The sequence below is a fragment of the Thermobia domestica genome, unplaced genomic scaffold (assembly GCF_964235325.1).
Source record: "Thermobia domestica unplaced genomic scaffold, izTheDome1.hap1.1 HAP1_SCAFFOLD_681, whole genome shotgun sequence".
NCBI classification, from domain to species: domain Eukaryota; kingdom Metazoa; phylum Arthropoda; class Insecta; order Zygentoma; family Lepismatidae; genus Thermobia; species Thermobia domestica.
The window spans coordinates 22119-94207 of NW_027656391.1; the positions used below are offsets into that span (position 1 = coordinate 22119).

The 72089-nt window shown below is 36.8% G+C and overlaps 1 protein-coding gene across 1 annotated transcript; it reads right to left on the minus strand.

The window, feature by feature from the left end:
* Nucleotides 1-24004: 24004 nt before the first annotated feature.
* Nucleotides 24005-54512, minus strand: eIF3j (eukaryotic translation initiation factor 3 subunit j; the record flags this gene model as incomplete). Its single annotated transcript, XM_081747803.1, has 5 exons — nucleotides 24005-24528; nucleotides 40313-40446; nucleotides 45207-45383; nucleotides 52710-52854; nucleotides 54320-54512. Coding segments are annotated over 5 exons (697 nt in total), but the record flags the coding sequence as incomplete, so codon positions are not given.
* Nucleotides 54513-72089: the final 17577 nt, after the last annotated feature.

The following is a 72089-nucleotide window of genomic DNA, read 5'->3' on the forward strand; positions in this document are numbered from 1 at the left end:
GTACATAGTATGAACCTTCTTCATCCGAATGTTATGATGTACAAAAAATTGGTCCATGCTAATGAATCAGTTCCGGTCACCGCGACACATTGGATTGATTCAGTTTGCGTTCCACAAGGCAGGTTAGCGAACAAATTCATCCTTTTGAATCATCTGTCCAATTTGCTTTTCGGTTTGGTTATGCGAACTGTTCCCTTGATGGATGGAACGCAATTGCACATATAAAATGTTCATGGTGCAAGAAAATCTTTCTTTTGCCTGCGTCATTTCTTTATAGAACAGAAGAACAGTGATCAATTTTCATCTCTAACCTATCATTATTGTGAACAGTGTAATGAGTAATGACTAATTTTAAGTAACAAACACGTCAGTTATTGCAAATCAGTTTTTTGTGTTACCTCCGATAGATTTCAATTTGTATGTCAATATTTGTTATTAATAAGGTTGTACTTAACGCGTTTAAATGTGCATATACTCACTTTTTTTTATATATATAACCTTCCAAGCTGAATCTCTGGAGCAGTGCTCAACCGTACAGGAATTTGATTAGCACGTTGTAATCAGCATGAATTGGTCCTTCAAATGGTATGTGTAGTTTCTCTGCAGGCGAATGCTTTCTCCCGAACTTCCCTCGTCAGCGATTTTGTTTATAATTCATAAATCAATATTTCATTCCTTGTTTCACTAATAATCCTATCATGCTGCGTAAATCATTTCTCATTAAAATATTTACAAGTGGTATTTTACTGCTTTTTTTTTTTCGGACAATATTCTCAAAAACGACAATTTTATTTTCAAATTTCATTAAAAATATCCCATTAACCCTATCATGCAGCGTAAATTACTTATGAAAATATTCAGACGAAATTTCTCTAACAATCTTTATAAGTTTGTTCCTATTTCACAAAAAAATATTTAAGTAAAACTGCCAGACAACATGGCCGAATCTTTTATTGGCGTCTCCAGCAGAGCTGCCATAGTTAAAATGACCATTATATATCAATTACTCATTGAATTTTAACCCACTGAACAAAGCATTCCGTACAGAACTACAGGAGACACAGTGACTTATACAAAATTTACATCTAGAAATAATAATAAAAAATCAGCATTTAAGTATTCAGCTATCGCTGACAAATTGCTGCTAATTGGTAAGTTTCCTTGTACTTCGATCCTCTTTCTTGAATCTTGCTAAGGAAAAAGAAAATATGTACAAACTAAATACCACAATATGTTACTTCTGAACAAATCAAAGACAGCAGTGAGAATTTCCGTTGCTTTTCGTACAGTTGTGTTCCAGCCACTAAAATCACTCACCTGCATTCTCCTACGACGCACTTATTGGACTACTCCATCTACACCAATTCGAGACAGGTGGTTCCTGGTATTAGTTCCGACTAAGTTCTTGTAGCTTGCTATCTTCCCCAATTGATAAAGAAAACTGTCTTCGTAAAGGTGGTTTCTGTCAGCGAGGCTTACAAATATAGTCAATAGAGACCGGATGTATAAGCACCTTCAAACAATAAAATAAGCATGCAAATATGCTTCATCCATTGAAACAAATACACGAAAATCATATGATTGTTTTGGTGAAACCCTTTTTATATACGAAACAGAATAGGTGATGTTTTTGTGGCTGGCATCTCTAAACTAAAATATTACTGGCAATTATACTCAGCTTATGCACAAATGGGTGCGACGCATGAGAGATGAACTGCAGCTTGGAACCTCTGACCTTGAACAGTACGCTGCTAATCAGCCAGTAGAAAGATAAAATTTGCACCTCGCGCACAGTAATGACGAGCAGTGGTATTTTACCATCTCAATATATGGCGGAAAATACGAGATCAGTGATGACGGCAGTACATAGGAATACTTATGCATTTTTAATGTGATATTTTTGAGTAAATACGAAACCTTAATCGAAAAATGTAACCGAGTTACGGACGTCCAAAAAGGTAGGAAAATGAACTTTGAAGACTAATTCTGGCAAAACGACAAGAGAGAGAAGGGCGATGTTAGGCGGCCCACACAGACTCTCAACATGGACTATCCAAAGATACTAAGATTAGATGTGTACAAGACGAGCGCAAGGGATTCCCTAAAGGATGCGAAGCATGCCGCGGACGTTATGAGGGCAAAGTGAGGTGAGAGGATGTATGTGAAGTATTCATGCATACAGAATCGAATCCATCTATCCATATATTGGGTAACATCACTAGATGAACAGTGTTGCCAACCCAATATAACGTTATGTTTTTTTTTAAATGGAATGACCTAAATTTAATTTCATAATTCGAATCAGCAATGAAAACAAAGACGAAAGAGATTACACTCGCAAATCAGTGTTGCATACTTTTTGAGAAATAACTCTAAACATGTGTCAAATTTAAACGCCTTGAACACATACAAGGAATGAAGTAGTAACTATTTGTGGACATTAAATTAAATACTGGTAAGAACTCTTTTAAGATGACTTCAAGTTTAGAAGGATCAGTTAAACAGTGTTGCCACAACAGAAGAGAGAAAAGTTGAGTTTGGAAATAGTGCAATAACTTGGAAAAGGTCCCTAGTACAGTATGGTTTCAAATTCATAGAGCAAATCAGTATGTCATAAGGAGCATTGTCACGTTTATTTGAGATTGATAAGTCAAGAACTTACCGAGATATTGGGTACTTTGTAAAAGCTGAGAATTTTGTGCCGTAGAAGATGGTAACGCTGTCTCAAAATTCACTGTTTTCCCTCTGCGTTGGAGAAATATTATAGTAGTAATCTGTGACAGACGTTATATTCTGTGACATTCCGAACTAAAGTAAACCATTTAAAATAAGGAAATGCAATTTTTTTTTCTGTTTCATGAATTTTGTAATGTATACTACGAATAATTGTTTCTTGATCATCATATACGTATATTTCTTTAACTTAATGTCTTTCTCCGGAATGTAAGTTAGAAAAGACAATAAAACGTAGATATTAGTAGTTGCCAAATTTTAATTGGAAATACATAGGCTAAGTTCTGTTAAATTGTAGCAAAATTTTTCAGATCATTTAATATTTATATGTACTGTCCTATTTTAGGGGAACATACACAACTTATTTTGTATTTCATTCATCACGAAATTAACTCCAAATTATTTTTTTTAAGAAGCGAGTTGCATTTATGGATTCATAGGCCGATTCCCTTATGAGAACTCGAACTTTATGGGTAAAAATACAGCATGTAGATATCTGCCATAAAAGCTATAATGGAACAAACACCAAACAACCTGTGTCAAGTGACCAATAAAAGCAAAAAATGTATCTGGTCGGTCAAGAAACGGAGAACCTCGTGGGTCCATGAACGGCTGCATCCGTAGTGAGCTGGCGCGTAAACGAGTATAATGTAAAAAAAACATGATCAAATCTGTGCTGGATTGTCACAAAAAGGAAGTATTTAACCAACTCAGGGCAGGGCGAAACTAGTGGAAACTCGAGATGTCTATAGGAACCAGGCGCGTTAGCAAAGGTGGATATAATAGTAAACAGTGTCCAGGGGCGTAACTACTATGGCGCGAAACCCCTCACTGCGGGGAAGGGGGTGCCGACCCTTCCAAGGGGGCCCTTCACCCTAGCCTTCTAATAGGTTGAATCAACATGCTTTTCAGTTTTGTAGACTATTAGTCGGCAATATTTTGCCATCCTCCCCTTTTTTTCGGCTATATCTGAAGGAAGAAGTAATTAAACTGTGTGAAAAGTGGAATGTTCAGACATCAGTTGGACACAAATGATTCAAAAAGGTAATACGTTATTTTGATGAGTTGTGTGAAGATAGTCGTCTCAGTGAGTGAACCAAACTTTAGAATTAACATCTATGTTAAACTATTTAACATACTAATTTCACAGTTACACTACCGTTTCACATCTTTGTGTGTTACAATATCCAGATTTTCCTTTTTGTTTCCTGCCAATATAATTCATTTATTATGTTACCTATCATTCAAAAAATGCTAAGGCGGGTGGCCCTGGGTATTCTCTAGCAGGGGGGACTATAAAACGTAGTTACGCCACCAACGTGAAAAAATATTCCGTAGTTCTTCTGCAAATTATATGCGACATCGTATTCCTTAGCGCAGTGTAACTTTCTGTATAACGTCCCACGACTATGCCATTTAGGCTAAGGGACCAATGAGGAAACAAAAAGGAAAATCTGGATATTGTATCCCGCAAAGATGTAAAACGGCAGTGTAACTGTGAAATTAGTATGTTAAATACTTTAACATAGATGTTAATGCAAGTGACTGATGATGGAAGAATTGGTGGGATCAGAATGTGAGAAAGCGAGTAAACCCGACAACCCCATGGACACGATGTTATCCACCACAAATTTACTGGACCGGAAATCGTACCAGGGTCCCCACGCACCAGAGGTAAGCGCTCTGCCACTAAGCCACGGTGCCCTCGCAGCTTAACTTTAAGAAGGCATAACCACACAATTTTCCTATTATAATTCAATCAAAATTTTTTGCTTTTTGTACAATGCTTCACAATGACTGAATACAAATTTATGATATACTGTAAAAAGACTCATAAAATGCTTCGTGTGGAGTGTTGTACTGTATGGCGCGGAAACGTGGACATTACGTAAAAGTGATGAAAAACGACTGGAAGCATTCGAAATGTGGGTGTGGAGAAGGATGGAAAGAATTAGTTGAGTCGAGCAGAAAACGAATGAGTGGGTGTTAGAAATGGTGGGGGAGAAAAGAACACTTTTAGATATTGTTAAGAAGAGAAAGAGAAACTGGTTGGGACATTGCCCAAGAAGAAATTGTATCATGAGGGACGTCCTAGAGTGTATGGTGGCGGGAAAGAGAGGCAGAGGGCGAAGGAGACTACAATTAATGGATGATATAGAAACAGAAAGATCATACGTGAAGACGAAGAGGTTATGGGGCGTTTACACTTAGTCGATTTGCGTTCGATTCAGTTGAATTGACGTCACTTTCAACTTAATCGACCCTGAAAACGGGGCTTCAATTTAATCGCTTGTTGATCGAAGGCGACTAATCGACTGGCAACTGAATTGAAAGACGTTCTATTTTCTTCTGCTATAACACCGCAAATTGTACCAATTACTGCTTGCTTGGACATCTTTAAAATTGCCAGTCGATTTCGAATCGACCAGAGGAGAGCGAGTCGACAAGCAGCATTCAATTTCGGTTGAAACAATTGAACACATCCATCGATCTGATTCGGCCTAGTTGCTTCGATTTAGTCGCAAATGCAACGAGTCGATTTAGCCGTGCGACTAAATCGACCAAGTGTAAACGCCCCATTAGCGGAGGACCGTGGAGCATGGAAGCTTCTCAACTGCTACAAGTGACCTACCAGTAAGGGCAGAATACCTATGATGATGATGATACAAAATGATATGTCTGAAAAGCGATTATTCTCGGAAAAATATGTACAAATCTCTGCATGGTGGTAACTAGAAATTAATATTTCATCTATTTGAACAGAACTAAGTTGGAAACTCACACGAGCTTGTGTCCGTATGGAGGAGGCATGTCTAGTGTTGTAAATAGAAAAAAAAACCGTTCGTATTTTTTCAGAAATGTACGTTTTTTTTAGAAAAAAAACATTGCCTCTCGTTTTTTTTCTAAATTTCGTTTTTTTTTTAAATAGTCATTTGTAATGCATCTTACGTCTATTTAAGTATTAAATATTTTTATGTAGGTGTAATCACCGTAAAATGCAACATAAATTAAATGCTAGATACTGATACGCTACAAATATTTTACAATTTACATGAATACCATACCTATTAACAATTCGGGTTTCAGCAGTTTTCATCAATATCAACTAAGAAATAAAAGTAGAAATGAAATTGTTTTTTCGTGAAAGCAGGCCTTTAATAAGTACGAAAATTATGTCACGAACAGTATAAAATTCAAATAACTTGTCTAAAGGTAAAAACTAATACTAATTTGCCTAATAGTATTTTTCTAAATGTCATACGTAAATAATTTGTCGACAAGATATATATGATATGCAGAGCCGGCTCTACCATATATGCAACACGTGCATTTGCGTGGAGCGGCAAGTTTGGATGGTCCGGCAAAATCTGCCATAAGTACAGTGAAACCTGTCTATGTTGGCCATCATCGGTTCCATCGAAAAGTGGCCAACTTAGGCAGGTGGCCAACTTATAGAAAATAAGTGTGATTTGTGTGTTTTTAGAATAGGATTTCTAGTATTACTTGATTGTAAAATTTTAATAAGCAGTGGCACGACAGCTACTTATAAATAATGTATATAGAGTAATCATAAAATATACAGTACTAGAAAATATTACAATAGTATGCAAGAGCGCCGATTTCTCTGTAAATTTGGAGGGCCCATTCAGATGCAGAAGGTATATATATGAAGATTTTAGGACAAATTGCACTCAAATTATACCAAATATTGTATACTCATAAATAAAAGCCAAATGAGGTTTGGGGGGCCCGGGCCCCCTCGGTCCCCCCAGGATCGGCGCTCTTGATATTATGTTTAATATATATGCATACCTTTCTCTTCCTGAAAACTAGTCTGGTACATTGGATTATTCGGATTGAAAACAATAACACAAACAACCATGAAATAGAAGTGTATGTACGCAGTTTATTGAAATTGATATTATAGCACACTGAGTTATTCAGATTGAAAACAAGAAAAGCTAAGTTATAAATTGAGAAATTCATATGCAATTTATATGACTTCTTTTCAGTTGTTACTGAATGGTGGTTCATTCTAGACATATTTGCTTTATTCTTTTTGGCAGATATGCACATTCTAATATTGTTGTTAACTACCTCTTGTTAATGATCTAGAAGTGTTTCCCTCGGAGCCAAAGATGTTTTGAGAAAATCTTGAGGGAATTCATATTTCAAAACCTCCGCTACCTTTTGACATGCAGTGACAATTGAGCTTTAACCTTGAGAATTTTCCGGAATTACTAAAGCTTCCCACTGATGAAAGGAGCCGATATAGCTAATGGTTTTACCAAAACAGACAGGGTAAACAAATACGTACAACCATTTCCTGAATTCCTGTACGTGCTTTTTCTTATTCGCATCTTCCTTCACCACCCTTTTATAAGGGTAGTGTTCTGGCCATTGACCTCCAAGAACAAATCGTGCAAATCTATGCTTCTTTGTGTCCAGTCACAAATACAGAACATCTGCCTCTCATATGGGAATTCGAAAGAGTTAAGAAAAGTAACAAAAGTGTATTTTTCGTGGCCAAGATACGCAGGTAAATTTATCATTATCATCATAGGGTAAACATTGCTTTAGTGTGGCCTACTTCCAAGATAGACAGGTGGCCAACTTAGAGAGGTGGCCAAGTTGACAGGTTTAACTGTATATTATTTAAATTAAATAATTCTTGTTGGAAACAGACTTCATGATGATGGTAGTTACATTTACTAAGCTGACCTTCTATTTGAATACTACATTCATAAATTATGTTTAGGTTGCATTAGTTTAAGGCCACATGGACAATGCTAAAGCAAATGGTCGAATAAATCCGAGCACAAATTGCTTGATTGTTGCCAAATGCAAGAATTCAATTCTCGAATAGTAGTTAATATCTGTTCCATTTAGTAAGTTATCACAGTTTTGATATGACAACTAGTCTTTTCTTGTCAGAAACAAGTCCCTTATCATTGAAGATAGAAATAAGTTCTTAAAAGAGAAATCAAGAAATAAAGATAAAAGAGCTAGTTGCACTGGAATTGCAAACTGATACATTGAGATTGAAGCTCGATAGTGTATTCTATAAAAAGGATTACCATCTTTCCTCTGCAGGTGTGTTTGCTTTATCTTTCACTAACATAATAGATTAATATTTAAAAAAAAGAAAAAAAAACAGACACAACGGGATTGCATTTTTAGAGTAAGTATTTAAGCCTTTCTGAGTGCAACTGCACTTACCCTCATCTTTGTTGTTCATGCTAGAGTAGCATACTTAAAATTTGTTCTTTCTGGAGAAAGGGGGAGGCGGCAAATTATGCCATTGCATGGGGCGACAAATTGACTAGGACCGGCCCTGATGATATGTATATACAAGACATGAATATAGGATGACACAATTTTAAGCAATGCAGGCTGTTTCAAAATTAATATTAGGGTTTTGAAACTTTGTAGTATCTATTACAATTAACTTACAATTATAAATATTATATCAAATGAAAGAGCAACTCAAACAGTTTTGTACGCACGCATGTAGCCTACATGCATTGTTTCTTCTGTCTGCCGTTAGAAAGAGCAAGCAGCAAAGATGTAGACTAGATGAGCAGAAAGTTTTTTTGTGTTTTAATAAAGACTGAATCTGTGTGAAGAATATTAAGGAGACGCTTGCAACTACGTCCTTATCGTTTGCAATTGCTACAGGTCTAAAGCCTACAGACTACGGTTTACGTGCCAATTTCGCAAGTGAAATATTGCTGAATAACAATGAAGATTTTCTGGATCGTGTCGTCTTCAGTGATAAATCGACATTTCACCTAAGAGCTAATGTGAACACTCATAATGTTTGTATCTGGCCGTCAGCAAATCCTCAGGAGATGGTACACTTGAAACGAGACTCCCCTAATTTGAATGTGTTTTGTGCCATATGGCGGAAAGTTTATGGGCCTTTCTCGCCTATCGACTAGATGTGTGCCGTGTGACGAATGGATCTCACATTGAACACTTGTAGCAAAGACTGTTTGAGGTGCTTGATGCATTGCTTTACTTGATGCATTGCTTATAATTGTACGTAAAATGTAATAAGTACTACGAAGACTTAAAACCCCGATATTCATTTTGAAACACCCTGCATTTCTCACCAACAGTGCTGGAACTAAGATGTAAAAAGGAGAGAAAATTTTCCTTATAAAGTTATTGTTTACAACAATGATATTATTATTAGTCGAGACTATAAGTACAACAACACGAGTTAGTAGTCAAAAAATGTAATCAAATGTATACTCGGTGGCCCAGGTGGCCAAAGTGGCACACACGGGTGTGTCATTTGTTTAATCCACTCCTGTGTGGACACTAATTAAGATATCGGGATATTATTCTTGCAAAATATGGTTGGACTATAGTTTATCATATTAATTGTTTTCTTCTGGTGTCGAATTTCCTTCTCAAATTTCACCACAGTCAAAAATTCGAGAATTTTCTGATTTCGAATTTCCTTTACTTCTTTTTCCCTGTAGCTTCCTTCATAATAGAAAGACCTCCTTAAGACTTGCTAGGTAGATACCTCGGATGGATACCTAACTGTTGACATCAATTGGACGGGCCTGCGCGCAGTGATGCCAATTAGGGAAATTAAATTTTTCTAAAATTTGGGGAAAAAACTTGAAATTTTTGTTTATAAATCCGTACCTATACGTAAGAGTGCAAGTCAACTTACGCCAATCGAACATTTGTCCTTACTTAACAAACGCAAATACAGATCGTTACAATGGGGTAATTAGGGAACGTACGAAAAATTCGTATTTAGGTTCTAACCCTTGATTTTCTAGTTTTTTCCTATTTTTCTGTTTATCGTAATATATTTTTGGTAATTAGAAGTTTTGTTCCTTAAATATCGTCATAATATTTGTAGGATATATTAGTGATGTACCAGTGTTTAATTTAAGATAGTTTACGTCTGTCTGGTAGCAGTGTTATCAGCTACAGAAAATTTTAATTCCAGATTTTAGGGGGAAATTTTGGAAAAAATATCTGTTTTGTCTCTATTATTTCCCTCTTGTTAGCTATATCGGATCAAACGTACCAGTATCTGGAAGTCTCGTCTTTGCTCTACACAACGCACTGTAGAAAGTTTCAATAGGATAATTAGGGGAAGTACAGTTGAGGTTTACAGCAGACCTTGTTCTCTAATTGGGAAGATAACTGTGATTTTTTTAAAGGTAGAATGAGATATTTTTTATTGGCATGCTTACTTTATTAGATATCGCCACAATACTTGTAGGATATATTAGAGGGATACCAAAGCTTATTTTAAGATAGTTTGTGTGTGTCTGATAGTAGTGCTGCCAGCTACAGAAAATTTTAATTCCAGATTTTAGGAGCAAATTCTGGAAAAAATTCCCTTTTTTATTTATATTATTTCCTTCTTGTTGGCTACATTCGAACAAACGTAACAGTGTCTAACAGCCTCATCCTTAGCCTACACAGCGTACTATAAAAAGTTTCACTAGAATGATTAGGGAAAGTACAGTTGAGGTTTATAATAAATCATGTTCTGTAAATGGTAAGAAAATGGTGAATTTCTGAGGTAGAATGAGATTTTTTTTTTTAATTTCATGCTTACTTTGTTATATATCGCCATGATACTTGTAGAATATATTCTTGGAGTACTAAGGTTTATATTCAGATAGTTTTCGTCTGTCTGGTGGCAGTGTTTCCAGCCAAAACAATTAATTCCCGCTTTTACGTGAAAAATTCGGAAAATTTCCCTTTTCCCCTCTATTATTTCCCTCTTACTGGCTACATTGAAACAAACGTACCCCTACCTGAAAGCTTCCTCTTTGCCCTACAGAACGCACCATAAAAAGTTTCAATAGGATAATTAGAGAAGCTGTAGCCCAGGCATATTTGATTTTTGCTTCTGAGGCGCAAAAAGTGTCAAAATTTCATGTATATGACAGAATTTTTTCTTTCCCTCTTTGGATGGAAGCAAGCGACTTCAGGATTTCACTGTACCTTGTCAACACACCAAAGATTCTTTTAGGTGATTTGAACCCATATAGCAGGAGTGGTACTAGATACAAAAAAATTTGAAATTCGGTTAGGGAATTTTTTGTAAATTTTCACCCCCTACATTTCCCTCAATTATTTCCCACCCATTGGCAACACTGCAATGCAACTTACACCAAAAAATAGTCACATCCATTTTCTAAAAAACAAGGCCTTAACCATACGAATCGAATAAATGGTTTTTGAGTAATTAGTCACTAACTGGAAATGTAGGAAAACGCCAAAAATGACCTGGGGCCGAAAGGAATAATCACACAATTTTGCTAGTATATGGGTACAAAGAAACAAAAGATTTGTAAGTTACGAGGGCTTCGACTCAAGTTCTGTTGATTATTTCAATAATCTGCAACGAAAATCAATAAATAATAGTTGCCAGAAAAAAAACAGACATTTGAAAAAAAACATGAAAAAGAACGATGTTTTTTATTGAAAAAAAACTTCACAGAAAAAAAACCGTTTTTTTACAACACTAGGCATGTCAGCGACAGTGTGTATGCGTGTATAGGAAGACATGGGCGAGAAACGAGCACCATTCTGTGCTACGTGGTCATTATGATGTAACATATTCTTGGAGTTCAGGATAAGCAAACGTGGGACTGTGTCCGTGGAAAACAAACACGTCAGCATGTGAAAGTAAAACCGGAATGCTTATTTTCGCTTTGCGTTGACGCAAACCGTTACAAAATGAAAGGGTCCAGGTATAAGTTAAGGGTCATTTCAAAAGTCTTGCACACAGCCCATGCACGACCGTTTGAGTAGCTTGATCAAGTTCACTTTTAGATTAGTTGTGGGTCAGAGTTTGGGCTTGACGCTTGTTTCTGTGTTTGCTGGTTTCCGTAGCTGTGTTGTGAGAAATTCAGTGGTGAACCCGACTGAGGTTGGGTTACACATGATGACAAGCATTCCTATATCAAAATCGAAACTCTATGTGCAAAGAATCCAACTGAACTTTACAATGCTTTGCGAGAGGTTTGTAGAAATAGTGTAGTGGATCATAGCACTGTATTATGGTGCCCGGCTCGTTTCCGTGAAGATCATGTAAGCACTGCGGACAACCCAAGAAGTGAAAGACCATCGGACTACACCTTTCAGATTATTGTGAATGACATTTTGAGAGAGGATCGACGAAAACATGTAAGAAAAGTGCATATGAGGCCAGAATGTCTGTCATTTCAGTTTACAGAATCATTACTGAGAAGCTGAAGATGAGATGGGTTCCGCATAATCTGAGTGAAGAGCAGAAAGCATGTCGCAAAAGAATCGCAGAAGAATTGCTTCAACGTTACCAAACAGAAGATCAAAATAATGAAATGAAATCTTTAACGTCCCACGATTATGCCGGTTAGGCTAAAGGAGACGGTGATAATGAGAAATGAATGAAATGGTGGAATGAAGAAAGTGGGAGGAAACGGGAAATCCCCGAGAAAACCCACGAGCACGGTGTTTGTCCACCACAAAGTCACACGGCGCGAGCTAAGATCGAACCAGGGACCCCAAGCACCGGAGCAAACAGAAGATCAGTTTATATGAAGGACTGTTGTAATTGAAGAAACCTGGATACGAGATTTTGAACCAGAACTGATCTCAATCGTCACAATGAAACAGTTCAGACTCTCCACACCCGAAGAAATTCCTCTGCCAACAAACAAAGGTTAAACTCACTGTGATCTTTGCGTATGATATGAATGGAGAGATGGCTACAATAGAGTGCCACAGGGGACGTCTGTACCAGGCACATACTACAAGCTGTTTCTGCAAAATGTTTTACGCTCCAAAATTCGTGAAAGAAATTCTGACATGCTTGCAGCTGGTGTCCTCATTTTGAACGATAATGCAAGACCGCATGCTGCTCTACAAGTAAGGGAGACACTCGACAAGTATGGATAGGAAATAATTCCCTACCCAATATAGTCCTGATTTGAGCCCACCAGACTTTGATTTGTTTCCCAAATTGAAAGAACCACTCTGTGGAGAACGTTTTGATTCAATTGTCGAAGCTTTCAATGAGGTGACCCGAATGATCAGAGACATCAATAATGAAGATGCCCTATCCAGAACACAGAATTTACTAAAACGTTGGAAAGCTGTCATAAACAAGTATGGAGATTATATTGAAGGCCTGTGAAGGTATTTTGTGCAATAAATTCTTTAATTCCATAACATATTTCAGTGTGCAGAACTTTTGAAATGGCTGTCGTACAATATATTGCAAAACATATTCCGAACAGTTGCTAGGACATAACATTGTACGTAAGGGTACATGTAAACTCGAAATGCAAACATTACAAACTATTGGTATCATAACAAATAACAGTCTATGTGCTACGCTAAATAACAGTGTAAGAATCTAATTTCGTAATAATGTTCGCAAAATTTGCAGATCGTAAACGTACGCAAATAGCGAAATAAATAATTATAATTGCATACAAAGTATCGCAACCAAAAACCCAAACATTACATTTCTTTAACACAATGCACCGCACAATGAAGCCGTATAAAACATTTTAAAACATTCATTAATTACGACCTGACTGTTCCGTATGTAAAAGAAAGCTTGAACCTATGATTTTTGTGATATTAATACAAAATTCAGATACTTGTATGTCTGGTGAAGTATCATAGGAGTTTACCAAATGTATACTTTCCTAAGCTAACCAAAAGCCAACCTACCTATCCTAACACATATTTTATGTTCAAAAACAAAACGAAACAAAAAAGAAAAAGCTAAGTAAAATTGTAGTGAACCCCATCAGCACTATTTTGCATAAGTTAAACATATCACGCATTGTCGTGCGTGAGCCTGTGTATAGTACATTACGTCAGTCTTACTACTTGCATTTTGGTAAATTTATTTACCTTTGAATTTATAAGTAATATAGTGCTGGCTTACTTTTGGCGTACCAGATTTTGGAAGGTTTACAGGTAAAATTCAGTACTTCGTATGAAAAACGTATTTATAAAGAGCAAATTTCCGCAGGCGATAGAATTAAATACAAAGTAATACATAATGTATTTTATGTTTACAAGTGTAGGGTTTCTAGTGTAAAATCCTTAGAAGTACTTTACTACAGATAAAATAAGTGAATGCATATGAAAGATGGTTGTATTAGAAACTATTTTCCACCGGTGCTGTATTTGTGCACAGCATACAGAAGTTGTATTTTATGTTTACAAGTGGAACGCTACTAGTATGAAACTGTGACAAGTACTATTGAAACTCATATCATTGCCAAAATCCACTAGTTTTCACTATCCTCGTTTTTGCATATACCAACCTTCGCTGACGCACCTGATCTTCGGACACACCCCCTAGCTAGAGCTCGGGCATCCAGCCTCGCCATTCCGTTACTCGGTTAGATAGGATTCGTGCTTTTTAGTGGCCTCCCAGCACGGGTTGTTTTGTGTTTTTTGCACTGCAGTTTTTACGCATACATGAAGACGCCGTATTTATACGCAAATCCTAGAAGAATTTTAATTTTTTAACAATTGATTATGATGGTCCCCTTGAAATTTAACTATGCCATGTAAGATATTTTCATGTCGCCCAGCGCAAATCATTTAGCAAACAATAAGAAAGAAATACGTGAAAGAATTGTGATTTTTGAACAATCATTTCGAGTGGTGCGGCAAAAGTAAACCTGCATGAGAAATATTCCCAAATATGTGCATAAAATATTCTGTCGAGCTTCACATGAAAGACAGTAGCGTGTTTCAGGCTTATTTGATGAATTGTAACTATACATTCAATAAGTGAGCTGACAAATACAGAAGATAACGTGTAGTTTGACAAGCTAGCGGCAAAGTAGAAATGTAAAAAAAAATACACGAATTTTATAGTAAATACGTATAATTGTGTATTTCCAGAACAATGCCTATTTCATTGGTGCGTATAGGCTACAACTCATACACCTAACCTTAGCCGAGATCTATAATATGGCAGCAAAATAATAATAAATCAAAAATTACTGTTACGGCCAATGACTAAAAGTTTAAGTGAGAGTTCACCTGTACCACACAAAGAAATTTGTTTCGTGACCTAATGGGAATGCGAGAGACTTGCGGGACCATTCCGATATGGATTGCGTCAACACAAAGCAATTTGCCATTTTGTTAGCGATCATTGGCATAGCAGTTATAATGACTTCTTGCTTTCTTGTATGTAGAATTTTTTGAACATTGCTTCCGAATGACCCCCTTAGACGTGTTAGCAAGCAAAGGAAATTAGCAATTTTCTTGGTTACACCCCCTTGCTACAGCCACCAGCTACCACGCAGAAAAAAAAAAAAAAAAGTGCTTCCACACCATTCTTTGTATTGCTTCAATTGCAACAAACTGTTACTCATTTCATTCATTCGTGTTTAAAAAAGAAATGGTAACAAGTCGGTAATATTTAGAGATAATATTGAATTGTTTCGATATTACTACCCTAAAGTTTCGAGCATAAGTATATTCATTGCACGAAAGTAGCTGTTAGGTAACTCTCGTAAACATATTAGTATCATCTTGTTGAAATGAGAATTCGTATTGCTAACTCAAGAACCATTTATATGCACAACATTACGTTTAATTAGTCCCTTCATGAACCCAAATGGGTCTCATTTCATTGTATGTCCATTCATTAATGTTTTATTTCGTTTTAATCATTTCTTCACGATCTCTCCAACGCTGAGGGAAAACAGGGAATTTTGAGACAGCGTTACCATCTTGTATAGCACAAAATTCTCAGCTTTTACAAAGTACTGAATATCTCGGTAAGTACTTGACTTATCAATCTCAAATAAACGTGACAATGTTCCTTATGACATACTGATTTGCTCTATGAATTTTAAACCATACTGTACTAGGGACCTTTTCCAAGTTATTGCACTATTTCCAAACTCAACTTTTCTCTCTTCTGTTGTGGCAACACTGTTTAACTGATCCTTCTAAACTTGAAGTCATCTTAAAAGAGTTCTTACCAGTATTTAATTTAATGTCCACAAATAGTTACTACTTCATTCCTTGTGTGTGTGGTAAAGGCGTTTAAATTTGACACATGTTTAGCGTTATTTCTCAAAAAGTATGCAACACTGATCTGCGAATGTCGTCTCTTTCTCTTTGTTTTCATTGCTGATTCGAATTATGAAATTCAATTTAGGTCATTCCATTTAAAAAAAAAAAAAACTTTATATTGGGTTGGCAACACTGTTCATCTGGTGATGTTACCCAATATATGGATAGATGTCCTCCTTCCTGTAGTTACTTTGTGCAAAGTTTCGCTTCTCTCCCTTTCTGGGTTCCTCTGCAGGGTGTCTACTGGAATACCTGAAAGTAAATTCATGACTTTTTCATGACTTTTCATGATCTTTTTGTTCAAATTTTCATGACCATGGCGATAAAAATTTACCATTAGTAATAATAAACCCCTACCATCAGTGGTGCATCGGAACTATGCGGGTTGCTAGTCTTAAATATCACTTATTGTGAATCTTAAAGAAAGAATCTAAAATTCTGCCGCCTTGTGCTGGAGCACAGAATAGCACTTACCTAAATACGGGCCTGCTCTTACCAGTGAATCACTATACTGTATTTGAAAATGAAATCTTTGAGTTTTACGTCCCACGGTTATGCCGGTTAGGCTAAAGGAGACGGTGATGATGAGTAATGAATGAAATGGTGGAATGAAGAAAGTGGGAGGAAACGGGAGAACCCCGAGAAAACCCACGCACACGGTGTTTGTCCACCACAAAGTTCACTTGGCGGGGGCTGGGATCGAACCCGGGACCCCTAGCACCAGAGGTGAACGCTCTACCACTGAGCCACCGCGGCCCCTATACTGTATTTGAAGTTTTAATTCTGAGTATAATTATCCATCTAGCAGAAATTTGTCTGAAATTAAGCACTCAGAGAACTGCCCAAAGTCAAAACAAATTATAAAAGAAATCCGTTTTTAAAAAATAGATCAAATTTAAAATCTGCAAACTCAAACCAATAATATTATTTGCATAAGTCTAAAGGCCCAAAAATACACAATTTACATTTCTTAGAAGTAGAGAAATAGCAGATCAGAAAGTTGGACAGTAAAAAGTTGTTACTATATTACAGAGTCTAGAAGATGAAATGGGGAGCAGCTAGGAAGGCAGTAAAATATGAGTTAGCCAGCCCTAATTGGTGGGGGAAATTCTCACAATTACTGACCTTATACAACTGTTTCAGTACATGCAGTATGAGGTATAAAAGTATGAAGTATAAAAATATACTCTGAGATTTCAGATTTTCATGACCAGTTGGGTAAATAAAGGACTTTTTCATGGCTTTCATGACCACTAGAGATGCAAAAAAGCCGGCTTTTTTGAATCGATGGTTTTTTTCACATAAAAAGCCGGCTTTTTTGGAAAAAAAACCGAGAATTTTGGAAATTTTGGCTTTTTTCATTTTCATGATTTTTCTATCCAAATAGCTTTCTTATAGTATATTCTATAGTTAGATAAAGATTTCCACGACCTGAATGCCATATTTAGCTCTGTAATTCACCATCAAGATGGATGGAGCACATATTTTACGAATTAAAGCTAACATGAAGAATGTAGTATTTGAGGGCAATTTTACAGGTTATTTAACTTTATTTTAACTTTTGAGTTATCGACATTTTTTTCCTTCTCTAGATCATTTTAGTTTGTCATCCGTGTTTCATTTCTAAGAGCTTAGTACTCCAGCTTCTAGCACGAAAGTTAAACTTACGTTTTTCTATATATCCGTCAAAGCATACGTTTTTCAATATGTCCGTCAAACAGTATTTGCACATTTCTGTTATACTGTAGTTGTGCAATGATTTAGCAATAATTTTCCAGATACAACCTTGAATACCAATTTATACAAATAATCAATAGCGGATTTAGAAAAGTACTTTGGGACGGGTTTCTCTGATTGTTTCGTTTTCTAAAAAGTCCTAATTTTATTTGGGAGGTGCTTGAAGTTTATGAGTACAGGCATAACTAATATTTCGTTTCGTTTATATGTTTAGCAATAATCTTCCGGATACAACCTTGAAGATCATTTTATACTGAGAATCAGTGGCGAATTTAAAAAAGTGTTTTGGGAGGGGTTTTCTTACTACTAATGTTTAGTTTTTCTAAACATTCGTAATTTTTATTTGACGGGAGCTTAAAGTTTATGAGTAAAGGCATAACTAATAGATATTTCGTTCGTTTTAGACATTCCACAACTTTGGAGAACAGGCTTCAGTCCGAAAGACCGATCCTCTAACCTTCGCAAAACCGTCACTGCTGGTAATTAGTAATAATAACGATTTAAAAACAATAAGAAAGGAAGTCGGCCAACTCCTACACTCCTAGTCGGCCAGTACACGCACTATTTCTACATTCTCAGATGGAATGAAGGAAGGCTTTGTCAGAATGGTCGAATGCTGGGTTGAATCCCGGACTTCCCGATAGAAGCGCAAAAGCTAACCACTCAGTCACGTTTGTTGTGCAGTTGTATTTAGCTTAACTTAAATATATTCCGTAGTCTTTTTTTTTTTTTTTTGTTCCGTAATGATATGTTGAATCCCTCTTGTTATAAATTCAGAAAACTTGAGGACTGGGTAAACCGTGATGGTGGTCAAGGACGCCCATGTTGTGGTTTCCAAGGGGGGGAAGTATAAGCGACGTTTCAAAAATAGTTTCAAATTTTGCTGTAACTAATGTAAAAATCCTATTGGATTTTCAATATTCTGAAGTACATTTTCCTCTAGGGGGCAAGCGCCCCCTTAACCCCCCTGATGGGCGCCCTTGATGGTGGTTATAAAAAACTTGACTGTAGAATTTCAAGAATATACAGAATCATGTGCAGCCTTTAATTGTATCATACAAATCTAAGTATTTCTCTTATGTTTTATTTTAATTTTATTTTGTTTCAAAAAGAGGAATATTTTGAAGTAAAAATACTACATACAATTTTGCTAGTTATTTGTGTATTTTTTGAAAGAAGTTTTTACTCTTAGTGTTGGCTCGTTTACACCAGCTGTTTTTTTTAAAAAAAATAACTGGTTTAAACTAAAAAAAATTAAAAGAACAAAAATGCGAATCGTGTGAACTTCATAGTGACGTTTCACATGTCAAACCATCTGCATTAGTCTTATTTCCTTTTCACCTTTTAATCAAGGTGTCCCATGTTCAATTGTCAGTCGAACCACAACCCTTCTTTCATGTGTAAACCAAGTACTCTTTCGGATGTCACTTTAAGCGAAAGTCTTCTCCTTGATAACCTCGGTATTACGTAAGGATGTTAAGCCTAAACATACAAAACGAAACCAAATTATATATTTCTGCATGCCTGTTGTTTTATAAAGAAGCGAAGGTTGCTTAAATATATTGATTAAAATTGGTAAAATTTATCGATTGCCTACTTAGCTTCCAACATTAGCTTGGATTGGACATTCAATGATACCTACATACTAAATTTGTAATTTAATACCTCAGTTTTAGAAAAATAAACACACTGCTGAACAAGACTGCACTTATTTAATATAAAAACACATTTACACGTGACGTTTCGATCTTCTATTCAAGATCCTCATCAGACGTACACCCACGTCTGATGAGGATCTTGGATAGAAGATCGAAACGTCACGTGTAAATGTGTTTTTATATTAAATAAGTGCAGTCTTGTTCAGCAGTGTGTTTATTTTTCTGATTTTATTCGCAAGACGTTGACTATGATTGTGTGTCACTCAGTTTTAGAGTACTGATTATAATACGTTGACCTTTAAATTTTACATGCAAATTAAATTTTACAGGATTTTCCCGTTATTGTTTTACATTTAAAAGAATGACGGGATTTTCCCGATGGCTAGGGCGGGAGTTTCTCAATTTAAGAAATTTACTGACCGGACTTCTTTAAGTTTATGGGACCTCTTCCAGCATAACCCCGTTGTTGAATAATAACACCAAGGCGAAACAAACTTATTTCTGTGAATATGTAATACAAATACATAAAGCAAAATATCTAAATCAAAAAACCTGGTTTAAACCCCAAAAAAGCCTGGTTTAAACTGCCCTCCCCCCAAAAACGGGTTTTTGGCATTTTCAGAAACAACCATGGTTCTTGCCAACTCTGCTTACTTTTGTATATAGGAGGTTAAAATGTGTTTATTATATACATTGGTTAATTCTTTGGAATTCATAATGTAAAAATGTTGAAGTAAAATTGTTTAAAATATCTTTTCGAAATTCATGGTTTACTTTCGAGGTTTTATATTATTATCGGGATCAACCACTAATTAAATGACTTTCTGTGTTATAGAGAAGCGAAACAAAGTCTGCTTTATCGATTTAAAGCAGAATTTTGAAAAAAGCCCAAAATTTCCCAAGCAAAAAAGCAAAGCAGAAAAAACCGAGTTTTTTTCCAAAAAAGCCGGTTTTTTTCCGAGCCCTTGCATCTCTAATGACCACTAAGCAAAATATATGACTTTTTCATGACTTTCATGACCAGTAGACACCCTGCTCTGTTATAAAGGTGGGATATTATAAATGGTGCACCCGGATACCAAAATAAGCATACAAAGTACTATTAACTATGGTTAAAATTTCTTATCAGGGTGTTTACTACGAAGTACATCGTATCAGCATATTTTTAAGACTGTGGGGAAAAAAATTGCTTAAAATCAGGGTTCTAGTCATCAATAGCCTTAATTCGTTATGATCTAAGGAACACATACACATATTCATGGTCTTCATCCCACCTTTTCTGAAATCTGTGTATTTAAATTACCAGAATGCCGGAAACTTTCGGTGTATATATATATATATATATATATTCACCAACCGAGTACCAATGTTAATAGTTTCATTATTTTAAGCTTCGTTTTCAACATTAAATACATAGGAATTACATTATTTGCAGGTAGTTCTAGTTTAGGTAGACCATTTTTATAGAAACTTGCAGTTCCTTGTAGTATTATACAGTTTCTCAGGAGTTACGCTACCTATGGTAATGCTCAAGGCTCTTGATGTTAACTGAAAAGTCAATGTAGTGTAAGTTATATCGCGCTTCCACGTTTGTACACACACGTGAAGCGGGAACAAAGCCCCATTCCAAGGTATCTTCACTTCAATATGTAACAAAAAATAAAGAAAGAAAATAAAGAAAAATAAAAATGAAGAAAACTAAACCCTTGGACATGTAGCTTTGCCATAAAAATAACATCTACGTGCCACAATCCTATTCCTACGCTTTACAAGCATTAACCACCGTAACCAATCCCAAGCCCGTATTGAGAAGAAAAGGGGAGGCACTCCAAAGAACTGCATTGCTGTCGCACTAATGTGTTACACGTCGTAATGGTGGGTTGTTCCCTTTGTCTACCGTACGTAGCTTTGGGGAAAAGTAAAACACTGCTGTGCAAGATCATTGGCCTTCCTTGTTATAGAGTAACGTTGCACGATGGAGATAGTGATAGAGTCTCCTACCGGGAGAAGTGAGGTTACTTGTATACAGACCCCCCAAATGGGTCATTAATACAGACCATTGAGCCCAGCAGTGTGCGTGGTACTTTAGCACGTAATTTGAATGATCTAAAGTAGGCAATTATTGCCATACCTATTGGGTAACTAGAGATAGGCAGGAGTTGGAAACCTGTCGCTACTATTGGGGAAGAGAGGCTCAGGTTTTCTCTTTCAAATGTGGCTTACACGTACCATTTTGTCCGGAAATATATGTAACATATTTGTGTAAACCTGAGATGGTTGGTTGTTGGGATTGCTCAGAATTGGTGGATTCGGACAACCCTAACGGGGAGAGTAATTTGTACCATTGGATCTAGGGAGTGGATGTGGTACCTCAGAAGGGAATTTGAACGATCTGAAGTAGGCAGGATCGGGAACAGAAAGCCGCCTCTGGCTTCCAAGGGTTCCCGGATTTGGGTTGGTGTCTGCCCTCGAGCTGTGGTCATACCGTGAGATTCGATAACTCTAAGTGGGAGGTGAGCTTCTCTTGTAGCGTTCGGGTGCCAACACTGCATGTGCCGGTAAGACATTCAAGGAGTCTAAGGATATGTATGGGAGACTAAGGTCGGTCGCACTGGTCGTAACCCATTATCTTCTTTGAAATATAGGAGAACTGAATAGGCAATTAGAAGGAAGAAGCAATTACCCGTGATTGCAAGTCTTACAATCATGTTTCAGCCGTAAGCTTTCAGGCAGGTCTTTTAAGATAGGGTACATATTCATCCCACAATGGGTAAACCACGATGCGATGTACATGCTTCACATATTACTGCATATGCGTATCACCTACCGACATGTGTATCAAAACTTTCGTCTTGACTAGGCATATACATGTGTGTACGTGCTTAATGGGGATTGAATTTAACTTTGGTTTGGGTGACATATGTTGCTACACTTTATGGGTGAATTTAAAGCGATGACTACGGAAAGCCTTTGCTTATTTCGGTCTGCTTATTATGTTACTCAAAAAAACCTGCTTAAGTACTGAGTTTTCGTATAAACATCACTTAATCACTGTATCTTTTACGAACTTGATAAACTCTTCTTGATTATAAATCTGTACTAATGAACAGAATTTGTCGCACTTAATAAAGGCAGTTGATCCAGATTTGTAAGATGCGAACACCACATATAGTAACTTTGTGATATCTCTAGATTTTATTGAAATTAAATTTCCCAAATATTGCGAATTAATGCTATGAATATTGTAGAATATGTCAAGAGCAGCTTTGTTCTTCTGAACTTTTAACTTCATAACAGAGTTATTATCTCCATACCAAATTATTTTCTAAATTAACGTAATATGTTAATTACATTATTGCTCCTTTTGATAGAATCATTTCTGTCGACTTACTTGCACCAGTATAGTCTATTGATTGCCATATGAAATTCAGTTTACTCTGCAAGACACATTCATACCATTACCTTCATTTATACAAATTAATAGTCTGTCCATGCATTCGATCTAAAGCTCAAATAGGACCAGAGAAAATAATGCATGTTCGCTTATTACTGTATACTATAATCCATGAAAATAAGATTTTATATATCGGCAATTTACCTATACTTAAATTTTCTACGGATGAATGTAGGAGCTACAACTGAAACAGCATTCTTATTTTGTTCCAAAATAAACAATTGTTTTGAAAGGTCCGAAACACTCCTGTTATCATGACCAAAGACCGGAAGCTATGGCAAAATGTCATATTTTGCCATTTTACGATTACTTCTTAAGTTCTAGTCACCTTTCTACCAGAAAACAAGACATTGTTTGCTGTTATCGTGTAATGCAGATCACGAGTATGCTCCTCAGTGGAGGGAATGAATTATCGTTGATTACACAAATACATGGAAAGTATAGTTCATGTTGCTAAAATCTCAAGGTTGTGACGTGCTGACCTCAAACAAATTTTAACGGACAAACGATGTAATCTGCGTGAGGACAACCTGAACAGAATGCTTGTGACCCCTGTAATCAGATGAACTATGTGTTGTATGGCATGATTGCTTTATCAAGTCCCAGGCTAAGGTCTACTTGTAATTTTCTTTCTTATTCTTTGCTTTGATGCGCTCTGGCTATGGGTACTTTCAAAATCATACTTATTAATTACTTATATTTACAATCCTTATGAAACTTACTTCATTTAATGTGAACATTTGGTAAATTAATGACAAAAACACAATGATTTTTTTTTTCAACACAACCTACTGATTGTTTAAGTTAATTTGCCATTTTCGGTGTTTTATTTTACCATAGCTCTCGGTCTTTAATCATGACTCGCCTGTTAAGGAATCCAACTGTATTATAGTTTTTAACAGAAGCGGAAGAAATCAAGCAGAAACTACATAAAATATCCTTTAGATTTCACAACCATTACTCATTTTTCCCATTCAAACACAAGAAAGTTTAGTATTTATGTTCCTCTGTTATTGGGACAATTCTACTAATGAATTGCTTCGAATACTTATTATTATTATTATTATTATTATTCGAAAATAAATAATTCCACAATCGATATAGTCATCTATGCTGAGTATAGAGGTCGTTGTGTGACGTCTGTATATACTACGAAGGAAACAACAATATCTTCGTAATAACTACAGTAAAAATAGATACAAAGTATATCACCTGCTCCTTTAATGTGTACATGATTTGTTTATATGATAAAATATATTAAATAAACTGTGATTAGATAATCAGATGATGATCAAGGATTTTTTTAAAATCAGTAAACATGACAACATTCACTGTCCAGAGATGTATTTTCCAAACAATATATATATTTTATCAACAACGTATCATTTATTGTAAAACCTTATATAGCCTCTGACACCACAAGCCTAATTCATTCACAGTTAGGTGTGTAATGGGTGGGATCTCCTTCCACTGTTAATTGTCTCACGTGTTTTTAACTTTTCTTTTAAAATTCAGTTCCAAACAGAAAAAACACTTTTACGTTACCTTCGGTATATAAGGAACACAACAATGATGAGTTCAAAACATACCGCTCTTCTAAAACCCTTCCCACACTGCACTGTACTGTCTTCAACTATTCAGGTTTTTCAGTCAAGTCGATCCCCCGTGAGATTAGCATGTATGTTACGTTAAGAGTTGATACCAGTTTGACTTCGATGGAAATGAAGCGTCGACCTGCAAAACCTCTTCCTCACAAGCATAAAACTCCACCATAATGTTAAGTGCACACCAACAATGAATGGGCTACATGAAATCGTCGTAATCATCATAATCTGCAAATGCAGAGTACTCCTAAAAACAAAGAGAAGAAAAATACTATTGATTAAAAGAGAAGTTGGCATATTCTGTTGTACAGAAGAAAGAAAAAAAAAAAGTTAATTGCTCTGAGTACACATATAACCTTGGTACAAAAAGGATAAATTCCGATACGAATCTTGTAATCAGCTATAAGGATACATCCTCCAACATCTGGATGAAAGTACAACTTTTGCAAATATTTAATACAGAGGTTGATTCAGTTATATTGAGTCGAATTTGAATGTACCACTTACTTAAGAAATGCCGCGTTTCCACCACCTCTAGTGACTCTTGCCCGGCACCGGAGTTTTTATTGCAGGAGACTCCGTTGCAGCTGGACCATGGGTACTATATTCCACTCCTCCTCACAAGCTGTCCACAGACCCCACTTGAGGTGTCTGAAAGCACATAGTCCATTGGACTCTTGATAGGATTATCACAGAAGGAAATTGACGAAATTCCAGTTTCCTGTTCCATACGGCGATAGAATTCCTGCAGTTTTTTTTTCACTCAGCAACATACTACTCGTAAAAGGCCGTAGGCGTAAATGGCGCAGTTGATTGTCGCCTGCGGTATACGGCATTTGCTGGTCTTCGCACGCTGTGGGGGGCATTTTCGGAGGTCACCATACACCGAACCACAAACAATAGCGGCGAGCCCAGAGGCAGCCCAGTTTTTAGCTGCTTGTGTCGGTGTGGTAGATCCAGGACTCTGTGCCGCATATTCCCGTATAATGCGATTCACAGTGACACAACCAACACGAAAATTACGCACTTGACACACTGTACAATGCGTGACGCTAACAGAGACGGAAAGGGACACAATGAACCCCTCCCAGAATCTGCTCGATCACACTACTTACTGCGTGACTAACGAGATACTGTTGCTTGCATCGTGGTAATCTCACGGCAATTGGCTGCGCATCCGCGGTACAGTTGCACACTGACTTCGACTCAATATAACTGAATCAACCTTTGTACGTGATCACTAATTAGAAGAGCCCTGAATTTAGTTTTGGTAGACTACCTGTGTCAGAATATAATTCCTACTGGAACACTTGACTCCAATTACATTATGAAGTTTACTGACTGGTATAGCCGGGTGGTCAAGGCATGAGTATGGGCTTTAAAATTCATCATTCATTTCTCTAGTCTCCTTTAATCTAAGGGGCAAGATAGCGGAATTTAAAACTTAACAGTAAAGTATAAGTGCAAATATATATATACAGCGTTTAATTTCTAAAAATAAAGGTGCCGCTACGCTTGACTTCGGGTTCATAATGGTTAAAAGTTGCACAGCTTTCAGGGTATTATTATTATTATTATTATTATTAATAATAATAATAATAATAATAATAATAATGATGATGATTATGATGATGCCCAGTAGCATATCACTGCAGTCTTGTAACTAAAAACTTTTACGTACATATATATATATATATATATATATATATATATATATATATATATATATATATATATATAAACATTCTTTAAAATGTCTGATTCTTACATCTTAATTTTATAATACAATAAACATAATAATAAACATTTCTTCGTGATTTGTTTTTTGCTTTTTTCTCTTTATGCAAACGGTCGAAAATAAGCTGCTGTTCATTAACAACACACATACAGTACATTATTCACATAATACTCGCATGCTACGAAAATGTTCTGCAAACCTCTACTACATTAATGGAAAAACTTTGCGAAAAAAAGTCTAGAGTTTGTTTTAACTTAATCCTCTTCCTAATAATGAATAAAAACAATTACTAGATACATTGAAGTAGGAACTGAGCAAATATTCCTCTGCGGAGAGAGTACAGAGGTTGAGTCCCAAGAGAATTTTTGTACTGGCTTTCAGTTCAGTCGAACTTCAGCGACAGACAAATTTGTTGGGATTATTTCGTTGTGGGAGGTCAGTCTTTTCAGGAAAAAAAAAAATCGGTTCATAGCCTTTATGGTTTAAATTACCGTGCGAAAAAGAAATTTAAAAAGGAAGAACCCAAATATTTCTACTCTGAATACAATTAACTGACTTCAAAAAGATACAAAGATTCGTAACTCTTTCTCCAGAAAGAGAAAAACGAAGAAAATAAAAAAAAATGTTCTCATTAAAAAGAAACCGGTAGCTTTCTAATGAAAACTAAGGTTTTTTTTTTATTGTTTTCTTCGTTTTTCTCTTTCTAGTGAAAGAGTTACGAATCTTTGTTCCTTCTTGAAGTCAGTTAATTGTATTCAGAGACTACAAATATTTGGGTTCTCCTGCCTCTCGCTCGCTGGCATGTCCTCGCACTTCCTTATATATATAAGGGGCAATCAACTGAAACCCGTTCGTTCCATGTATTATTGGTATGGTGTGTAGGAGGACACTGTTTGTTTAATAGTGTATAATGGCTGATGTCCCTGTGTGTTGGTTGTAGGAATATTGTTGATGTGTGTTTCCGTTTTGCAGGTATAACGAGTGAAAGATGGTGTTCAAGATCCCCAATCCGTCCAAACAGGACCAGCGTGTCGTCATCCAGTTTCGTGAAAGCTGCCCAACAGGTATCGCTCTGCATCTGAGTTTCCACAGAAGGAAACTGCATTAAAGACCATTTTAATGAAATCTGTTCCATTCCCCTTGATAAACTTTCCAACCATTGAGCTTAAGTCTATGCGACCATGCATGTTCAAACTAATTTCAACAACGGAAACCCACAAATATCCATGATGAGGCATAAGAAAAGTCTAAAAGGAATGCATGAATTCCCGTAACACGTTCTATCAAGCCTATAACTTGACCAACTTTACCATATGACTAAAAACTTTGTCCTGGTGAATGAAACGTGAGATTGGTTGCTGCTGAGCAGTAAAATGGTTCCAAAATGTTCTGATAATAGGTTAAAATTATTGCACATCAGGAGAACGTCTGGTAAAATGGTGCACAACAAGGAAACAATACATACCTCCATTATATACAATGTCCATTCTTGGAGGGCTTAGCAACAGCAGGTAAACCAGTTTTGATGCGATTCAACATTATGCTGATTCGTTTCTTTGGCACCGGAAACTTTTTTTTTTTTTCATACATTCTACTTATTCAGTCATAACAAATGTTGGAAAAGGCACAAATATTGAAACTTTTCGGAACCATATGAGCACTCACATACGTCAGCGAATTCTCTGCGCGTCAAAACAGCACTTTCGAACTACCGCAAGACAGCTTTCCTGTGTGTACATGTCTTACTATCTAATGCTAGAAACTGTTACCTTAAATCTTCTCTAAAATCGCACCAAACCCATGTGTTGAAAATATCACGAGCACACTTCTCAAATTTTTAGAGTTTCTCTGAGAACTGAAGTACACTAGATCTCTCCGTATATATGTACTATTTCCATCTGTAAATGCCCAGTTTCTTTCATGGTTGGAAGTACTCGAAACTAGTCCTAATACTAAACTTAGAAACAATTGGCCCAATGATCCTTTGATATCAATTTAACCACAATAATGTGAGGTGGTAACACTGAGGATACTGAGGTATAGTATCATATCTTTTTAGTGAATGTTAGGTATAGTCTGTGCACGTCAGGCGGGGTAGAAAAGAAGGGGTCTTGAAACGGGTACACAGAGGTAATGCAAAACGAGACACCTCTTAAAGAGTTTCCAACAGAATATCGTATAGAACAGTGATGATAGCCTATAAAACTCATGTCAGAGCAACACCGATGAAAAGTAATAGTGGATGACAGGGAAAGCCTTAGTGACAGAAATCGCAGAGTACTGAAGAGTAACTTTCACCAAGAAACGCAGAGCGAATGTAGCAACAGTGACTGCGAAATCCTATATTTGCTATCATCACAGTTCAATGTGAAATGATTTGTAATTACTGAACATCCACTATTGTGTTGCATTCCGAATCGCTTATCATCCCCAAACAACGTATTAGCGAGAAAATGAAAAATAAATCTGAGATCATGAAAAGTGGATCGCCATTGACTGGAAACGCATTGCATGGTGCGATGAGTCCTCTTTCACCTTATTTCGAACAGGTTCTGTTTACATTGCGAATGACTCAAGAAATTTTTTTGAACTCCTTTTTTCCTACCCTGAAACTTGACACAGCTCTGTGACAGTAAGGCGTCTTGTTCTCCTGGATCCTGTGATTACACTCACAGGACCCTTTACTCTATTATTACGTGCATATTTTTAAGTGATCATATACATCAAACGGTGTAGATGATGTTTCCGGACATTGTTACAAATTCAAGATGTCAATTCACACTGTCGGAACGGCTGAGGCGGTGTTTCATGAATATCGGGATGAATTACATCACATCCTTTGCCCTTTTCAATCCCCAGACCTTAACATTATCGGAAAAGTGTAGTCAGTTCTGAAGCTCAGGCTCTAGAAAAGATAACTTCCATCTTTGCTGGCAGAATTGAGTGCTGCACTGTATAAGAACTGTATCATAACACACAATATTCCTATACAAACAATCCATGAATTCCATTCCATGACGAATGAGAAGTGTTCTTCAGGCTAACGGTGGTCCCAGCAGCTATGTTGTTTCTCTTCAGATATTACCATTATTTTGATAAATTGTATGTACAGCAGAATAGCTGATTTATTTCTCACGCAATTTGTTAGATGCATGGAATTCATGCTTAAAATCGCCTTACTTTCAAATACCATCTCCGTGATTTCGTAGAAATTTGAATTCAATCCATCGTTATAGAACTCCTTCAATATCAAAAACAAAATCTATCTGTGAGGTCTATAGGTTGCTTCTTCCACTGTAAATATTCTGCAAATTTGAAATACCTTGTATTTGAAGAGAACTGAATATTCACAAACCCTGTAGTAACAATGGCTAATGTCTGCACAGAAAGTAACAAAAAATAAATAAGAACGTTTTTATCTCACCAATCCTTTTTACTATTCCTTGACCAAAGAATGCGAGGATACTTTCCGAAATAGGACAAATGCAAATTTAATAGGACGAATGCAAATTTTATCATGTAGACGGAATATTTAAATACAAGAAATGTTTAGTTTCAGTTATTTAAATTATTTTATATGGACAAATCACCAGTAGAGAGATAGAACGACGTGAAAAATGCGAGTGCTACATTGTGCTAAAAATCTGAGGGGGGAAAAAATCATGGAAGTGAAATATAACAATTCGAATTCCGACAGATTTTTGAGTTTAGCATTGTAATTTGAGTTCTCTTTTTATTACCATTTTTTTTCCCTCGAAATGGAATGAATCTACCAATTAGGTGTGGAAGAAAATGATACAGAGTTGTATCTTAATTTCTAATTTGAGAAAACTCATCTCATGTGTTCTAATCACTACCAGGCAATGCACAGTGGTCCAGGAACCCAACAAACTTGACCAAAAATGATTTTCTCAAACACAGAGAATATGGAATGCGTGCGATATAGTTTTGAAAAGCCAAATATCTGGGGAGTGCAAAATACCTGCCATGGACATCTTAGGAGCCTCCCAGTAGACATCCAGAATCATCTAAATTGTACCAATGTATGCTAGTGATTTGTTGCATTTTGCATTCCGAAAAGGGCGGTATTGTTTTGGAATTTGTGTACGTATAGTCACTGAATATGAACATGATATTTTTATTTCTAATACAGGGTTTTCATAAAGTCTGGACGGATTTAATTCGCTTATAATTTACATAAAAATGCTCATATTGAAATCAAATAAAGTGCAAACGGTAGCGGAAGGATTAAATTTTTACCTGTAATCTGCAACCAGCTCAGTTCATTCACCGCCACACCTCCAACTGGGCGCCATTTACGTCCACACATTCGCGTAGGCGGCGCTGGAATCCACTCACAGCGTTCCGCCGTGTTTGATCCGAAATGCCAGCCACAGACGCCCTGATTTTGTCCTTTAAGTTCTCCAAACCACTTGGCTTCTTTGCATAAACTTCCGTTTTCACATGACCCCAAAGCCAGAAGTCGCAGGGGGTAAGGTCGGGTGATCTTGGCGGCCAAGCGGTCGGGCCACCGCGGCCAATCCATCGGTTAGGGAATTACTCGTCAAGGAACTGTCTCACCTTGATTGCATAGTGAGGGGGTGTCCCGTCCTGTTGGAACACGATGTCGTTCTGGATTCCACGTGCCTCCAGTTCCGGAATGAGGTATTTCTGCAACATATCCAGGTACGAATCTCCATTCACGGTCTCCTCTTCAAAAAAGAACGATCCAATCAGATGATCATAGGACACAGCGCACCAAACGTTCACTTTAGGGCTATCTCTCTCATATGTCTCAAATTCCTTTGGGTTTTCCGTGCCCCAAACGCGACAGTTGTGTCGGTTAACCTTCCCGGAGACATGGAAGGTTGCCTCATCTGAGAACATGATGGCTGAAAGGAGAACGTCGCCATGTTCCAACTGCTTGAGCATGGCGTCACAGAAGTTGAACCGGATGTCCAAATCTTCGTCATGCAGGTCCTAGACTATCTTGATTTTGTAACCTTTGGCCTTGATCGTCTTCTTGGCTATCTTAAACACGGTTGTCTGTGGAATTCCGAGTTCCATGGACCGTCTAGGAATCGACTTCTGTGGGCTGTTGATGATGCTTTCCCTTACCCTGCTAACTGTTGCAGGCGATGTTGGCGGCCTCCCACTTCGAGGACGGTCCAGGACGCTTCCTGTCTCCAAGAACTTAGCATGCCACTTTCGGATTGCACTCTCAGCCGGTGCCGGCTTTTTGAACTCTTTGGTGAACTTTCGACACACCAGAATTGGTGATTTTAGCTCTGCGTACCACAGAACACATTGCGCTTTCTCTTTCATCGACGCCATCTTTGATACGGTAAAAAAAAAAAAAAAAAGTCTTCTCGGAGGAGATTTTCATTTATTTATTTCTTTAAAAGACACACACACCAATACAGCTTACAACTTACTTTTAACAGTCAACATTGAAACAACAATGAAAACAACAATGGATGGAATTTGGTAAGAAACTGACCCTTGCCCTCCCTCTCTCAACGTGTTCAGAGTTGCCGCTTATCTAACAGTGTTGCCAAGTAAAAATTTAATCCTTCCGCTACCGTTTGCACTTTATTTGATTTCATTATGAGCATTTTTATGAAAATTATAAGCAAATTAAATCCGTCCAGACTTTATGAAAACCCTGTATTTATATAGACATTCCTCTTTTGACAAAGATGTTTGTTGGATATGTGTGTACCGTGTGACAGATGGTAGGTAATTGTACTACTGCGTCCGTTAGAAACTTATTATAAACTGAAAAATGTGATTTGATTTGCAAAATTTGTTACACTTCGTTACACGCTCATTTCTTGTTCCGAATCTAGAGTAATATTCCCTTGAGGTGGGAAGAAAGAAAGAACTTGCCCCTTTTTGCTCCATTCGTAGAAAAGTAAAATTATATATGAATGGGTGTACTATAAAGCGAAAAATAGTAAGAGTTGCATTAATAGAATATTTGGAAACAAATGTAATTGCAACAAAAAGTATCATAAACATTGTTATTCCGTCATTTCAAGTATAAAATGGAGTTTCGACGCAAAAGAAGAGACTTATTATGTTGCTGCAGTTAATGAGTCGAGGACGGGAAGAGCAACGGAGCCAACTAGTAGACCACGTTCTGGAAGAAGTGAAGACAAAGACGGATAAAGAAAGAAACTATTCAGCACGGCATTACTGTATTTGTTACTTATTTATTTTGACGATAGGACAAGGGGTATCGCATGACGGGCCGTTTCTTGCAGAAATATGCAATATGGCTGAACGAAAACGTTATTCTCGTGGAGGAGGAAGACAGGAAAATCCTGGTACCTTCAAATTTGGACTCTCCACCCTCCATGCTTGGATTCAATTTATGGAGTGACTTCTGCATATATCATATAGTCTCGACATACAATCCTGGCAGGTCAGGCGAGAAGAGAATAAATCTATGGTAGAACAAAGGAAGAAACAAGTTCAACGCCAACTAAGGGAAGCACTCGGCCTCATCGTGGATCACCCCCAGCACAGAGGTTCGGGAACAACAAATGACGGAAACACAGTGAGAAGATTCTTTGAACATCCTAATCAGGTTGCAAACATAATCGGCCTCTATGTGGATCTCATCAAGAGATGTGTGTGTATCTTACTAGCCATGTCAAGCGGTTACACCATCAAGACACAGAAACATACGCATTAGAGATAGCGCAGCTCTATATACGGCAATACCCCTGGTACTTCATGCCTGCGTCTGTGTATAAAGTGTTGTTCATGGTGCGGCCATCATCTCCTACCCTATCTGCCTATTGGACAGAGGTCAGAAGAAGCGCAGGAAGCTCGCAACAAGCATATAAAGTAATTTCGGGAGCATCACGTCGGGAAGAGTTCAAGGGAGCTTACCATGCGATATGTGATGCAACGCCTTCTCGTTACCTCTGATCCTATCATTTCGATCTTACGGCATAAAATGATACCCAGACAAAAACTATCATGTAAAGTACTACGCCTGCCGGACGCTCCACAGCCATTCATGGTCCATGTCACAGGTGTAAGTAAAGAGGACTCAGATTGAGGTTATACTGTATTTTCATTACATACTGATAGACGACATGGGTCTATCACTTCTACCCATACGGTCATAATATTCTTTTAGACACTTCCTATCATCTTCTTTCCGGTATTTCTAACGATTTCAAACCACATATGCAGTTCTTGTGGCCTGTCTGATTTTTGGCCAGGTTTTCGGGGTTTCTGGACCACTGTGCAATGGACTGAATCTAGTGTGTTTTCCGACTTAAAAAACTTTTCAGTTAATGCTGACTTTGGAAAGTCATTTAGGGACAACTGAAGAAAAATGAATTTCAGTGAATTTGAATTTGCGTATACATTGTTCGGCGTAAGCTCTAAACTGCGATAAACAAAGCCACATGAAACTAAATCTCGCTGATTTGCTGTTGTCCTACCAACGCTTGTACTCCTCCGCAAAATACTTCATATGATTTGATTATTACTTTTACTATGAAGCTTCATATAAAACTGCTATATTATTATAAATTACAAAAAAATATAATACGGATTATCTAATAATACTGCAATCGAGTGTGGTTAATGAAACAATAGAAATAAACACTAAGCATGCGCAGTAATTACGGCGCCAACTCAAATGTGGACGGGTGTTCTGCTTTTAAAGTCTTAAAGATGGCTGGCATGAATCCCGGTTACGCGAGTGTTGTGGTGAAACACCAAGGCAAACCTTTACTCACTAAGCAACAATTGTTTACCAGCGAAATTCAAATACTTTTTTTTTAATCTTTCGAGTTTTTTTCTTTCTTTTCTGCTGCTGCTGTAAGTATCTGAACACGAGACAGTATTGTCAAAATGCACGTGTATAATTTGCTCCTCCCCGTGGGGAGTGGGAGTGATACATCACTAGCCAATCGTGTTTGTGGCAAGCGGAAGGACACAAATATTTTGTTTATCGGAGTTTAGAGCTTACGCTGAACAATGTATAGTTCCGTGATCCAAAAGCCATATTGCGGTAATACAAATGATGATCTTGATTAGAAAAGAACATCTCATATTTTAAAACACTCGGATATATAACAGCGGTATCAATAGAGAGACAAAGTTTTCAATGTGGCTGATAAAACTGCCACGTAATTACAAAGTTCATGCAAGTTGCGATATGCGAGGAAATGACTGCTAATGGAAAAAAAAAAAAAAAAAAAAAGAATACTTCAACTACCAATCTGCATAACGCAATTTTCGAGGAAAGTTTGGTGAAGATTCACCCAGTGAGCACATAATTCGTTATATTCCGATTTAAAAAAAAAAAAAAAAAGGTTGCATCTGCAAGTGGAAGTCATCCAATCGTCCACCACTAAGCAATGAAACAGTTAACAGTACCCGCTCAAACTACCGTCAAACCCAGCAAAATACTGGAAAACCCACGTGTGACTGAAGGAGAGTTCTCAAACGTTTGCCATTTTATTACTACCGGTTGTAACCAGGCTGTAATGCTGGCCAACAAAGCGAAGCAACATTGCATCGACGAGAATGTGGAAATACCAGCGGTAACTAACATTTTCATAAAATCTTAGGTGTGTAGTAATAAAGCCACTTTCCACTTTTTAGGTAGGGTAAACAATGTTAGAATCTATACTTCAGGAAATTCACATGCTTACGATGAACTATACACGACTTCTTCAATATTAATGTGAAAAATCAAATGAAATGTCTGGTTTTACGTCCCACAAGTAGTGTTGTAAATAGAAAAAAAACCGTTCGTTTTTTTTTCAGAAATGTACGTTTTTTTTAGAAAAAAAAAACATTGCCTCTCGTTTTTTTTCTAAATTTCGTTTTTTTTCAAATAGTCATTTGTAATGTATCTTACGTCATTTAAGTCTGAAGTATTTTTATGTAGGTGTAATTACCATAAAATGCAACATAAATTAAACACTAGAAACTGATACGGTACAAATATTTTACAATTTATATGAGTAGTGTACCTACCAAGAATCCGGGTTTCTGTACTGTTTCACCAATATCAACGAAGAAATAAAAGTAGAAATGAACATTTTTTTTTTTTCGTGAAAGTAGGCCTTTAATAAGTACGAAAATAATATAACGTACGGTATAAAACGCAAATAACTTGTCTAAAGGTAAAAACTAAAACTAATTTGCCTACTAATATTTTTCTGAATATCATATATAAATAATTTGTCGACTTGATATATGATATGCATTGCTGGCTCTATCATATGTGCAACACGTGCATTTCCACGGGGCTGCAATATCTGTCATAAGTATTTTATTTAAAATAAATATTTCTTGTTGGAGACAGACTTCATGATCATGGTAGCTAAATTTACTAAGCTGACCTTCTATTTGAATATTACATTCATAAATTATGTTTAGGTCTCATTAGTTGAAGTCTCATGATCAGTGCTAAAGCAAATTGTAAAATAAATCCCAGAATAAACTGCTTGATTGTTGTCAAATACAGGAACTCAATTCTCGAATGCCTGCCCCTTTGGTTAGTTAGCAGAGGTTCTCTTGTCTTTGTCGCAAATAGGATCGTTATCATTGAAGGTGGAAACACTTAAAAAAAAAAATAACAGATGTAGAAGGAAAATCAAGAAATAAAGGTAAAAGAGCTAGTTGCACTATAATTGCAAACTGTATGTTGAGATTGAAACTCGATATTGAATTCTATAAAATGGATCACCATCTTTCACATGTATTTGCTTTATCTTTCACTAACATAATAGATTAATATTTAAAGAAAAAAAACAGACACAACAATATTGTATTTGTAGTAAGTATTTAAGCCTTACTGAGTGCGGGTGTAGTTTCCCTCCCTTTCGTTGTTCATGCTGGAGTAGCATACTTAAAATCGTGACTTTTAAGATTTGTTTCTTTCTGGCAAAGGGCGACGAATTGCCTAGGGCCGGCCCGATAATATGTACACTCATGTCCAGAATGATTGTCGCATATCTATAACTGTCTTCTTGTAAGAATATAATTTGATAATGATTTTGCAGGGTACTTTTAATACTGATGCTGTGTGTATAATCTGAAAATGTATATTTATGGTAAATTTCAAAGGAAAATAATTATAAATACGAAAATGAGAAAGAGTAAAAGAAAATGTTGCTAAATGGACAAGAAAGTTTCATTTTCGTTTTATTGTTCTTATTTACTGCTGTTTTGACATGAAATTTTCCACATACATGTCTTTGCCGATTATACACATACTAACATTATAAGAAATACCAGGCGGATTCGTTATCAAATTATATTCCTAGAACAACATATTTATAGACACGGAACAATAATTTTGGACATGAATGTACAAGACATGAATATAGGATGACATAATTTGAAGTAATGCAGGGTGTTTCAAAATGAATATTAAGGTTTGAAACTATTACAATTAACTTACAATTATAAGTATTATCAAATGAAAGAGCAACTCAAACAGTTTTGTACACACGCATGCCATGCATTGTTTCCTCTGTCTGCCGTTAGAAAGAGCAAGTAGCAAAAATGGAGACTAGAGACCAGAAAGCTTTGTGTATTTTAATTTTGCAAAGACTGAATCTGTAGTTACAGTGCAACCGTCTGTATGAATTGAATGTTTTGTGCCATATGGCGGAAAGTTTATGGGCTTTTCTCACCTATTGACTCAATGTGTGCCATGTGACGAATGAAGCTCACATCGAACACTTGAAGCAAAAACTGTTTGAGGTGTTCTTTTATTTGATGTATTGTTTATAATTGTGCGTAAAATGTAATAAGTACTACGAAGACTTAATTCTCCGATATTCATTTTGAAACACCCTGCATTTCTCAGCATCAGTATTGGAACTAAGATGTAAAAAGGAGACATTATGATTGTTTACAACAACGATATTGTTATTAGTCAAGACTGTAATTACTACAACAACACAAGTTAGTAGTCAAAAAAATGTAATTAAATGTACACTCGTAACCCTTTCGGATCCACATGGCCAAAGTGGCACATAACGCGTGTGTCACTTTTTTAATCCGCTCCTGTATGGTCACTAATTAAGAAATCGGTATATATTTTTTTGCCAAATATGGTTGGTCCATAGTTTATCATTTTAGTTTCCTCTTCTTCTGTGTGTCGAATTTCCTTCTCAAATTTCACCCGTCAAAAATTCAAGAATTTTCGAATTTTCTTTATTACTTTTCCCCTGTAGCTTCATTCGTTGTAGAGAGACCTCCTTAAGACTTGTCAGGTAGATACGTCGGATGGATACCTAATTGTTGACATCAATTCGATGGGCTTGCGCGCAGTGTTGCCAACTACGGAAATTAAAATCTAAAATTTGGGCAAAAAATTCGAAATTTTTGTTATAAACCTACCTATACGTTCCAATGCAAGTCAACTTACGCCAGTCGAACATTTGTTCTTACTGAACAAACTCGGGTACATATCGTTACAGTGGAGTAATTAGGGAACGCACGAAAAATTCGGATTTAGGTTGTAACTCTTGATTTTCCCTACTTTTCTGTTTATCGAAATATATTTTTGGTAATTAAAAGCATTGTTTCTTAAATATCGCCATGATACTTGTAGGATATATTAGTAATGTACCAGTGATTATTTTAAGATAGTTTTCGTCTGTCTGGTAGCAGTGTTGCCAGCTACGGAAAATTTTAATTCAAGATGTTAGGGGAAAATTACGTGTTTTGTCTATTATATCCCTCTTGTTGACTACATAGGAACAAAAGTACCAGTATCTGAAAGTCTTGTCTTTGCCCTTCACAATGCACTATAGAGTTTCAATACGATAGTTAGGGGAAGTACAGTTGAGGTTTACAGTAGACCTTGTTCTCTAAGTGGAAAGATAATTGATTTTTTTACGTAGACTGAAATATTTTTTAATGATCTGCTTACTTTATTAGATATCGTCACAATACTTGTAGGGTATATAATAGGGATACCAAAGCTTCTTTTAAGATAGTTTGTGTGTGTCTGCTAGCACTGTTGCCAGCTACAGAAAATTTTAATTTCCGATTTTAGGAGGAAATTTTGGAAAAAATACCTTTTTGTCTCTATTATTTCTCTCTTGTTGGCTACATTCGAACAAACGTACCACTGTCTGAAAGCCTCGTCCTTAGCCGACACAGCGCACCATAAAAAGTTTCGGTAGAATAATTAGGGGAAGTACAGTTGTGGCTTATAATAAACCATGTTCTGTAAATGGTAAGAAAATTGTGCATTTCTAATTTAGAATGAGATTTTTTTTTTTAATTTCATGTTTACTTTGTTAGATATCGCAATGATACTTGTAGGATACATTCTTAGGGTATCAAGGTTTACTTTCAGATAGTTTACGTATGTTTTATGGCAATGTTTCCAGCCAAAACAATTAATTCCCGATTTTAAGTGAAAAATTCGGCAAATTTCACTTTCCCCTCTATTATTTCCCTCTTGCTCGCTACGTTGGAACAAATGTACAACTACCTGAAAGCCTTCTCTTTAGCCTACAGAACACACCATAAAAAGTTTCAAATAGGATAATTAGAGAAGCTGTAGCGTCGGCATATCTGTTGATTTTTGCTTTTGAGATGTAAAAAGTGTCAAAATTTCATGTGTATGGAAACAGATTTTTTTCTTTCTCTCTTTGAATGGAAGCCAACGACTTCAGTTTTTCACTGTACCTTGTCAACGCACCAAAGAATCTTTTTAGGTGACTTAGACCCATATGGCAACAGTGGTGTTAGATCCAAAAAATCTTGAATTTCGGTTAGGGATTTTTTTGTAAATTTTCACCCCTACATTTCCCTTAGTAATTTCCCACCCGCTCGCAACACTGCAATGTAACGTACACCAAAAAATAGCCACATTCCTTTTCTAAAAAACAAGGTCTTAACCATATCAATAGGGTAAATGGTTTTTGAGGAATACGTCACTAACTGACAAAGTAGGAAAACTCCAAAAATGATCTGGGTCCGAAAGGAATAATCACACGATTTTGCTCGTATATGTACAAGGAAACAAACGATTTGTAAGTTACGAGGGCTTCGACTCAAGTTCTATTGATTATTTCAATAATCTTCAACATACATCAATAAATAATAGCTGCCAGAAAAAAAAACAGACATTTGAAAAAAAACATGAAAAAGAACGATGTTTTTTATTGAAAAAAAACTTCATAGAAAAAAAAACGTTTTTTTACAACACTACCCACAAGTATGCATTTTAAAGTACCGGAGCGAATGATTAATGAAACTGAATGATTATGAAATGACTGGTGGAATGAGAATGTTGGAGGAAACGCGAGAACTCCGTGAGAATCCACGACATCGTTGCCCACGGGAAGCTAACCAGGACCTCGCACCAAAAGTGAGCGCTCTACCACTGAGCCACCGGGGCCCCCTCCAGGTGAATGGGTTTTGTGGTATAGGAATTAAGAAGTTTACTGCTCCTTCTTTTTCGATAAGAAAATGAAATGAAATCTTTAAGTTTTACGTCCCACGGTTATGCCGGTTAGGCTAAAGGAGACGGTGATGATGAGAAATGAATGAAATGGTGGAATGAAGAAAGTGGGAGGAAACGGGAGAACCCCGAGAAAACCCACGAGTACGGTGTTTGTCCACCACAAAGTCCACACGGCGCGAGCTAGGATTGAACCAGGGACCTCAAGCACCGAAGGTGAACGCTCTACCACTGAGCCACCGCGTCCCCCTCTTTTTCGATAAGGAAACAATAACAGACTGTACCTGGATATCTTATAGTCACATCTTCTGCAGCTGAAATAGAACACCATATTGTTTCATTTTTTTTAACAGAACGAGCCATTCCTCTCTTCGAATTCAGAAATTAGAATTAAGCCCATATTGAATAGGGTAGTTGTACCGATACGTGAAATTCGTTGGCGAACGTTCCATGGACATTCTACAAACCGCCCATAAAATCCACCACGCATGATCTGCGAGTGCCTGTTACCGAAGCCACTGGATCTATAAATGTGTAGGGAAGGAATCTGACTCAGTCTTGATATGCCAAGTGACAAGATGGATTCATAACGAACAACTCCGGTGTGGAAAACACTTCTGTTGCGAAAGAAAACCTCGAGTGTCTCTTTCCAATGGTTGCACTTTTGTGTGCTTGAATGTCATATGTCAGTTATGAGTTTCTAATCAACAAGATAATTTGTAATAACCTTGCATTTTCAAATCTTATTTGTTGCTAGGTGAAGAACACGCATTTTAGCTAGTTTGGAATACATTTTAATAGTAAAACTAATTTGTTACTTACCGTATCTCCTTCTACTTTCAATTTGGCTTTACCTTTGCCCTTCTTCTTTGCTTTGTCTCCTTTCTCTACTTTTGATTTCTCTATGAACATATTTTCTATTGTCATCTTTAACTTCTTTAAGTCCAAAGAAGTTACTAGAAATAGAAAAAAACGATAACAGTTACAATTTATAATCTGCAAACATAGAATTCTTAAGTTCCTGTAATGCTTTATATACCTAGTTATTTCATAAATATTGTCCGAGATTTTGACCGCAGTCTGACCATGCCCGACCGCAAAGTGGAGCCCGAAGCTGCTAATCCTACAGTGAGACGCGTGGCAGTGGGAACGTGTAACGATGGTGTGGGTCGATTACGAGGTACGAGAATCGTATTGCAGACATAACGCTACACAAGGTCGGCATGCCACCACCACGGATCTTCGCTACCTTGAAACCCCTGCATATCAGTGAACGATTTGTTTATCGCACTACTCAACGTTACAATGAAACGGGAACTGTCATTGACCGGCAGCGTAGTTGCAGACCACCAACAATGAAAACACACACGCAATTAAAGCCGTAGTTACAAGGATTTGGCGAAACCTCGTTAGCACTCAATCAGTGATATCCGAGAGATGTCCAATTTGAGACCAACCACGTCATGAGTGCTCAATCACGATCAGGGGCTCAGAGCCTACACACAACGTAAAGGTCACTTCCTCACTGAAGCGTTACGCCATCAGAGTGGTGAAAGCCAAATGTCTCCTCAAGTGTTACACAGAAAGTGGTCACAGGACAATTGCCTTTTCAGATAAGAAGCTGTTCACAGCTAAGCAGTCGTTTAATGCTCAAAATGACCGTGTGTAAGCATTATCGTGAATGCAAGCTGTTGAACTATTTCTAGGACGCAAAGATCCATCACTTAGCATCAGTTATGGTGTGTGATAGGGTGCACGCTTCAACGGCACCATTTAGTTTTATTTTTGTGCACAAGGGGTGAAGACATTGGCTACCACGTACCAAACCACAATATTGGAACCCACTGTGAAACTACTGTTTTCCAATCAACAGTGGACCTTTAAACAGAATTATACTCCCGTGCACAAGGTACGGTCAACACAAGAGTGGCTACAGGCCAACGCCCCAGACTTCATGCCCACATCAGATGGACCTTCTAGGAGTACAGATCTTAACCCGGTCGACTACAAACTGTGACCAGTGTTTCAATCTGAGCTCCAAAAAGATACACCATAGTGTTGACTTCCTAAAGCGCGTCCTGGTTAAGACAGCCCGCCATCGACACTGTTCACAATTCCACTGATGAGTGGCCCTCTAGACTCCGGGTCTTCACCCCAGACTCAAGGTAGACATTGTCAAAACTGATTGCTGCTCTTCATACTTCACACTTTCATGTATCATCTTGCAAAAGGAAATCAATATATCGTTAACACTTTCTGTGATAGTATTTATGAAATAACTAGGTATATATCATGCAAGAAAATATGTTTATTGGCTATACCAATGAATAGGAAACCTCAAAAACAATTAAAGCAAGCTAGCTCGAAAAGGATAAGAGTAGCACAATCAGTTCGAGGACTTACATATGAAACAGTATGAGTACTCTCCTGTTACATTAGTTTTCTTGTTAGTTACATGTTCCAAATTCTTGTAATTTACTTTCGCGATAATTTTGCCTATCTAGACCAGGGTTCTCACAAAATTCTGTAAACTGTTTTCCCAGACAAAAGTTTAATTTTTCAATTTTTTTCGTAACCTTATTAGCTTAGTTGGATACCTAAACTAGAGGTAGGGCACTAACATTCTGTATAATGAGTCGGCCTAGAAAACATGCGCGACCATATACAGTATATATATATAATTAGAAATCGGTCTACGCGGAACGGAATTATACGTGAACATACCCACGGTATTGAGACTATTAGCTGTTGACGAGTTTCAGTCAAACTCCAAAGGCTGTCTGTCATTAGTTCATAACATTTATATGGAACCCGCGTGAAAGTATACTCTGAATATTTAAAATAAAAAAAAAAAAAGGAAAGAAAGAATAAAAAAAGAAAAGAAAAAATAACAAAATAAAATAAAATAAAAAATAATATAAAATAAAATAAAAATAAAAAAACAAAATAAATAAATAAAATCAGTACATCTGAGCTGAAGTTACGCGTGAGCATGCACACAAGATCGGTTAATTATGATATTGACATTGTCAACCGGTGTTTAGAAGTTTCATAGTCTATAGTAATCGCGCCCAGTCGTGAAGCTTGGGTTCTACATCAATCGCAGCAATATTTTGCTTGAGCTCCGATGCATCGGAAAACTTCGGTACAATTCGTGGCGCCGCTTCCCGAGCACACACTTGGGGAAACGTCAAACAGCTGAAATTTACCAACAATGTTGCCAAACTTTGAAGAAATAGTAAATGAGTATTAAAAAAAGCATTTAAAAATTACCAATAATAATACTGCATAACAATAAACACTGTTACAATTATTATAAAACGGTAACAATAACACAAATAGTAACAACAAAAATATAATGCAACAAAAAACAATTAACAAAACGGAACGTTGCGCCAATCCGACAACACTGTTCTCTCGTGAGATGTGTTCCGTATAGCGCGAGAGACGACCCTGACAAAATTTGATTGGTAGGGGTTGACGACCGCAACACACCCTCGCGTTCTATTGGATGGTGAAATCGATAGATCTAGGTCAAGCTTCACGACTCGGCGCGAATACTATAGCTTCGATGACTATAATCAGATCCTAATGAAATGTATATGAAACCACCGCGATAACATTCTTTTTCAAACAAGAATGTTGCACCTATGTCGAAATTATGGTTGATCATACACACAATTAGGTATGAACACTGTGTCATTGAGAAGTCCAAAGGTTATGTTTAGATCCTCATGGAATTTATGTTGAACAGCTGGAAAAGAAAGGTACCATTAAAATCGAAGCACTTGTGTCAAAGAGGTATGCCTGAACATACGCAAATGATACTTATATAAACGGGTTGAACTGAGAACCTCGTCTTTCAAGTAAGCTAAAAAGACGTGTTTCAGTTCAGAAAGTCAGCGACGCCACACACTGTCTACATTAAGGGATTCAAGATGCTGTAGCTACTGATTTCAGAGCTAATAACCGAACCACAAATCATGTTACAACACACCCTGATGTAACTTAATGCATCTGTAGCCTATTATTCCATATTGTTGTATTGCGTGATCTGTAAGTCCCAAATAACTATTACTTCAGTTTCCTTCATTGTCGAGAACACCTACTTGGTTCCCCTAACATTAAAGAACTTGTCAATAATTTCTCTAAAATTAGAGAACTTTCCAATACTCTACCTGATTTTCCCTGACAAAAATCAAACTCCCTAACATTTCATAATTTTTCAGGTCTGTGGAAACCCCGTAGACTGTAGTATTGTACAGAAGATCAAAAAACTTATAGAGATGCCGCCGGTCTACAAAATCTAGAGGTGTCGCTTGTGTTCAAGACACTACAATACAGGAGTGTGGTCATTGTGCTGCAAGTGTTGAATAGGACAAGTAGCAGTACTCGAATAAAACATGGTACGTTATTCAAACCGCAAACAGGCCGACATGCTATTTATGTACAGTCGTGCAGATGACAATAGCGTAAAGCAAAACTATTCTATCAGGAGTGTTTTCTTAGCAGACGCCAACCATCATACAGGGTGTTTGCAGCACGTCATATTGGCACGTGTGTGAAACAATATCGTAATACCTGCTCATGTGGATGCTGGTCGACCCCGTCGTGTACGAACATCTGTTATGGACGAACATATGCTAAAAGTTGTGCATAATGAGCCAGGTACGCGTACTTAGCTGGGACATGCACGTCAGTCGCATGACTAAGTGGCATGCATTACATGAAAATGCTTTGTATCCATACCACCTGCAAAAGGTACAAAGGACTGACAGGAACGGATTTCCAACCACACGACATATTCTGCCAATGATTCATTTAACAGACCACTATCATCATGCTGTTTCACACATCAGTACTGTTCATTGACGCGGCCACGTTAGGAAGGATGGTCTCGTCAACATGAATAGCACAAACACTGGGGCAGATGCACATCCTCATGGTACTGTTGTCACTCATCAACAACACCAATTTGGACTCAACTGATGTTGTCCATGATCAACTGATCAGCCCATACATGCTACCCCAAAGACCGAATGGAGCACAGTATTTGATCTTCCTGCGAGATACACTGCTCGAATTACTAGAAAATGTTCCCCCAGCGATTCGCCGCAGTATGTTGTATATGCATGATACGACTCCCGCACTTCAATGTGAATGTTCGCCGATGATTGAACAACTTCACAAGATTTGGATAGGGCATGGCGATCCAGTGCATATGCGTGCCCGGTCTCCGGGCCTGAATCCACTGGATTTTATCTCTAGGAACACATTAGAAGTGTGGTGTATGCTACTCCAGTCAACGATATCAAGAACTTGGAACAGCGTATCCATAAGGCCTGTGCAACTCCCTTATCGCTATGATCTACGTAGATTATCTTCGAATGAGTTCGCCAATCCATGATCCGGCGTTATCATACATGCATTGCTGTCCATGGCAGACACTTTGAACATCTGTGATGTGCACGACGAACGTGCCTTTGTGTGTCTGCACATCGGTATCTACCACTTCCAACTTACTGTTCGCACCCCCTCACCCCTTGCTAACTCTGCCAATATGCTGTTATGTTCATAGGATCCTTTTGCTAGTCTCGATGTCAGGAATCACCTCCCGAAGTTTGTTACATTAAATTACACCCTGTATAATGTATACCGTATAAAAAAAAAATGAAAAACACTCTACACTGCATTAACGAATGCATACAATACTTACAATTTACACATATATCCCTAACTAGTTCCTCTGCAAAACCTGGAAAATGTGAAGATTTTGAGTAATTATTTATCTTTTTTATTAACGCTTTCTCGAATTCATCAAATTCTTCTTTACTATTGGGATTCATGGCATCTATACTATTTGAATTAGCTTCTGTACTAGCTTCTCCCGTTCCTGAAAGTAAAAGATAGTAGTCACTGAATCTATATAAACATAAAACAGACTTCAACAATAATTACAGCAGAAAATCAATATAAATTTATATACATACCAAGATTTAAAAATAAACTATAATTGCATCAAAAATCATTTACTGTTTGCTCTCAATACTCATATTCTACACACACAGGGCCACTTGTCGGGACAACATCTACAAGACAGAACGAATACTTACATTCCACAAAAGTCATAATAGGAGTCTTATCATGGAAGACTATTCACCGTAAACTAAAACCAAATTGAGGGTTAGCCTATTTAATCTCTTTGGCACCTCCTTCTATGAAGTCTTCTTTGTAAATCCAGCTTTCAGGGCTGAGTATGAAATTATAACTTCAATGATATTTTATGGAATTAGACCCTAAGAGAACAATTTATATAAAAGAGCAAGAATGTAAAATGTGGTACCTGTTTCTAAGCTATTAATATTCATTCACCTACCTACTATATGTATGTATGTACGAATGGAAGTAGGTCCCGAAATTTAGTTGTAGCTCTTTATTACCACAATTTAAGTACACATTTACTTAATCGCGTTCAAAGCAAATATCTTCGGAACACACACACACTTGCTCCACCGCTTCTGTCATTTCTGGCAACACTGGCGAAAGTTTTCTTTTGGTACCTTAGGAAGTTCAGCCGTCGCGTTAGTTTTGATGTCTTCTACGGCGGCGAAATGGGTACCTTCGAGGCCCATTTTTTCATCAAGCATTGCCACTGTAAACTGTCTGGAAACATATTTAAATCTCTGAGGGAATTTTCACAATTTGCACATGACGATGATGTTTGCGTATTCTAACTGTAACATTGTACCAACTGATCACCACACATTCCTTTCAATGTCACTGTTGGTAACACTCGTGATAATGATATGTAGACATGATAAAGAGAATACCGTACAGAACTGATTAGTTAGTTAATTAATTAGGTAAGCAGGTGTTATTTATTTGTGGTACTTTATTTCTCGGAAAATACTGGGACCTGTTTCTCACAGCCATGATATGCCTTTCGCAAGTCGTAAAAATCATGAAGCAGAAACAATGGAACAATGCTAATCCTAATGCCTTTAATTTGTCATGATTTCAGGGGACTATTTTAATGGAATTTTCAATTCGTCACATTTCACACTAGTATTACAAGAATGCTGATGATGTAAATTTAATAGGGGATGATAGGAGAACAGTAGAAATAAATGCAGAGATCTTATTAAACGCTTGCAGGGACATGGGTTTAGAAGTAAATGCAGAGAAAACTAAATACATGGAAGTGCGTCGGGACCGTAATACGGCAAATTGTGGAGGCGTTAAAATATTAAATAATACTTTTGATAAAGTGGATACTCTCAAATATTTAGGATCAATATTAACAGACGAAAATCATATTCACGAAGAAATTAAATGTCGACTAAAAGCAGGGAATTCGTGTTACTATTCGGTTCAAAATCTCTTGTCGTCGCGAATTCTGTCGAGGAGTTTGAAGCTTAAAATATATAAAACGATAATCATGCCTGTTGTTCTGTATGGTTGCGAAACATGGTCGCTTACTCTGAGGGAAGAACATAGACTGAAAGTATTTGAGAACAGGATCCTGAGAAGAATATTCGGACCCAAGAGGAACGAGAATGGGGAATGGCGGAAGCTTCATAACGAGGAACTACATAGTTTATACGGTTTACCCAACATTGTTAGGGTCGTCAAGTCTAGGAGGCTTAGGTGGGCAGGTCATGTAGCTAGAATGGAAGAAAGTAGAAACGCTTCCAAAGTCTTGACTGGTAGACCCATAGGAAAACGACCATTAGGAAGACCTAGGCGCAGATGGGAGGACAATATTAAGAGGATCTCGCAGAGATAGGAATACAAAGTAGAAACTAGATGCAATTAGCTAAGGATAGAAGTCAGTGGAGAGCTTTTGTGAACGCGGCACTGAACCTCCGGGTTCCATAGGCCATAGAGTTAGTTAGTTAGTTAATAGTTTTGAGAAATAGGCCCCTGTCAGATTTAAACCAAATTTGGTGGGCAAGCAACCCCGACCAAGCTCGGATAGGATTGTACACGGTACTTTATTTCTAGGTAACTATTCGCAGAATCTGAACGAAATTTACTGGCCATACATGCATTGTCTAAGAATAAAGTCTGCTATATTTGGTGGCCGAGCTCGGACAGGGACAGGCTCGACTCGGCAAGAGATTGTGTTCCGGTCATTTTGTGAAATACATTCACAGCTATTTTAACGTCTTCCACGTCCTGGAACTATTGTCCACAAATGCTGTTTTTGAAAAGGACAAGCAAATGCAACTCACACGGGACAAAATCAGGACTGTAAGGGGTTGGGAGACATTACTGATCATGCTCACCCATTTTGGCAATGGTCTATGACATTTTCGTTTACATCCTTTTGGCAGAATAGTTTCCCCTCAACTCAAGACCTAATGTTTACAAAGCACCGTCAGCAAGCAATCATCTCAAAGAACCCTGCACAGTCACACGACGGATCTGACTAATCAGTGCACGCACTTTCTCTGTTTTCATTGTCACTGAATTGCAAGTTTCTAACCCAGCAAGCAATTACCCATCACGAAGGTTTTCCCTCCCGGAACTTAATTCACTTCTAACATTACTATAATATTAATTAAGGCTTCTCTATATGCCGTGCATCCTGCTGTGGATTTATGAGTTTGGCAACCTTCTATTTGCATTAACTCAACCAAAGACTTTTCTTTGCTACTCATGTTTCGACTCAATCGGTGTTTGTGTATTCGTCTACCTATCTGTTCGTCTGTTCCACGATAACTCTCGTAAAATTTATCCGACTATATTGAAATTTGGTATGTCTTCCTTAAAAATTCAGGAAAAAAAAACTGTTGTCTGAGGTTGAAATCCGTCAAAAATGAAGAGGATTTTTAATGGGGTAAGATCCATCTCATGTTGTAAGTTAGAACGTATACATGTAAGAAAATTTTCGAACATAAACCACGTCACACTTACCCAAATTTAATGAAAATTGGTGTATAATTTCTTTCAACTTGCAGGAATAACTCTTATTTTGAGTTACAATCCATTCAAATTATTCAATTGTGAGAAAATACAGTGTGCACTTTCTTTAGGCACTGTAATCATCGTCTCCCCACACAATTTTAAAAATATGTTCCATAATTTAGGTTAAAAAATGTTCAATTTTGGTGTAATACTTGTACATTTTATTTGAGGCTTCGCAATCATCCCCTCTACATGGAGTTAAAATCAGTAATGGAAAAAGTAGTGATGCTATGCATTGCTGAAGCGAATGGTTCTCCCTCACAAATTTCAACTCTAAACTATACGAATAAGTCTAATCTCCGACAAAACACACAATGTTCTATAAAATTCTGAGTGTGTTTATTAGTAAATATTTAGGTAAATATGTTATATAAAACTGGGAAGAACGTGCTCCGTCATTATTAACCCATTTCAACTGCAAGGAATCGAGATGGAAAAATCTCAGAACAAATAGACCATTTTAATTTAATCTTCGAAAGATTGGAGGATTAGGTGAGTCCTAATGTTTGATTGATTTCAACTGGAAGAGTGAGAATTATGTAAAAACTCAAAAAAACATATACGTCATGTTCTATTACAATCGAATAATATTAACGAAAGTTACCATAAAACATATTTTTTTTTTTACACCTGGGTGTGTATATAGGGGAGGATTCACTCTCTCGTCCTAGACTGATTATAAATCCAAGTAGTGAGAATGATTCTGAAGTTAGTATAAGCCACATTCCATGAAAATATATTTTTAAAAAATGTATCTTGGATCATATTTTTAACCTGAGGGGAGAGGGTAATCCATACCATTAGCGGGTTAAATTAGCCGCTCACTCGTGACTAATTTTAATGCCAAGCACAGAGGATTACTGAAAAGAATCAAAGAAAATATATAACATACTGTATCAAAACTGAATGAGTTTTATATTTGTTACCGTGGAACACTAAAAACAAATCTAGGGAGAGGGGGGGGCTTATACCACTTTTTCTTAATACTGATTCCAGCTTAATGCAAAGTAAATGACTATGAAACCTTAAAGAAAATGTACGACATACTACATCGAAATCGAACAGTTGTAACGAAAATTATTATGGAATATAAAGAGCCTCAATTTAACACTCATTCTTGACTGATTTAATCCAAAGCACTGGGAATTATCGGGGGGGGGGGGGGAGTCAAAGAAAATGCACACTAAATTATACCAAAACCGAATGAAATGAAATGAAATGAAATCTTTGAGTTTTACGTCCCACGGATATGCCGGTTAGGCTAAAGGAGACGGTGATGATGAGAGATGAGTGAAATGGTGGAATGAAGGAAGTGGGAGGAAACGGGAGAACCCCGAGAAAACCCACGAGCACGGTGTTTGTCCACCACAAAGTTCACTTGGCGGGGGCTGGGATCGAACCCGGGACCCCAAGCACCAGAGGTGAACGCTCTACCACTGAGCCACCGCGCCCCCCCAAAACCGAATGAAGTTTAGAAAATTTCCCGTGAAACTCGAAAATTAATAAAGGGGGAGATAGGAGGTTAAATACACCACTTTCATCTTTGCTGGTTTTAGCTCCCACTACAGGGAATGACTAGGAAGCCTCTAAGAAAATATAAAACATATTACGCCAAAAAAAAAAAAAATTAACGAAAATTATCGTAAATTGAGAGGAGGGAGGAATGCACCCTTTCATTCTCGGCAGATTTTAACCCCAAGCTGTGAGGATATTCACAATGCCATAAAGATAATATAAACTAAGTTTTATCACAATCGAGTAATTTTTACGTGGTTTATGTTGGAAAATTATATAAATCTGCAGCATAGGGGTGGATTTTACTCCCTTTATATTTAATGGATTGCAATTCCAAACAATAGGATTGTTTCTGCAAGTGAAAGGGAGGCACATACCACGAATCATCAAAATCGGATAAGTTTTACGAATTATCGTGGAACACACAAATACCAATCAACTGGAAAATTAAATGAAATCTTTCAGTTTAACGCCCCACGATTATGCCCTTTAGGGTAAGGGAGACGATGATTAAGGCAAGTGAATGATGGGAGAATTAATGGAATTAGATTATGTGAGTATCCCCACGAAACCAACAGACACGATGTTGTCCACCAGTTACTTCCCCAGGATCGAACCAGGAACCTCACGTACCAGAGGTACGCTCTCTACCACTGAACCACCATGCCCCCTTAAAAGAGAGGTCCATCGTAAAACTTATTCGGTTTTCATACAATATTGTATTTTCTTTTCTCGTATTCGCCAGTGCTTTGGATTGAAACCATCAAGAATGAGCACTGACTTTAGCTCCCTAGTGCAGGATGGATTTCTCCCCCCCCCCCCCCTTCTATTAAAATACGATCCACCATACATTTCGTAAAAATATTAGATTTTCCTATTTTTAAAGTTTCGCATCATTCGCACTGCAATGATGTCATCCCCCCACCTAAGAAAATCTTTTCTTTCATAAACATTATTCGATTTTGACAAAATAGTGTTCATGTGTTATCACATAACCCCATTTCCTTTCACATAATCTCCCTTCCAATATTGAGGACTCATTTTACCTCCCCCCATGATTTAAAAACGATGCTCTATGATAACTTTCGTAAAAAATCAATTTTGGCCGAATATAGTGTAATATTACCGTAAATACGCGCGTAATTTTCGCCCTCGCATAATTTTCGCATCCCAATTTTGAAGGGCATTTTCTGTATATTTTCTTTTCCTCGCGTAATTTGCGCACGCGGAAATTTTTTGTGAAAATCATTTTTCCAGGAATCAATTACGGTAGCTAATGAACAATTGGCAACGCAGCAAAGCCATTGTTGTAAGGTAAGAAACCACCCGACTTCTTAATCAATTTTTTAATGTTATTTTGCTACAAATTTAGAATTAGTTGTTTGTTGTCAATTCTTGCTACAAAGAAAATGTGTACCGGTATTTTCGTGTTATTTTGATTGGGGAAAAAAGTTCGATTATGTTCACTGATGTGGCTAATTTTTTCCCCCGCATAATTTACGCACCCTTGTTTCAAAACAACTTTTTTCGTCTAAAAAATTGCGAAAATTACGCGAGTAAATACGGTATTTAACGATTTTTCAATCGTCTCACTGTTTGGAGTTGAATTCGGTCAATAATGGGAGAGTCCATTTTCCCTGGTTCTATATTACCTAGTTATAGTAAAAATTTATTTCTAATCTCAGATTTTTATAGAACACATTGTGTATGTTTTGTTAGAGATTAATGACTTTGGAGTTGAAATCAGTAGGGAAGAGGCTCACTCGCTTCAACTATGTACGGCATCAAGTTTCGTTATCTACAAATTATTTTAAAAACTCATAAAAGTTCTGCACGTGAGTAATATATCGTATTAAACGGTGTAAAGTTTCATTCAAATCCCATAGAAGTATTAATTATTATACTGGGGCAATTAATTTCGGAACGACTTTGGGTATATATAAATGCCACTGAACATTTCAGAAATAGGGTAAGAAGTGTCCATACTATAGACGAAACCTTACTCTAGATATTTAATCTTACAAAACTAACTAACTCTATGGCCTATGGAATCCGAAGGTTCAATGCCACGTTCACAAAAGCTGTCCATTGACTTCTATCCTTAGCCAATTGGATGCAGTTTCTACGAGATAAATCTTAATACTGTATTGTCCTCCCATCTGCGCCTAAGTCTTCCTAATGGTCTTTTTCTGATTGGACTTATAGTTAAACTTTGGAAGCATTCCTACTTTCCTCCATTCTGCCCTCCTGAGCCGCTTAGATTTGATGACCCTGACAATGTTTGGCAAACTCTATTAATTATGTAATTCCTTGTTATGAAGTTTCCGCCATTCCCCATTCCCGTTTCTTACGAAATTCTACCTTATTTGAATATGTACTGGGCTAACTTATTCGGAGTGACCATGCTACTATTCAAATTCACAGAACTACTCAGAACCAGAGCAATTTCGCAGTAAAAATAACAGAAGCAAATGCGAAATCTAACAGTTTGCTAAGAAATCAACGAAGTCTGTTTTCTGCTCCAAGGAAATTCAAACAAATGTATAATGTTTTTATATATTATATTAAAGGTTTTACATATTATATCATAACGATCGCTGAAGATGATACAATATCTGCATTCGAAACGTCGGAAATCAATATTTTCACTTGGCGAATAGCCTGAGAAAATTATTTGGACTATGTTAAAAATTCTGAAAGCTACTTTCATCAGAGATCTACTAATCAGTCTTACCATATGTTTCGAGTGCAATTCGTAAATCCGCCTCTTCTTGTAGCTTCTGCTGCCTAAGTTTTTCTGCATACACTTCCTCTGGTGTTAATTCTGGTGGAGGCTCTTTAGCTTTCTGCCTCTTCTCTGCTTCCTCTTTTAGTTTTTGCTGTAAATAAGAAAATAACGTCTATTAATAGTAGCATTACATTTTCAACATTTTGCATTGCTCTGTCTATAAAGGGCTTTATTAGCCACTCAATAACGTCCAAAAACTTCCAGTACACTCTTTCTAAAACGCTTTGACCCACCGGGCCATGCAAGAGCTTCATTCAATTCAGTTGCATGTAGAACTGCTTTATTTGCATTTAGTAAGCATAAAAAAGGGATAAAACTATTATTATTATTAATACTTTCAGTAAACGCCCATTGTCGAATCATATAGAATACAAACACAAAAAACAAATATCATACACTGTAAATTCTAATATTAAATATTGCGTAATTTAAATTGATATAATGTGGGAATACCTTTATCATTAATTTTATGTTGTAAATCCAAGTTCCCTAAGAATTTTACTGTTTTCCTTGATTATTCATGACAAACATCTACATAACAGAAGATCTCAATTCGGTTTCTACTACTATAGCCAACTTTTATATGATTTTTCATTAATTCGATTAATCAACTGTAAGGCATATTTCTAGTTTATTTTCTTTTTCAACATCACAAATTATTACTATATAAAATACTATTACGAAAAAATGAATAGAAAATTATCCTCTTCTAACACTTCATAACTAATTCTTCGTAACGTCTTTGTGCAATTCTACATTTTCTGATATTGATGGCATTTTTAGTCTTTTTTTTAACCCTATAAACTGGAAAAATTGGGGAGCTCAATAAATAAATAAATAAATAAATAAATAAATAAAACACTTGCTTTAATATGTTTTTGCACAAAAATTAGAGAGTTCCATTAGCAGAACAGTCAAAATGGTTCTCCAAAGGTGTTTGCAAACAGACTTATGAAAGTATGATACCAGACACGGGCAAATATTCAGCAATTTGCGGCATCTGCCTTCTTTCACTGAGATTATAATATACGCCATTAAAACAAGTGAAAAATTCCGGACCGGAAAAAATATTAGCCCTTCTTGATGGTATTTCCGAACTATTCCCCGATTTTCCTGTCTATATTTATTATTATTATTATTATTATTATTATTATTCCCATGATCTCTGATTCTCTAATTTTTCAGGTCTACGGCCCCTATTAACTTTCTACACTTTATAGCTATTAAATCATTGTACTTTTTATGTAAAATATGCAACATTAGTTAAAATAATTACGAGTAAAACTCAAAACTGCTATGGACACTATGTTCAGTACGATTTCAAAGTTTTTAGCAACAAGTGTACACTTACTTTGAAATACGGTATTTCAGTTTTTTGCAACTAATGTTCCCCTAATCTATACGTCATAGAGATATACGGTATATATGGGAGAAAATGCGTAATATTGACTTAACACATCTCACCCGCAAGAAGTTTGACCCGTTTTTTCCACAAATATTAAATTCTACATAGTTTAATGTACTACATATATAACGAATCTATTATTCTAAATCACCTCTTTGGATTGGATCTTTTCCAGCAGTACATTCTTCTTTTTTCTAGGAGCAGACTTCGCAACTGTTGATTGCTGCTGTTCTTGTTCCTGCTTTTCCACGTCTTTCTTTTCTTCCTCTTCCTCTTCGTCCTCCCAGTTATCCTGCAGAAAAAGATGAATCAAAGGAATCAACACAAGCAAGCTTAAAATTAAACTTAAAAATAACACAAATCAATCTGAAAATTGAAGATATGTGAAAAGTTGAAAATTAGCTTAAGTTTAATGGGGACGTCAGCTGGTAGTTAAAAATAACAACTGTTGTGACTCGATGTATGTATTCGATTTGCTTATTTTGTTTCGATGGTTGGAGTTTAGTATACCTTTTCAGCACCGAGGCTAGGAGATGTAGACCTCCAGTTTTAGGTAAAACCCGAATCATTGTAACGGATTCAAATTTCAAAACTGTCATATACGAAATTAAACCCAGAACCTCGTGCAGTAAAGCATGTTCGCCCAAGCTACTATGCCAGCGGGAAGGCCTGACTGAGATTATATTATTTAATAACGTTTCACGTTAATATTTCGAGAACGAGTGACCCTTCCACATAATATTTCAACGTATTATGTATCCCTTCGTGTATAAGATAAAATTTAAAACAACATGTATATATATCACAATATTGCGAGCGGTCATGATATTTAATGAGAAAAGCAAAAAGGTTAATACTCACAGCAAAAGATATACAGCAGAACAAAACAAGAAACCATGTTTTCTTGTTACATGTAAAAGAAAACTTTGCTATATACAACCTCTGACAAAATTCGGTGAATGAAGACACTGTGCTCGACCTGGCAACACTGGAGCAACGAAACACTGCACACGAGTAGCGGCAGGTGCCGCCATTGTGGACTCACCGTTGTTCAGTTGTGAGTCAACTGTAGTCTGTGTGAGACGCGTTACCAAGTGAGTGTTAGTGTGTCCTGTTCCGAACTGATAACGGTAAAATGAACGAACAAAGGATCAATTTGAAATTTTGTTTTAAGCTTAGCAAGACACCGAAAGAAATCCATAATACACTGGTATAGGTCTATGAAGATCAAGCAGTGTCCTTGATGCGTGTTTACGAGTGGTTCGGCCGTTTTCGAGAAGAACGGGATAGTGTTTCTAATAACCCCCGTAGCGGAAGGCCGTCAAGCTCTCACACAGACGAAAACAATGAAAAGGTGAGGATATTAATCACGAACGATCGCAGATTAACTGTGCGAATGATTGCTGAGGAACTGAACATTAACCGTGAATTTGCGAGTCTTATCGTTACCAACGACTTAGAGAAAAGGAAAACGTGTTGTCAACACGTGCCACATTACTCACTGATGACAAGAAGCACGCACGTGTTCTTGCCTCACAGGATTTTATCGCTATGGCGGATGAAAATCCAAATTTCTTGAACTGTATTGTTGCTGAGGATGAATCCTTGTGTGAGAGGCACGATCCGGAAAGGAACTCCAAAGCATGGAATGGCGTTCTCCTGCATCATCTCGTCGGAAAAAGGCCAAAGCAGAAAAATCACGCATCAAAACGATGTTAATTACCTTTTTCGACAGTAATGGCATAATCCACAAGGAAACTCTACCTGAGGGAACAACACTGAATGCTGCTACGTACGTTGAAATTTTGAGACGTTTCATGAAACATGTACAAAGGGTAAGACCCCAGTACTCAGAACAAGGTTTATGGTTTTTGCTCGCCCTCACACAGCCAATATCGTCAGACAATTACTGGCCCAAAAGAGCAGTGGTGCAAACTGACAATCCATCATACTCGCCAGATCTCAATCCTCCCGACTTCTTTCCCACGTCTCAAACTCGCGTTGAAAGGAAAGAAATTTGACAATATTCCAGACATCCAACGAAACGTGACGAGGCTCCTGAGCACCATCTTGAAAGAAGACTTCTCAAAAAGTTTCCAGGGCATGTACAGCCGTCCTCAGCGTTGCATAGCTGCGTGAGGGAACTACTTCAAAGGACAGTAAGGTTTCATTCATATTGTATCTACTTTCTATTTACGGGATCATTTACCGAACTTTATTGTCAAAGGTTGTATCTTTTGCGGTAAGTACTAGCTTTTAGCTTTTCTCATTAAACATGTATTATATATAATAATTTAAAATATTGAACTATACTATATTCAGATCGCAAAATTTCCGCGGTGGCCAGGTCGCCGTTGGCGACTAGAAATTTAAACCTGGCGACTACTGTTTAGTAAGAATGACTTCTGCCTAAACTCACAGGGCTGCGCAGTTTGTCTGGCGCGAAAATAATTGTCACTGAGTGAGAGAAGACACGGAATGTGAAGTCTTCTCAACGGACATGGAAAGTGAAGTCTTCACGAAGTTGTAATTCACCCCTTCTTTGCCACCCTCAATCGAGTTGAGTTGATTTTGAATTTAACGTTCCTTTCAGCAGCAAGGCTATATGAGACGGGACATACTGTAACGCAGAATCTGAACATGAGCTCCCGCCGGGAATCAAACCCGGATCTCTCACGCCAAAGGCGCATACACTAACCGCTTAGCCATGAAGGAGCTTCCACCCTCAATCGAAATAGTTTGCCTCCTGGATTCCTGCCTTACGAGATTCCCAAATTTGCTTCCAATTGTCGTATTTTGTGCGGTTTTACCTGTAAATGCTGCTTCATGTGAGAGAGGCTTCAGCAGTCTGAACAAAGTTAAGACTGCCTACAGATATTCACTGAAGACTGACACACTGTATGATTTGTTGACAATTTCCATCAATGGCCCTTCACTTAAGGATTTTGATCCGAAACCTGCAATCAACAACGAGTACTTCAGTGCAGAGGGAGTGAGAGCGAACGTTACACAAAAGTAAAGACTTAAGGTAAGATATTTTTTTATGAATTGTCCAATTCAAAATTATTCTGAATCTAACTGTCTGGTTTTTATGCCCTGATGTAATCTCTTTCTTTGTCAAACTAAGGTCCATGTGTGTGGGGGTGAGGGGGGAAGGACTTTCCATAATTTGTACGTGAAAGATACTGGCGACCATCATTTTTGGATTGGCGAGTGCGTCTGACTGAAATTTTGCGCCCTGCTATATCTCATTCATTTAAAAGTTTATTCTTTTTCATTATTATGTTTTTAGAACAACATGATTTTATTTAATTACAATTCCCACTCATAAGTTTACTAATATATTTTCAGACCACAGAATGTTAAAACAAAAGTAACATCATTGTGATAACAGAATTGTAAAGTTTAAAATTAGAATGTAAAACCATTCTTTAAAGAAATTGCTTTCCATAGTTATACAAACACTCTGATTTAGCACGTTTTTCGTTCGTTAGCAACAAAATCGACTACCTTTCATGCGTTGTCTCAACATTTAAACCGAGAGACTCCTAACCAGTTCGAAAGTCTCTGAGATAGAAGATTCTTTTGGCATGAAGCATGTGTTTTTGGTGTAAATTATGTCATTATGTAATGTTTTTTTTTCTGACCTGTATGAATCTTAGAATCAACCATGAGTAATCTTTTTTCTTATTTCCAATTTCACTCCAGAAAAAAATTTAGTCCTTACAATCGTTTCGAAACTTCGACCTACGGCTTATCACTTCTTTCATTTCCATGTATTTTGAGACTGGACTTTTTTCGGTGAATATATCTGTTGATAGTTCAAGTAGACTGAGTAAAGCTTGCAGTTCGTCGAAATTGGGTTCAATTTTTCTTTATATTTCTATATGTATGTTTAAATAAAGCTATTCAGATTCTACAGATAATGTATATAATTACTTTATGAAAGAAAAAGAATGTTAGAATGTTGTTCCGATGATGTGTAAGCAGACAGTTGGAAATTATTAACAACACAAAATTCATAAATGAGAATGCACTCCATAGGACGCAATGTAAAAATAGTTTATTGTTAAGTGCCACGTAAATACTATACATTAAACTTTCTGTATGAGTCGCACATAAAAACGAAGTTACAAAAAAATACAAATAAATGTATTGGACCGTTTTCAGAAAACTTTTCCTCGGGGTCCGATTTATCCTATTAGGAAGAACTCACAAAGATCAACTGACGGTATTTTACAAAAGTAGCAACATATGGAAGCTATGTAAGTCCGATGGGATACAAGCAATCTTTACAGATATTTTGCTATAGGTCCCGGGTGGTTCTCTTGTTAAAAAGAGAAAAAAGTAATTCGCCAGGGACGTATGCAGGGGATGGGTCTCCGAGTCTAAATCCCCAAAATCCCGCCTTTTCTGCAAATTTTGCCTGTAAAAGCAATTTTACAAAGTTGAATAAAATTTGATCTATACTGAAAATTTGGTCCCCCCATAGAAGCTTCCGATACCTCCCGAAATAAATTCCTGTGTACGTCCCGGGATAGGATGAATCGCATGTTACCAGAAAAGAGCAGAATCTTTTTAAATATTCTTGCTGTTATCCTGCTGATTTTGATTGATTTTTCATACATTGCTCCTTAGTTTGGCTTCAATGAAGGGCAAGGTCATGATTTCTAAAAACTTGAATTGGCAGTGAAACAAGATATAAATCGAGTAAAACAGATAGTTAACCAATGTAGTCTATTTGTAGTTATGATGATGTCTCTATTTCTATGTCTGTCTTTTTAATACTTCTAGATTAAAAATATAAATCATATATGGTGCCTTCCATTTCAACTCAGGCAAAAAAATATAAAATTGTACCATCACCATCTCAGATATTGTTGAAACTTTTTTTTATAACAACTAGACATGTTTTTAAGAGGCCCATATTTTTTTGTTTTGTCGAAAAAAATTTTCCCGGCAAGTAATGGACCATCAAAGACGGGGAGTACAAGTTATGAATTGTAGAAGACATGGAAAATGGTCAACTTCGGAGCCTCACCATTCGGCTATGGAGACAGGTAGAGTTATAATTCTTGTTGTGGTACGTACATAGGGATATAAATAAACTATATTTTATTATATTTTGGTTTGCGCATGCGTATCTTTTTGTACATAAATTAACAAATAGCGGTCAATTTATCTGAAAAGTTGAAGTTTGCGAATTTTTTTCGAGCACTTCCGGTTCGAATTTTAAAATTCTGTTTTCACGGTTAGTAAGACCTAGTTACCCGCTTTCTGAAACAAATTTTGTATCGCTTCTGTGTGCAGCCGTTTTGTCGCAAAAAATTCGAGAAATTGTAAAATTTTCAAAAATCGCCATTTTTGGGCGCCTTTTTCTCGAAAACACCATCTTTTAAAATTCTGAAATTTTGTCAGATGGTTCAACTTTACATGAATAATAAATACACCAAATACCATTCTCGACCAATGCTTTATGAATTAACTGCAGCCTTTTAAAGTTAGCGAAATTTCGTTAACTTTGATGTCACAGTTAGCAACACGGGGAACAATAAAAGTGCAATGATTCGATGATGTTTGTGGTTCACATTCATTAAATGAAGAATAAAAGGTTTTCTTGACTGTCTTTTTTACTATTTTGATCAAAAAGGCTCTCTGAAATAGTAAAATGAGTCTCCCCCTACTCCTCCGTTTTCTTAAACCGAAATAATCTGAGGTGGAAATTACGATTACGAAACACACAAATTTCAAGTTCAATTACTTAAAATAGTCTTCGGAAACTTTTTTTTTTTTTTTTTTTTTTTTTTTTTTTTTTTTTACATGGACCAATCATTTGCTTGGTTGGTGTCTTCTTCGCTAATAGCATGTAACCGTGGAGGTGCTCCAATAGGTGTTGGTTCACTCACAACTTATCCAGAAGTGGATCTCTCTCTCCCAGAAGAAGAAACTTTCTTATTTTATATATAAATAAAACTCATCCCAGATTTTGGAGCTTTTAAAAGTAGCTCTAAGTAGCAGTATTACAACCCCCCCCCCCCCCCCGAGAAGTCCGTCCTGGATCCGCCCCTGCGTAGCACATTGTCGATAGTCACGAAACACTTATTTTCACTTCTCTTATGCTCTTCTGGGAACCTGTACCTTGCTGAAGGTCCATGTGGAAGCATAAACAGCATTTCAACTTCACGTAATTCATGATTTATTCATAATATTTCTGCTACGCCCCACTGGTTACCATAATGTAACAAAAGTTCCTTTTTGCAAATTTCTTAAATCTACACTTTGAATTGTAGAAGTTCGATTTTGGAGGAAGCATGAAGTTAGTTCATGGTGACCGTTACTGCCATAAAAACTTCGCCACTTTCTGAAAGCCAGAGATGACTTCGTCGTCGAATTCAGTTAAAGGCAACAAAACGAGAGTAATGCCCGGAGTTTGTACTTGCACTATAATCACGAATTCTTCTGCCATTTTAGTGGGGGCGCGGTGGCTTAGTGGTAGAACGTTCACCTACGGTGCTTGGGGTCCCTGGTTCGATCCCAGCTCGCGCCGTGTGGGCTTTGTAGTGGACAAACACCGTGATCGTGGGTTTTCTCGGGCTTATCCCGTTTTCTCCCACTTTCTGCATTCCACCATTTCATTCATTTCTCATAATCACCGTCTCATTTAGCCTAAACAGCATAATCGTGGGGCGTAAAACTTAAAGATTTCATTTAACTTTTTTTTTCTTCTGCGGTTTTAATACTGTTTATCGGTTTTTGCATAAGGTTATGCCGCGTTGCCACATTCTTCCCCACCCCCCCATTCCAATACCGTTGCAGAGACCATTGCATGGCCGGTTTCACTGCAAAACCACTGCTTTATCGGACCTGTCTGCGTCTCGAACATCTGAAAGCGATTTTTAAAGTGGGATGCAGCACCATCAGAAATCACTGACACGGTTTGGGAAATTGTAGACACTTATTTTCACGTATTCAAACGTTTTTCTATGAAATATATTTTCGCTTTTATTCGAGTATTTTTTAGAATTTTGTCTATGGCTATGAGTACATGAGCCGAATCGTGTGTTTTATCGTCGTTTATTACAACAAAACTGTCAGTTGTTTCATATTCCTGTGATAACTCTGAATTTCACTTTGCAGAATAACAGTCCAGTTTTCAACAAGTCCACATAAAGTAAAATAGAATTTGTATCTTGAAATTTTATACGGTGCTTTTCGGTAGCAATTAATTCTTTTTGGATTTTCTTGATGTAGTCATGAATTACAATTCTTACAGTTAAACCAACAATGTACGATACGAAAACAGAAAGTGACAGTTTTTTTTAACGAGATCATTGTTTTCCCATATAGCATATGTAACATTTTCATTTTCATCAGGATCAATAATTAAAGACTCCACACTTATTCCTTCCACTCCAGGACATTCACCACATTCTTAAAGACAGCTGTCATTTTCTACGGATCATACTAATAAAGGTCACTCATGACAGCTTCAATACAGGCTGCATCTTTGATTTGTAGCAACGCAGTAGCAGCTAACTTAAAATTTGCACAATACACACACACACACTTCCATCGCAGGTTGCGGACTGACCCACCCACTTGTCAAATACTATAAAATTCTGAGTGACCCATTCTTATGCTGGGATTGTTCTGTTTAAAAAGTCAGTAAATTTCTTTGGAACGCGTAAGAAAACGTTTCGATTTTTTTAACATTTTGTCCTTTTTTGAACACTGTAATGACATCGCACTTAATTGAAACTTTGTCTGGAACATTCCAAATCATCACTGAGGGAATAGTTCAGGCTTTTTATAGATCATCAGAATTTATTGGATGGCCATTTCAAGTAAACTTAAAATTTGTGTATTTCGTAATCGTAATTTCCACCTTAGATTAGTTCGCTTTAAGCAAACGGAGGAGTAGGGAGAGACTCATTTTACTATTTCAGAGAGCCTTTTTGATCAAAATAATAAAAAAAACAGTCAAGAAAACCTTTTATTCTTCATTTAATGAATGTAAACCACAAACATAATCAGATCATTGCACTTTTATTGTTCCCCGTGTTGCTAACTGTGACATCAAAGTTAACGAAACTTTGCTAACTTTAAAAGGCTGCAGTTAATTCATAAAGCATTGGTCCAGAATTGTATTTGGTGTATTTATTATTCATGTAAAGTTGAACCATCTGACAAAATTTCAGAATTTTAAAAGATGGTGTTTTCGAGAAAATGGCGCCCAAAAATGGCGATTTTTGAAAATTTTACAATTTCTTGAATTTTTTGCGACAGAACGGTTGCACACAGAAGCGATACAATTTTTTTTTCGGAAAGCGGGTAACTAGGTCTTACTAACCGTGAAAACAGAATTTTAAAATTCGAACCGGAAGTTCTCGAAAAAAATTCGCAAACTTCAACTTTTCAGACAAATTGACCGCCATTTGTTAATTTATGTACAAAAAGATACGCATGCGCAAACCAAAATATAATAAAATATAGTTTATTTATATCCCTATTTACGTACCACAACAAGAATTATAACTCTACCTGTCTCCATAGCCGAATGGTGAGGCTCCGAAGTTGAGTGTTTTCCGTGTCTTCTACAGTTCATAAATTGTACTCCCTGTCTTTGATGTCCCATTACTTGGCGGGAAAATTTCTTTCGACAAAACAAAAAAATGTGAGTCTCTTAAAAACATGTCTAGTTGCTATAAAAAAAGTTTCAACAATATCTGAGATGGTGATGGTACATGCTCTGCCTGAATTGAAATGGAAGGCACCATATTAAATTTTCGACTTAACATTACCATATTTTCTTATATCGTTGATTGTTTCTTGTACGTATAGATCAAAACTTAAGTTATATTATGCATTCAATAATATTATCGATTAATTCCCATCCATGTCTGCGACAGAAATCCAGGGAAAATGAGCCAGACATAAAGGGACTTCGATCTAGGTTCATCTTTTGTACTTATTTTTTTACAGGCCATCTAGGTTTCTATGACTAGAATTACACCATAATACTCTAAGTAACAAAAATAATACTGTACACCTGTTCTGTTCCTGTTTTCTTCTTGACTGAAAATTAATTTTCTTCCTGCGATTTATATAAAATTTACCAATAGTTACATAATATGGTAATTTTGAGAAAAAATCAAGTTTCTGGTTAAATTTCACGCATTTTCCAGGTTTTTCACACACAAAAGTACATTACACGCTAATGTAAGTTCTTCGAAATTTTCTAGGTCAGTTGACACCCTCCGGATAATATAATATCTTTAAAAAAAATATGGGACTTCCAAAGTTCGCAACCAGCTCATAATGTACTCCTACGTCTGCACAGGACAATTAACTCAGACAGGAGTCGCAAACGAAGTAGAAACTGTCCATAGTTGTAAATATAGATTACACCAACGGTTCTCAAAATGTGCGCTACGTAAACTGGAGAGAGCTTACAGAACGCCACCAAATATTCAATATTATATTTCATTTACGATTAACCCTCTTCTTACGTAATATTTTGCACATTTGAAATAGTAATTAAAAATCAGTATTTCAAGTCCCTCGATAGTGGCCTGGATAAAATGCACATAATTGCAAATGGATAATACCGAAAAATAACTGTACCTAGGTACAATCGGAACCGGGATTAACGCACATGATCATATTGTCCACCACAATGTCATGCCACAGGATCGAAGTACAGATAATGAATATTACAGAGTCATTATCAAAAGTCGAGCACACTACTTATTTTCCAGAATTAAAAAAAGGCATGTATACATATAAAATATAATTTGTTGGGACTTGTTCTGTAAAATAAACATCATCGCTCATATAAAGAAATTAAAACATATGATCCAGTTTTCACTGAAACAAATTTATTGACTATGATTGCGTTCAATGAAATGTTGACCCTTACCTTTGATAAAAGCCTTCGGCATTTGTTTGATTAATCTATCTAACGTTTGCGAGGTTATGAGACTCCAGTAGCTCTGAAGAGCCTTCCAAAGGCCTTCAGTATTCGTTAGCATCTACTTACGTACTGTCATGTCGAGTTTATCTTGCGAGAGCTCAATGGGTAACAAATACGGTGACTATAGCAACTATTTCATTTGTTTGTGATGTACAAGTTTTCTTTGCATTGCAAATAATTACTGCATAGCTCGAAAGAATGTGATGATAGTAAAGCACAAAGCTACTGTCCCATCTCGCTTGAACATTCTGAAACACGTTTCTGTTCATTATTCCATTAATTCGAACTAAACTAGCAATTTGATAGTCTGTAAAGCATTTACATACAGAACGCTGCTTCTCCGTGCCTTAGTGTGAGTATTATATGGTCGGAATGAAAGCGCACTTCAGGACCACCACGTACATCATCTAGCATTAGAAGGCGAAAAGTTGGAATTTAGATTCGTCGATCCAAAGTGTCCTCTTCTATTGTTCATCGTTTCGAGTCTGTCAGGAATATCTTTTAGTGACGTTCCCTGCTTGAAGGAATGGTTTCTTTACCTCAATCCTACTCCCCAAGGATTGAGGTACTGGGCCACCATTCAATTTTATACGAACTGGAAATTACTCTTCCATAGCTCTATTCATTCTTCCGGAGCGGTTAACGAGTATTCCGTATGCTTATTTTTTCAATGAATTTGTCCTTAAGAGAAGTCATTATTTTTGGACGATCAGTGAGTTTCTGTGTAATATTACACCATTCTGTGACTAACCACTATAGGACTATGAGCCCGACACACTGCTCCGCCCGATCACTAAGCGATTTTTCGTAGATAACACAAACATTTAAACATAAGCTTCGACTCGCAGTTAACAGTTTCTCTTCCAAATATTATAGTATTTCCAAGTCCTTCACACTATTCAAGTTGTTCACGCAAATGAAGACAGTGAGATCACAGATCTGCATCCAATTTTGCCCATATTACGACACGATTGAATAGAGTATACAGAACTGTTCGTATACACCCTACATCAGAGCTGAACGCTCTACCACTGAGCCACCGCGGCCCCGATAACAGACTTAGAAATGAATGTCTCCAGACTGATACATTAGGAAAAAAACAAGAAGAAAAACTTACGACATTAATCAACACTAGAGAAGAAATTTCTAAAATTACACAACAAATCTACCAACAATATGTAATACTTTGATTTCAAGAGCTATCATTTAATCATTCGGGAAACTTGCATCTGTTCCACTACATTTTTCCCTCTAAAATTACATCAAGGTAATTTTCGTCACCATTCTAGAGACAAGAATACCGATTATACCAATTTAACACCAACAAGCAATTCAGTTTAAGGGGATCTCCTACCATCTCCGCTTAGGTCTCTAACTCTCCATTTGATAACATGTAAAATTTAATATGGTAATTTCTAACAAAGTATTGCAGGTAATAACTTGAAATTTTTAATACAAATACACAAGACCCATATAAATCCAACCACGGTCTCCAATTTACGTTACATGCGTTAGATTAATTGCAATATATTCTTCAGTAAGTTTGGCAACAGAGAATAAAAAGTATGCTGCAGAGGGGAGAGGGCTGACCATCTGTTTGCTTGTTAGCTGCTTTTAAAAGGACGCTCTTACCAGAAAAATCACGTTGTGATTCTCACTTCTCAGTGGTTAGAATGGTCTGGACTGGAAGAGCCCAAAACCTCTTCTTTCTTCCTTTCACGGTTTGTTTGTTTCTTCCACCCCCTGCTGTCACAAGAAGACAACTTGTTTCGGAAAGCACTTTGAATTAGTAGCGAAAAGCCAAACTGAATGACACCACGGACGGATTAAAGGGAGGGGCGGTCACTCCCTCCGAGAACATTTGAATACTTCGAATAATCGGAGTAAGAAACTAGAAATTGCGTAATCTAATAAGAAAAGTTTGTTGAAGTATACAAATCAAGACGCATTTTAAGTGTCACAGCATTGTACTCTCATCCCCTCCCCTCCCAAATCCCTTCTGAAGAAGTTCTCTTTTGTTTCTTTGTTCCATATTAGCCTTTACACTTACACTTTCATTATCCAGTATTGATTTTTACCATACCATCTGCACAGAAGGCGAATAAGGTCTACGAGTCCTTCTTGCCCCCTTTTTTAAAAATTGCTAATTATAATAAAATTTATCGAAAACAATTCATCTCAACGATAAAGACTTATACACATTCATTATTAAAATTTTAAAATAAACTCGCCGCCTGTCGCGTATGCTAGCGATCTAATATATACGAATAGATGAAAAGTTAGTTTGAAGCGTATTGTTTTTCTGTAATTAAGTCCGAATTCATATTTGTTTCTATTGTTGCATCGACAAAAGTGAGTGCTAAATCGATTTAGGCTCGTTGGTCTTTGCGAGGTCCCTAAAGATGCAAGGCCGTGGGCAGTCGCCCACCACTTGAAACGCCTCTGCACTAGAGGTCTGCACGTGCTCGGGCCTACAAAGAATGTATCACTTCGGGCCCGGGAGGGGTTCGGGCAGTAGCGTCATTTCAGATTTGGCTTGGGGAGCCAAGACCCCTTGATATATGTAAAATTTCGCGTTTTTCACTGATTTACTACTATGCTATTGATAAAATTCTATAAATCTCAAACTCGGGAGGGGGGCAAATACCTCTCTCTGTCCTCCTAAATGACGCCCCTGGGTTCGGGCTGTGAATTTTTAAATATACAACCTTATTTCTCGGACTTTTTCGGGCCTAACGTTGTAAATATAGTGTAAAACGATACAAATTGCACCGTTCTTTCTGGAGGACTTTTAAAACACAACTGCAAAATCAAACCTCGAATTGCTGTAAATAAAAATACAATTTTGCATTAATAATTAAGTTTCTGCAATTCGGGCTTATTTCGGGCTCATTTGATTCTCACAGAGCTCAGTCCGGGCTAGGGCCTAAATGCTAAGACATATTTTGGACTCGGGTCGGGCCTCACATTGTAAATTCACAGGTCGGGCCCGGGCTGAAAATTCCGGCCCGTGCAGACCTCTGCTCTGCACCCGCACACATTCCTTCCTAGTCCAGAAAATCTCCTCCCCTCCGCATCGTCAATAATGGTAAATTTGTTCCTCGTATATTTGCTTATTATTGTAAGAGAAGTTCAAACCAGAACTCTAAAATTTGTTCGTTCTCTGGAATAATGTGAGTAATGCAAATTAAGAAAGATATGCGTAATATACAAATGTCAGAAAAACATGATATCAATTTGAATAACCTTTTACGTAATGTTTATTTTAGAAATAATAAACTTATGCAAGTATATCGAGGCATCTGAAATTTAATGTTAAATAGTGGCGAGTGAGTCAGAAGGGGCGTGCACTATTCAGTTAGTCAAAGAACTCATATATGTAGCTTGAAAACTAATACTATTTAAACCAATATTGAATTAGACAAATTTGATCACTCTGGCCACAGAAAAGGCGTCACCTTCTATGGCCCACCCATCGCATGATGGGAATGAAAGACAGAGGAAAAAAAAAGACAAATTTGTAAAAAGTAGGATAACCATAATTGGAAATAGTGTGTGTATTTTTTAAGGAGGAAACCCAGAAGTACATTCTCAATATAATAATAATAATAATAATAATAATAATAATAATAATAATAATAATAATAATAATAATAATAATAATAATAATCTTTCTCACTTCAATCATAGGTTGATGCGCAAGAAGGAAATTTTAAAACTTTTCTCTCCCCTGGGAGAGCTGTTTTATAATTTGATAAGGTCTCTTCTTCGTAACTGCATCTATCCCTGATCGGGCCGCGGTGGGTCAGTGGTAGAGCGTTCATCTCTAATGCATGGCGTCCTTAGTTCGATCTCAGCTCGCACCAAGTGAACTTTGTGGAGGACAAACACCATGTGTGGGGGTTTTCTCGGGGTTCTCCCGTTTCCTTCCACTTTCTGCATTCCAGCATTTCCTTCTTTTCACAACATCACTAGCTCCTTTAACCTACCAGGCATAACTGTGGGACGTAAAACTTATAGATTTTTCTATCCTCGATCTTCCACTTCCTGGTTTTTCTTCTGCCTTTTCCCCTATCAACATGGTGATCCAATCGGAGTGCCGAATAAGATGTCCAAGCATGCTGTTTCTTTTTTTTTCTATTATCTTCATGATCTGTCGTCCTTCATTAGCTTCCTTTAGTACGTCTTCATTCCTTTTCCTTATACAGTATTATTATTATTACACAACCACACAAAATAAATAAAAGTTCTGTGCACTGGACCCCAGGGTATTGATTCGATGTATTTTGGTACCCAGAACCCAAATTTCGAAACTCCAGGACGATTTGACCGTGTCAACTTTGTTTTATGGGCGGAGAACGTAAGTGCTGTTTTACGTTTGCTTATGTTTATCGCCCATTTAAAAAAATATCACGGTCAATCGTCCTGGGGTTTCGAAATTTGGATTCTGGGTACCAAAATATTTTGAATCCATACCCTGGGGTCTGGTGCACAGAACTTTTATTCTTTTTGTGTAGCTGTGTTACTACTATTATTATTATTATTATTATTATTATTATTATTATTATTATTATTATTATTATTATTATTATTTTCCATGCGTACATTTTCTCGAAAATATCCTCCCCCTAAGAGATGATCAACAATTCATTCCTGAATAGTACTCAGCTTCTTTTCCTACTAATGACTATTTAGGAGTTTTTCCTTAGCTGAATCTCGTTATATTGTGTCTCCATTGTACGTAGAATAGGATTCGATTGCCAGTGTAAGCTCACAACTTCCGAAGTTGAGTCAACATCGTGAAAGAAATGGAGAACTATCCGAATAAAGTGGTAGCGATCTCTGGCCAAGAAAGACGAAAGGATTGTTTGATGTCATTGCACTGATCACGATCTTCTAGGTTATGAATGTTTATCAGCTGGCATGTCCAGGCCCCTATGGGCTGTATTGCTGAGTTTATATTTTAGACTAATAAACAGCTGTCTTTAGAAAATAACCTTGTAACACAAATATGATAGTCATGAGTTCCGAGCCATAGTGTCAAGTGGTATAAATCTCACTTGGGTGGTAAAATTTGTTATTAGACATTCGTGGAAATCAACTGCTCTGTTAAAATATTTCAGTTTTCTAACATTGTTATGCCTAATTATTATTAAGCATTAATAATTAATTATTATTAAGAAGAAGCTGAAAATCGAGAAACATGGAAGAAATATTTCAAGGTCCAAACTGAAAATTAAGAAGAAACGAAAAAAATCTCATCAGTCCCAGGACCGGCCAAAAGGCAGAATACTTAATAATAATAAGAAGAAGAAGAATAATTTTAAAATTTCGTTCTTGATTATAAGAATACATTATACATTATAAAAGTCGTATACAAAGAAATGTATACATCCTAGAAATAGTATATACATATCAACGAAATACCTTACTACTGTCAAACAACATTTGTACTGTGTATACATTTATATTAATTCTATAGACTGTCACGTCTTTTAATCACGTGGCTCCCCAGCTTGCCTCACAACGATGAGCAAACGCCAATGATCTGAGTATTCTAGTAGGGAATCGAACCTAGAATCACGCGAACAGGAGTCAAAAGTTCTAACCACAATATTATGGAACCCCTTAGTATGACGTTATGCTTGAAATTCAAATGATTCTACCAAAAACAATTATCAACGAAATAGTTTATTACATCTCTAACACATTACATTTATACTGTGCATACATCTATATTAATTACATTATGAAAAGGAGTAGAATGACTATATGCTTAAAATTAAAATGATTCTACAAAAAGCATATTTTTCAACGAAATACCTTCCTATTGTCATGTATACGGGTAATTTTATTCGTGGGTGGAAGGAGGAGTCGCCCGAAGTAAGGAGGAAATACAATACTCTCCTATCTGATAATTGAAATCATGAATAAATTTTATTATTATTATTCTTTCTGTATATGTTCATTTTCGAGTTAATCATTCCATATCGGACTCCCGAAGAAAAAAAAAACTATCGAAACAGCTTATTGACCGTGCTGATAGCGACTACTTCCCGTCACGACACCGTTTTTCAGTTTTGTTAGTGTTAGGAAAAAGAAGAGTGAGAAAGAAGAGTAGCAGAGGGAGGCAGAGAAGAAAAGAAAATGAGAAAGAATGAAGAAAGATAAAGGATTGGAGGAGAAAGGTTTACTGGATAATTCAGGAAATATAGTAATGAACTTGAATGGTTATTAACGAAGGATCAATTCCGAAGTGATCCGGAAATAGACACATGTCCATAAATACGAGCCTGATCTGGGTCCAGGCGACTGCACAAGAGGGAGTTGCCCAAACCCAGCCCAAGCTAGGTGAAAATGGAATTTAATTGGTTGTAAGGTAATCCTGAATGGTAAATATTAACTATCCAGTCTCTGAACTCCATACTCTGAGATCGACCACACATATGAATTAGCTTGGCGAGACTTCCTTTTTTGAAGGAGAGAGTACCAAATTCTTTTCCTCTTTGATTCCTTCATTTTGTCACACTTCTTGCAACACAGATATTATAGCACAACGACAGTAGAATTTCCAGTAAGTGCACTTTGCATTTCGTTTCAAGACTATTCTAAAACTCAAGGGTCACAAAATCACCCTCCCCTCTTTCCCTTTTCGAAGGGATCTTTCGGGGGGAAAGGTGAAAAATGTGGAAACAATTGAATACAATTACTAAGAACATTTTCCTTCTTCCTTCACAAGTCTCTTGTTTATGGTCATTTCATCTTGTGTGATAAGGCGGACTTCAGAACACAAAATTGCAACGCTCCAGATTCCCTACCCAAATTGTCACGCGGTTCGTATGTCAGTCTTCGAGTTTCTTCAAAGAATGTTACATTATCTGCTATGAGATCTGCAAACGATCTCCATTGTATAACTGCTATCTCGATAGAGGCAGTGGACAAAACTGAGGACAAAGCTGCCCAAAACAAGTTTTTGACAAAAAAAAAAAAAAAGGAAGAAACAGAGACAACATTTGTTTTTAGCCAGAAGCGCTCATAAATCACTACCACGTGACGCGAAGACTATTAGGGCTAGAGGTTCAGCAGAGAGCTCTCAATTCCTGGAGAAATTCTATCCTCTACGTTGCCAAGTGTAAACGGAAGTATACATTATAATTAATCTAAATTGATCTGGGGCATTAAATCAAAAACAGAAACCATGAACATATAGGTATTGCTGTTGGAAAATATCATGGAAAATTTTGAGACGGTAAGTGCAATATCTTGTTAAATATTCACATAGAAATATCTACGTGTTATCTTATAGGGATCCTGAAACACTTGCAAGTGGGTAGACATCCCCTTAAAACCAGTCATTAAAACTCTCTCCTACAACCATCTTCTTACTCAATTCTAATGAGCCTTCATTCTCTACCTACAAAAACTAATATATCTTTCTTACCCCATACTCCCTTACCTTATCTGAAAAAGAAGACGCAAACCCGCCTAACTCATTTTTCGAAGATCTGTCAAAACCTTTACACCCCATTACAATAACTGGTAAAGCAATTTCATCGAGCAAATTCCAGAAACTGAGAAGTAAAACTCTTTTTATAGTCAACAGTCTGACACAACAACATTCATCACGAAGAAAATACTTTCCATCACTCCGTTAGCTCTAGTTCTTCCTATCTAATTTATATCCTTAAATGCTCTCAGCCTTCTATGTTGGAGAAATTCTAACTCGTCTCTGAGAATCCACTAACAACCATAGACAGTTCTACAGAGCTCAAATTCCTCATCTACCTGTTCCAGAAGACACAACTTATATTTAAAAAAAAAAAAAAAAAAAAAAAAAAGTTGGAATTCTCTTAAGCCCAAAAATGCACAGTTAGGATTTTTTAAGGTCGAACTCATATTACAAGACAACTCCCCTTGTAAGAGAGAAAACTAAACTCCGTAAATATAC